The sequence below is a fragment of the Phyllobates terribilis genome, unplaced genomic scaffold, assembly GCF_046119375.1.
Source record: "Phyllobates terribilis strain yellow unplaced genomic scaffold, ASM4611937v1 Scaffold_2__4_contigs__length_985480577, whole genome shotgun sequence".
Taxonomy (NCBI): domain Eukaryota; kingdom Metazoa; phylum Chordata; class Amphibia; order Anura; family Dendrobatidae; genus Phyllobates; species Phyllobates terribilis.
This window is the reverse complement of record NW_027362762.1, coordinates 824,780,762-824,852,850: the sequence shown is the minus strand read 5'-3', so window position 1 is coordinate 824,852,850 and position 72,089 is coordinate 824,780,762. Positions and strand designations below refer to the sequence as shown.

At 46.0% G+C, this 72,089-nt stretch overlaps 1 protein-coding gene across 1 annotated transcript; it reads right to left on the bottom strand.

Moving 5' to 3' along the window:
• Positions 1 to 24,587: 24,587 nt before the first annotated feature.
• On the bottom strand, positions 24,588 to 58,276 carry PRPF8 (pre-mRNA processing factor 8). The gene is made up of 43 exons (XM_073667728.1): positions 58,118 to 58,276; positions 55,239 to 55,349; positions 54,965 to 55,133; positions 54,687 to 54,851; positions 52,948 to 53,166; positions 52,643 to 52,855; positions 52,428 to 52,553; positions 52,237 to 52,342; positions 51,378 to 51,568; positions 51,185 to 51,304; positions 50,912 to 51,101; positions 49,857 to 49,976; positions 49,616 to 49,750; positions 49,402 to 49,531; positions 48,809 to 49,005; positions 48,475 to 48,681; positions 48,235 to 48,398; positions 48,008 to 48,134; positions 47,162 to 47,354; positions 46,860 to 47,047; positions 46,483 to 46,721; positions 46,265 to 46,411; positions 45,977 to 46,187; positions 45,773 to 45,889; positions 39,428 to 39,675; positions 39,148 to 39,327; positions 38,932 to 39,067; positions 38,678 to 38,847; positions 38,361 to 38,490; positions 37,761 to 37,907; positions 36,809 to 36,969; positions 36,336 to 36,527; positions 36,017 to 36,254; positions 35,113 to 35,241; positions 34,838 to 34,951; positions 34,524 to 34,697; positions 34,197 to 34,390; positions 33,455 to 33,694; positions 26,368 to 26,509; positions 25,669 to 25,809; positions 25,444 to 25,583; positions 25,090 to 25,292; positions 24,588 to 24,993 (listed from the first exon to the last, which is right to left on the bottom strand). The coding sequence occupies exons 2-43, from the start codon at positions 55,336 to 55,338 to the stop codon at positions 24,839 to 24,841; spliced, it is 7,008 nt and encodes a 2,335-aa protein (XP_073523829.1). The 5' UTR covers positions 55,339 to 55,349; positions 58,118 to 58,276; the 3' UTR covers positions 24,588 to 24,838.
• Positions 58,277 to 72,089: the final 13,813 nt, after the last annotated feature.

The window sequence follows — 72,089 nt, the reverse complement described above, 5'->3', positions numbered from 1 at the left end:
GAGTGGTACTGTGCGGTGTATATATGCAGGACAGGGGAAGTGGTACTGTACAGTGTATACTGTATATACAGGGCAGGAGAAGTGGGACTGTGCAGTGTATGTATATGTATATATATATATATATATATATATATATATATATATATATATATACAGGACAGGAGAAGTGATACTGTACAATATATATATATATACAGGACAGGAGAAGTGGTACTGTGCGGTGTATATATACAGGACAGGAGGAGTGGTGCTGTGCGGTGTATATATACAGGACAGGAGAAGTGGTACTGTGCAGTGTATATTGTAAGGTGGCTGCCGGACAGGTCGTGGATGGGAGGTATGTGTCCCCGAAGTGCCAGGCTTCGGTGATGTAGGACCCGGAGAAGCAGGCTCCAGCACACATAGTGCTGAGAGGAATTTAATAGGCCCGGATTACAGGGCCGGGTTTTACGAGCAGCTTTAAGAGCTGGGGGGGGAAGCAGCTGCTCACTTACCTCCAGTGCAGGTCTTGGAAAGCTGATTTAAGACATCTGCGCCTGTCTCAGTCTGTGTGTGTGTGTTGGGCAAGGTGAGCAGACCTTGCATGTACAGCTCAGACTCTGCTGGAGGCAGAGGAAGGCACTTTGTTTAAACGGCTTAGGCCGTGCTGCATGGACTTCTTATTTTGAGCTTGGTTCTGTTATTCCTTTTTGTGCCAGAAAAAGGCTGTTACTTTTGTTTCCTCACTGGTGTATGGACACTAAATAAACCACCAGTTTGTTTGAACCCGCGGACTGTATCACTGTGTGAACCTGTGTCTACCTACAACGCGGCTCAGTGAGTACAAATCCATACAATTGGTGCTAGAAGCACGGTCACAGATCCCAAGCGGCTGTGTGACTGCTACAAGAAGACGTTTATGTCCTGGGTGAAGTCGGCCATAAGCCAGCAAGTGTCGTCGGACAAAATGGAGGACCTGCTTAAACATCTGTTACTTTTGTTTCCTCACTGGTGTATGGACACTAAATAAACCACCAGTTTGTTTGAACCTGCGGACTGCATCACTGTGTGAACCTGTGCCTACCTCCAACACGGCTCAGTGAGTACAAATCCCTACAATTGGTGCTAGAAGCACGGGCACAGATCCCAAGCGGCATTGTGACTGCTACAAGAAGACGTATGTGTCCTGGGTGAAGTAGTCTATAAGCCAGCAAGTGTCGCCGAACAAAATGGAGGACCTGCTTAAACATCTGTTGCAGGCACAGCAGGCGCAACAAGCGCAGCACCAGCAGCAACTTCAGCAACAGCAGGCCCAGCAGGCGCAGTTCCAGCCGCAGTACCTGCAGAGTCAGCAGAGCATGCAGCAGCAGCATGGGGAGCAGCTGCAGCAGCAACGGGAGCAGCAGCAGGAAACAAATAAACTTCTGATGCAGCAGATCCAACAGCAGCAAAGACAAATGTAAATCCTGGAAAAGGAGATCCCTGACAGGACAACCGCCACATCCTGAAATCCAGTTGATGACTCCCATGTCAGGAAGACGGTAAGAAGAGCATTACAAAAGATAACCCCGGGTGATGACGTTGAGGCGTTCCTGACGGTCTTTGAGAGGGTGGCAGAGCGGGAGAAATTGCAGTGGGCGGAGGTACTGGCGCCATATTTGACAGGCGAGCCGCAGAAGGCCTATTATGACTTGGCCTTGCAGGACGCGAAAGAGTACGCTAAGTTGAAAACTGAGATTTTGGCACGCTTGGGAGTGACTCTGACTGTCAGGGCACAACGTGTGCACCACTGGGCCTATTGCAGTGACAAACCTCCCCGGTCCCAGATGTTCGACCTCCTACACCTGGTCCAAAAGTGGTTGCAACTTGAATCTTCCTCCCCAGCACAGATGGTGGAGAAGGTCGTTATAGACAGGTTTATACACTCTCTTCCAAAGTCGGTGCAATCCTGGGTTGCTCAGGGAGATCCCCATAATGCCGATGACTTGGTGGGGTTGGTGGAAAGATACCAGGCGGTTGAGAGTTCGTTGGGAAAACAAGGGGTCGTAGCCTCTCAATACTGGGGTTCTCAAAAGGCGGCGGACATCCAAAAGAAGGGAGCTAGAGCCACACCTGGGGGGCGCGTCCTAGAGTTCAGGAGGGGTCTGAGTTGCTACCCAAGGTCCCACCCCATAACATAGTGTGTTGGAGATGTCATACCCCTGGCCATATTGCTGCCCGGTGTCCCATAAACTCTGAGCCAATGGACTGCAACATGGGCTGGCATTGCTCCTATTTTGCCTACCCCGCCTGTGACGTGGTTCCTCAACATGGCGAGGGCCCTCAGGCATGCTCAGTGTCAGTAAACGGGTTGCAAGTCTCTGGACTATTGGACTCAGGAAGTTTGGTGACCCTGATAAGGGCCACACTCCCTCATCGACTGGTTCCTGGGAAGGTGGTGGGTGGTGGGTGTCCGGTGTATCCATGGGGACGCTAAGAACTATCCTGTGGCCCAGGTGGATGTAAACACGGACTGTGGCACCACATCTCATGAAGTGGCGGTCGTAAAGGACCTATTGCATCCCATAATAATTGGACGTGACTTTACATTATTCTGGGAAATATGGGGGAAAGCGGGGACACCTGGTTGCTTGGACAACAGCAAGATCGCCCCTAAGGAAACTTACCCGCAGAACATGGTAGATGAGTTTCCAATGTGTGTGTTTGTGGGCGATGAGGATGATGCAACATCCCCTGAGGCCAATATCCCTGAGCTGGAGGTGTCCGAGGGAAACTTTGGAACTGCCCAACTCAGGGATTTAACTCTGAATGGGGCCTTTGAAAATGTTACTGTGTTACATGGGGTGCCTCAGGAACCAGGGGCTGACACTCGGTTCCCTCATTTTGCGGTGAATGGGGATTTGCTGTACAGAATAACCAAGGGGTGAGGTAATAGAACAGTTGCTGGTGCCAGGGCCCTATAGACGCAGGGTGTTAGACATGGCTCATTCTCATGTGTTGGGTGGTCACGTGGGTGCAGATAAGACTCAGGAACGGATCCTCCAGAGATTCTACTGGCCAGGTTGCTATAGAGAAATGAAGAGTTATTGTCGTTCCTGCCCCACATGCCTGATAACCTCCCCAGTGGACCACTTCCGCAGTCCCCTAGTGCCCCTACCCGTCATCGAGGTTCCATTTGAACGCATAGCAATGGATCTAGTGGGGCCTCTGGTCAAGTCCGCCCGAAGGCATCAGTATATCCTGGTGGTATTAGATTATGCTACACGGTATCCGGAGGCCGTACCAATACGAAACTCATCCGCCAGGTGTATAGCCCAGGAGTTAGTCCACATGTTTTCAAGAATGAGGTTGCCTAAGGAGATCCTAACAGACCAAGGAACTCCATTTATGTCGAAGGTCATGAGGGAATTGTGCAAGATATTGCAGATTGCACAACTGAGAACCTCCATGTACCATCCGCAGATGGACGGACTGGTCGAGAGGTTTAACAAAACCTTGAAAGCAATGTTGAGGAAAGCAGTGGAAAAGGATGGCTGAGACTGGGACTGTCTGCTTCCCTATCTGTTGTTCGCCATCAGGGAAGTTCCCCAAGCTTCCACAGTTTTCTCCCCGTTTGAACTACTCTATGGACGACACCCTCGAGGACTCCTGGATGTGGCGAAAGAGTCCTGGGAAGCTGAGACCACTCCCTATAGGAGTGTGGTGGAGCACATTGCCCAGATGCAAGAGAGGATTGCCCACGTGATGCCCATTGTGAGGGAGCACCTCCTTAAGGTACAAGAGGCACAGTCCAGGGTGTATAATAGGTCGGCCAGGGTGAGACCGTTCAACCCAGGAGATCGAGTGCTTGTGCTAGTGCCAACAGTGGAGAGCAAATTCATGGCCAAGTGGCAGGGTCCCTATGAGGCGGTAGAGAAAGTGGGGGAAGTCAACTATAAAATCCACCAACCGGGGAAGAGGAAGCCCTACCAAATTTACCATGTTAACTTGATTAAGCCATGACAAGATAGAGAGCCCGTGGAAGCTCCCTGTTTAGTGGCTGAGGCTGACGCCAATGTGAAAGAGGTCAAGGTGGCAGAGTCACTGTTACATGCCCAAAAGCAACAGTGCAGAGTTGCTACAGTGAAATAAAGACCTGTTTTCGGAGTTGCCAGGACTCACTCAGGTCATAGAGCATGAGGTATTCACAGAGCCTCATGTTCATGTCAATCTAAAACCATACCGGATCCCAGAGGCCCGCAGAGAGGTGATCTCAAAAGAAGTGAGGCGGATGCTTAACCTGGGAGTCATTGAAGAGTCAAAAAGTGGATGGTCCAGTCCTATAGTCTTAGTGCCGAAACTAGATGGGGAATGGCGGTTTTGCAACGACTATAGGAAGCTGAACGAGGTCTCGAAGTTCGACGCCTACCCAATGCCTAGGATAGATGAGCTTATCGAAAGGCTAGGACCCGCTCGGTTCATCACCACTCTGGACCTCACCAAAGGATATTGGCAAATTCCCCTGTCCAAAGAGGCTGTAGTATCGGCGTCTCTGCCCCCTGACAGGCAGAGACGCAGTCCCCCTTACCGCCGCGCTCCCGGCATGGCGTCTTCTGGCTCTCCTGCTGCTGCTGGCGCGCGCAGCTTCCCGGGCACTGTGCTTAGGGCGCACGCGCTACCTCCCTCTTAGAGGGGCCGCGTACGCCATCCTAAGGAGTCCCCGGCCAATGGCCAGAGGACCTCCCATATAAAAGGCACCTTCTCCAAAATGGAGGTGCCCATGCAAGGTTGTAGCTTTGTGTCCTAAACTCTGCTTCAGCCCTCAGGTCCCGCTGCTAGCCTGACTACCAGTCCAATCCGCCAGCCTGACTACCAGTCCAGTCCGCTAGCCTGACTACCAGTCCAGTCCGCCAGCCTGACTACCAGTCCAGTCCGCCAGCCTGACTACCAGTCCAGTCCGCCAGCCTGCCTACCAGTCTTGTCCGCCAGCCTGCCTACCAGTCTTGTCCGCCAGCCTGACTTCCAGTCCTGTCTGCCAGCCCGTCTACCTGTCTCCGCCAGCCAAGTGTACTCTCCAGCCCGACGGTCTGCCTACAATCCAAACCCGCCAGTCTGTCTATGGGCCTGGCTTGCCTGCCTACCCGGAGAACGTACCAGTTACCCGCCATGTCTATCAGCTAGCCTACCTGGAGGCTCCTACCAGTTACCTGCCGTGCCTATCAGTCAGCCTACTTGGAGGCTCCTACCAGCTACCTGCCGTGCCTACCCGGAGGCTCCTGCCAGTTACCCGTGGGAGTCACCTGCTCTCATACAAGGACAGGCCCAGAGTAGCACCTGGTCCCTCTGCTCGGTCCTTCCCTGGTTCACGGAGTCGATTGAGCCGCCGTGCAACCTTGGTCAGTCCAAGTTGATACCTAGTTACGCCCCTCTGGTCCCTCCTTGCACCGCAGCACAGAGGTTCCACCACCCGGATCCGTAACAGAGGCCAAGGAGAAGACAGCCTTCTCGACGCCAGATGGATGTTATCAATACGTCAGGATGCCGTTTGGGTTGCAGGGAGCTCCGGCCACCTTCCAGAGAGCCATGGACCGGATCTTAGCACCCCACAAAAAGTATGCAGTGGCCTACCTAGATGACATCGTCATATTCAGCCAGGACTGGTAAAGTCATCTGGACAAAGTTCAAGCCATACTTGATGCCCTAAGGAAGGCGGGGTTTACTATCAACCCGAAGAAATGTGCCATGGGGATGGAGGAAGCCAAGTACCTAGGGTACGTGGTTGGTAGAGGGGAAATAAAACCACAAATAAATAAGGTCGAGGCAATCTTGAACTGGCCACAGCCCCTCTCGAAGAAGCAGGTCAGGGCGTTTCTAGGCATTGTGGGCTACTATCGAAGATTTGTCCCTAACGTTGCCCCGATAGCAGCCCTGCTGACGGATCTTCTGAAAGGGACGAAGTCGGCTATGGACAAGTGGTCCCTGAAAACAGAAGCGGCCTTCCAGGAATTGAAACTGGTCCTCTGTAAACAGCCAGTGTTGGTGGCGCCCAACTTCTTCAAAGAGTTTGTGATCCAGACGGATGCATCGGTTGTCAGGCTGGGAGCAGTCTTGTCCCAGGAGATTAACGGAGAAGAACACCCTGTAATATACCTCAGTCGGAAGCTCTCCACTTGTGAGAAGAACTACTCCATTGTAGAAAAAGAATGTTTGGCCATTAAGTCGGCGTTAGACACTCTGAGGTATTACCTGTTAGGTAGAAGGTTCAGGTTAGTGTCAGACCATGCCCCACTGAGGTGGATGCGAGAAAAGAAGGGGAACAATTCCAGAGTGACTAGGTGGTTCCTGGCTCTACAAGATTTTATTTTCTGGGTAGAGCATAGGCCTAGGAAACAACATGGGAATGCTGATGCCTTGTCAAGGGTTTATTGTATGGTGACAGAAGGTGCCAAGCCCCCCAGCTTTGGGCAGAGGGGGGGGGGTATGTAAGGTGGCTGATGTAGGACCCGGAGAAGCAGGCTCCAGCACACATAGTGCTGAGAGGAATTTAATGGGCCCGGATTACAGGGCCGGATTTTACGAGCAGCTCAAAGAGCTGGGGGGGGGGGGACAGCTGCTCACTTACCTCCAGTCCAGGTCTTGGAAGGCTGATTTAAGACAGCTGCGCCTGCCTCAGTCTGTGTGTGTGTGTTGGGCAAGGTGAGCAGACCTTGCATGTGCAGCTCAGACTCTGCTGGAGGCAGAGAAAAGCACCTTGTTTAAACGGCTGAGGCTGTGCTGCATGGACTTGTTATTTTGAGCTTTGTTCAGTTATTCCTTTTTGTGCCAGGAAAAGGCTGTTACTTTTGTTTCCTCACTGGTGTATGGACACTAAATAAACCACCAGTTTGTTTGAACCCGCGGACTGCATCACTGTGTGAACCCGTGCCTGCCTCCAAAGCAGCTCAGTGAGTACAAATCCATACAATATATACAGGACAGGAGAAGTGGTACTGTGCAGTGCAGGGGCGGACACAGACTGCAGATGGCCCCTGTGCAAGAAATATTTCTGGGCCCCCCACCTTCATAATGCAACAATATTATATAAACATATAGATTGTTATATTTATTACTAGTTTAGAACACAATTATAAAATCTAAACATTAAATGTAAGCTCGATATTTAAAAACTGAATATCACACAAAGCAGCCATGCCATTGATACGTCGTAGTATTTGGATGTGCTTATCGTGGCCTATCCCTTAATAAGTGGTCCAGACTCGCACTACTTTACATATTGGAGGAAATAATACTGTAGTTAGGAGAAATGGATTTTTTTTTTCAAAACTCTAAGGGATTAGCCGGAACGGTTTCTTTTTTTTTTTTTACTATGGGCCTATGAGCTAACAGGCAGATTGTGGCTAACTTCCTGCCTGTCCTACCCAGTGCTGGCATAGAGGGGTCCCAGACGGCATTGGCTTGTGATTTTGCTGCATCACATAAGCAGAGCATCTTTTTTTTCCCAGGCTGCTCTGTTGATGGGAGATCACTGCTAACGTCATGATGATTGACAGGGGGCTTCTCCCCACAGAAGCCACTGAATCGCTGGCAGGAGCCGTCTGTGATTGCTGTCTGCCAGCAGAGATCGGCATTAAAATGAATATAGTTCTTTAAAGTGGACCAGTCATTTTATTTAGTATTCTAACATTTTTTTGATTAAATATACAATAGGCACTGCAAATAGCTTGTGATCGGTGGGGCCTGGGCGCTGAGACCCCCACCAATTGCTCAAAACACCACTCTGAAGTACGCTGCTGTTGTAAGCTGCACACGCATAGAGCAGTGTATGGAGTGAATAGTAATCCTATGGGTCCACACACTGTGTACATGCTGCTTACAACAGCAGCGCAAATCACATGGTGGTGTTGCGATCACGCAACCACCCACTTGCACAGGCTGATTTGAATAGTTGTACTGTACATTGGGTCAGTATGATGCCCATGTTCAACAGACAGGAAACTGACCCTATATTAACCAGTGTACCAGGGGACTTCAGCGATTCTTCATACAGACTTATGGTCTATGTGAGATTGCAGCTTGCACCTGCCAGGTACAGACAGTGCTAATGCATGTCACTGGCAACGGCTGTGCGCACAACTTGTGAATATGTGACCGGCACTTTGTGACCACTGCTGCCAACATGTTCACATAGGAATTTTTCAGTTCTTTAAAACAATACTATTCAAGAACTTCCACAGGAGAGGCTGCATGTCTTACCATCCTGTCAGTCTGAGCCACAGCTTCTGACTCCAATCTGTGACTCCAGGGCACAGGGATAGCATTCACTGTCAGCCAATCACAGATGTGCTTATAAAGCAAAGTCTGTGATTGGCTGACAGGCAATGAGGCACAAATGTCAGTGTGTGCAGTGCCTAACACTTTATAATGGTGTACGAGGGGGTGCTCTGGAGACCCCTCTTATAGTGATCAGGACATGGTTAATGCCCTGCTTCAACGATCCCCTCTCTCTTCCAGCACCTCCCCCCTCTTCTCACATCCTCAGATCAGCAGCAGGGCACAGGCACAGGTGTCAGCAGCAGAGGGGGAATCATCACAGCATGACTCCCTCTCTCCCAGCAGCTTCTGCACATAGATAAGACCTGCAGCAGCATTAACCTTTAACAGGTGAGGACAGAGGCCCCTTTCATCATAATCTTGTGTAGTGTGCAGCAGCCACTCCTTTTAAGTGTTAATGCTACTGATGGCTCTGTGATGGATCTCCTGGGGCCCCTCTTGCTGACAACAGTAGCCAGGCAGCCTATTTTATGACCTAAAGGCCTGTCACACATAACGAGATCGCTGGCAAGATCGTTGATACGTCACGGTTTTTGTGACGCAATAGCGATCTTGCTAGCAATCTCGTTATGTCTGACAGGTAGCAACGATCAGGCCCCTGCTGTGAGATCGCTGATCGTTACAAAGCTTCCTGGACCATTCCTGGGTCGTTGCGCTCCTGCTGGGCAGTGTGCATCGCTGTATTTGACACCTTATCAACGACCTCGTTAGCGATTCAGAACTGAGACCCCTCGTCCCCGATTGGTGGTCGCTACAGCGTTCTCATTTTCCGCCGTGCATAAAGAAGGCAACAGAATAGCGATTCCATCCTTTGTTTCTGACCTCGTGCTGGATTGCAGATCCTAGCAGAATTCTCCGGGCTGATGATATCCGTTCATTCGACTGAGTCCTAATTTTGCGGAAAAGTAATTTTATGCACGCCTTTGTGACACAGTACAGTCCCTATCAAGGTGTGGTTCGTTGAAATAGCTGCTGTGTGAAAGCGTCCCAATGACCGCCGAGATCGTTAGTTAGATCGCTGGGGCGGCCGAAATCGTTGGGAAGTTCTGCATGTTTGACAGCTCCCCAGCGATCACGAAACAACTCTCCAGCGATCCCAAAACCGTGACGTAATAACGATCTCGCTAGCGAGCTCGTTATGTGTGACGGGGCCTTAACAGACCAGCCCACCGGGCATCTGCCCAATAAGGCAGATTAGCAATCCGGGCCTGGGCCGGAGTACGCCCAGAAGCACGAGGGACACGCTTGCGAGCACTGACAGGAGCACATTGTTCTGTGTAAACAGGACATTTAGCAGAACATTTGTCGTCAATAACATGAAGTTTGTACACAGAATGATCACATTAACGATCGGATGGTGCAAATGGAAGTGTGGTTGACCTGTCTAAATGAACCCTTAAATAAAAAAAAAAACTCTGTACCTCTCCTGGTGCTTCCATGGCTCTCCTGACTTGTTCAATGCTTAATAACCCTATCTCATCTTGTTGTTACATCTCGACCCAATTGCACAGGTCACTTAGCGTGAGACATCATTACAGGAGGTCGGATTGTACCAACATCAGTCCAGGCAAGAAAGACACAGAAATTCCAAAGCAGTGTCTCTTCCCCGACACATAGCATTTATAGCAAAGCTCCTTCTTCCATATATATAATCTATTAAGGATCCCCCCTCACCCATACAAAAAATCTATAAAGAATTCCTCCCGTCCATATATTGTATAAAGGTAAGTATACAGTTTCCCATAAAATGGATCTATGAAAGATTTCTCCTCACCTGCCTATAGCATATATAGCAAAGTAACCCTTCCCCCATGCATAGCATTTCTAGCCAAGTCCTTCCTCCCTCACAAAAATAATCTATATAGAATCTCCCCTCTTCCACACACAGTATTTATTGTAAGGCCCCATCCCAAAAATCGATTTGTAAAGAAGCCCCTATCCCCCTATAAATAGGATTTACAGTTTCACCTTTCTCCTATTCTCTTTCCCTGAGTCCTCTGACTAAGGGTACGTGCCCACAATCCGGAGTAGCAGCAGTTTGGACGCAGCTCACCTGCGCTGCGTCCAAACCGCTGTGTTGTACAGTACAAGCACAGTGGATGGGATTTATAGAAATCCCATGCCCACTGTGCGTCTATTCGCAGGCTTGTAAACTCACCGGCGGCGCGACTTTCCGAGCCACAGCATGTAAATTTCTGTTGCAAAGTCGCTAGTCTCCGCACCCTAACTTTCCACAATAGAATGGAGAGGATGCATTAAATCCGCATGGTGCAGTGAACACAGGCAGATTTAACTAAGTGATTAGAACGCAGCGCTTTGGACGTAGCAAATATACGCAGCTTATAAAGCTATGCTACTTCCAGATCATGGGAACGTAGCTTTATGCTGCTGATTTAAAGGATTATTTCCCGATAAAGAAGGAAAATGCTTCAAAGCACCTTAGGACTGTTAAATAGACTATAAAGTTGTATAAAGTAAAGTTCCTACAGATAGGAAACAGAATCTTTTTTCACTTTCCACATTTTAATGCTAAAGCTTTTCCTGCTGGTCCTTTGGCTGACATATTCCCGCAGAAGTGGGATGAACCTGAAAAAAGTTACAATGTTACGTGCAGTCAAATCAAGCCCCTCTATTATCTGGAGGGGCAAGCATGTGATTTACAGAATGATTCTCCTAAAGTTGACTTAGCTGTAGCCAAGCTCTCTCGGAAGTCTGTATTTCCTTCTGATAAATCCACTTTGTTAAGACCTGCCATGAACAGTAGAACTGATACCTCCCTAAATGAAGCTTTTTCTTCAGGATTTTGTAGAACTTCCTTCCTGTCTATTCCGGTTGCCATAGCTCTCAGAATTTGTAAATTTGTATGAGTGAATTCTACATCTAGAAAATAATTATTGGAAATGTTTCCTATTATGAAATCCTCCTCTGATTTTTTTAGGTGACTTTCTCTTGGATTTCCTGTGCCTACCAGTGATGAGTGAGCATGCTCGCCACTGCTCGATACTCGATTGAGCGTCGGGGTGCTTGGGTACGCTCGTTACTCAATCGAGTATCGCGGGTGCTTGAGCGCCCTGCATGTTTTACGGCTGTTAAGACAGCCAATAAACATGTGGGGTTTGCCTGCCATATACAGTAATGCGGAAGCCATGTTGGCTACTGGCATTACTGTGATTGGTCTGCCACACAGCATCATCGGGTCTTATATAAGACCCGGTGACTCGATGCTCAGCAAGTTGTCCTCTGGAAGCAGTTCAGGGCAAGTTAATCTAGGAGGGAGAGCTTAGATTAGAGCAGGCATATAGGCAGTGTTTACTTGCAATTGCAGTACTTGTATACCGCTGCTGCACCATTAAAACAAAAGTCCTTTTCAGGGCTACATACTGTCCTTTCTCTTGTAAAACTGCCGTTACCTGCATTCAATGTAGAGATAGCTGGTGGAGGAGGAATAGTTTAGGATTAGAGACATATAGACAGGGTTTATTGCGTTACATTCCTTCTAAAGGTATACTACTGCTGCAACCAAAAAACAAAAATCCTTTTCATGACTACATATTTTCTTTTCCATATTAATACTTTAAAGTTTATAGAGATATATTATATACCTAATTTAAAATGTGTAAGGCATGCGGTAAGGGATGGGGAAGTGGACGTGCTGCTGATGGTGCACGCAGAGGCCGAGGCTGTGGGCCAGGTGAAACTGTGCCTGCTACGGGAGCACAACAAACATGCTCATCCACGAAACCTAGCTTCCTGTCCCACTTTACAGGGGGGGCGTGGGACACCAGTCTTGAAGCAAGAACAGTGCAAACAGGTGGTCGGCTGAATGGCAGATAATACTTCCAGTATGTTTCCCTGCACCACCCTATTTTCTACGCAGTCCAGTTTCACTAGCCAAGAGTCTAGACCACATAATCCTCACCCTGATCCTCTTTCCTCTCACCATGGCGAGTCCCAGATGCTGGCCTGCCCTGTCGCTAACGTTTTGTTAGCCATGTTTTTAGTGCTGCCAGGGGCATAATAAACTGATTGGCGCAGCTGCCTGTCAACTGGAAATACTGACAGGATGACCCTTATCAAAATGAACAAGGCCTGGATGCCTGGATTGGCCCAGACTTCTCAATCTCACCAGATGACAGCAGCAGAACATAAAGCCAATTCAAATGTTCTTTTTTTTCTGGTGTATTCTCATGCACCCATTCCCACCCAAAAAAAAGAGTATACAGTTCATCGTTTCTTCTTTTTCTTGTCCTTCTCCTCCATCATATCAACAGGATCATCATGCGGCCCTCGCTCCAAATATTTAGAGGGTCATGAGGTGGCCCTCACTCATAATTTTTAGAGGGTGTGTATGCCTACCTCTACAATTATCTTACATATATACAGTGGGGAAAAAAAGTATTTAGTTAGCCACCAATTGTGCCAGTTCTCCCACTTAAAAACATGAGAGAGGCCTGTAATTGACATCATAGGTAGATCTCAACTATGAGAGACAAAATGAGAAAACAAATCCTGAAAATCACATTGTCTGATTTGGAAAGACATATTTTTCAAATTTTGGTGGAAAATAAGTATTTGGTCACCTACAAAAGTTCATCTCAATACTTTGTTATATATCCTTTGTTGGCAATGCCAGAGGTCAAACGTTTTCTGTAATTCTTCACAAGGTTGGCACACACTGCTGCAGGTATGTTGGCCCATTCCTCCATGCAGATCTCCTCTAAAGGTTTTCTATAGGGTTTAGATCTGGAGACTGGCTAGGCCACTCCAGGACCTTGAAATGCTTCTTACGAAGCCACTCCTTTGTTGCCCTGGTGATATGCTTGGGATCATTGTCATGCTGAAAGACCCAGCCACGTTTCATCTTCAATGCCCTTCCTGATGGAAGGAGGTTTGCACTCAAAATCTCACGATACATGGCCCCATTCATTCTTTCATGTACATGGATCAGTCGTCCTGGTCCCTTGGCAGAGAAACAGCCCCACAGCATGATGTTGCCACCCCCATGCTTCACAGTAGGTATGGTGTTCTTTGGATGCAACTCAGCATTCTTTCTCCTCCAAACACGCCAAGTTGTGTTTCTACCAAACAGTTCTACTTTGGTTTCATCTGACCATCTGACATTCTCCCAATACTCTTATGGATCATCCAAATGTTCTCTAGCAAACTTCAGAAGGGCCCGGACATGTAATGGCTTAAGCAGGGTGACACGTCTGGCATTGCAGGATCTGAGTCCCTGGTGGCGTAGTGTGTTACTGATGGTAGCCAGTGTACCGTTGGTCCCAGCTCTCTGCAGTTCATTCATTAGGTCCCCCTGTGTGGTTCTGGGATTTTTGCTCACCGTTCTTGAGATCATTTTGACCCCACGGGGTGAGATCTTGTGCGGAGCCCCAGATCGAGGGAGATTATCAGTGGTCTTGTATGTCTTCCATTTTCTAATTATTGCTCCCACAGTTGATTTCTTCACACCAAGCTGCTTGCCTATTGCAGATTCAGTCTTCCCAGCCTGGTGCAGGGCTACAATTTTGTTTCTGGTGTCCATCGACAGCTCTTTGGTCTTCACCATAGTGGAGTTTGGAGTGTGACTGTTTGAGGTTGCGGACAGGTGTCTTTTATACTGATAACAAGTTCAAACATGTGCCAGTACTACAGGTAATGAGTGGAAGACAGAGGAGCCTCTTAAAGAAGAAGTTACAGGTCTGTGAGAGCCCGAAATCTTGGTGGTTTGTAATTGACTAAATACTTATTTTCCACCAAAATTTGAAAAAAATTTCTTTCCAAATCAGACAATGTGATTTTCAGGATTTGTTTTCTTATTTTGTCTCTCATAGTTGAGGTCTACCTATGATGTCAATTACAGGCCTCTCTCATCTTTTTAACTGGGAGAACTTGCACAATTGGTGGCTGACTAAATACTTTTTTTCCCCACTGTATATGTATATCCCCCAGAAGTAAATGTTTTTCAGCCCTTGCACTTAGTGCATTGGCTTTATCAGTCTAGGAGTTCCACTTGTTAAAAATAAGGAAAAAAAATGTTTTCTGAGGCCGTCCTCTAAGTGTCTTCTGGGGTGTATTGCAGTCCATCCTATTAATTTTTGACAGCCCTTGCACTTAGTGCATAGGCTTTGCCAGTCTAGGAGTCCCACTCCTTAAAAATGGGAAAAAAATGTTTTCTGGGGCCCTTTTCTACGTGTCTTTCAGGGTGTATTGCAGTTCCTCCTTCTAATTTTTGGCAGCCTTGCACTTAGTGCATAGGCTTTAGGAGTCCCTCTAACTAACAATTTAAACAGAATGTGTATGAGGCCCTCCTTTATGTCTAATACACGGTGTATCGGAGGCCCTTTTCCTTCTAATTTTTGGCAGTTCTTGCATTGTCCGCATAGGCTTTGTGAATTTCAGAGTCCCATCTGACCATGTCGCACACACCATATGCCCAGATAAGATAGTAAAATGTTAAAATTACATTTACCGGTGGCTACCGGTGAGTGTAATTTTATTTCCCCCTCTACTATGTCATCTACTGTAGTCATGGGAGATGGGGAAATACGATAAGAGATGGCCTGAGTATTAAGGCACATATTTCAGCAGGATTGTGCTCAGTAAACTACATATACTGTCAGGTGGGCAACATTACACTGATTAAAATGATAGCTTGGTTGATGAAATCAGTCCTGTGGTTCTTGTGTAATCTTTAATTTCAGTTTGGAGATAATGATATGCTCGTGCTCCGGGGCGGCCTGTGGGGGGCGCTCTATCTGGTGCTCTGCTTACATATTCATCTGTATGCTCTTATGATAGCTCACTGTGCCTTCACTGATCTGCCTCTTACTTTACCTAGCCCCGCACTACTAGATGCATTATGTAAAATAGGAGGCAGGTCACTGAAGGATCAGTGACCTGTCATAAGAGCATAGATGAACATGTAGGCAGAGCACCAGATAGAGCGTCCCCCACAGGCCGCCCTGGAGCACGGGCATATCATTATCTCCAAACTGAAAGTAAAGATTACACAAGAACCACAGGACTGATTTCATCAACGAAGGTTTCATTTTAATCAGTGTAATGTCGCCCACCTGACTGTGTATGTAGTTTACTGAGTACAATCCTGCTGACAGGTGTGCTTTAAGGGGTGGAAGAGGCTGGTTTATTTTTTCTCTTTTACTTCTACCTTATACTCATTATACAGGAAATAATGTTTGCTAACATTTTTTCCTGTAAAATCCATTTTATTTTCAGTTTTATATGTTTTATTGTCCGTCTGTAAAAGTGGAGTAATACTTTGACAACATTGTTCCCAGCAGTGACCTGGGAGTTAGAGATGCGTCCAGGAGTCTTTCTCATGCTCTTTCCATTCCATTTGAGCGATGTTTCCATCCATTTCAGCGATTTTCCTGCCTCACCAGCCCTCCGGTTAGGGTCTCCCAGAAAAATGCTCGAGTTTCCCATAGACTTCCATTGTACTTGAGTGAAGCCCGTTCAAGCGTCTGACCTGCGATTTGAGTACCATGCACTCAAGCATTTTAGTGCTCATTCATCACTAGTGCCTATCTTCAAGTTTGATGATACTTCCTTCAAGAACAAGTTTTACTTTCTTCTGTTTTAATATATTCATCTTTTGAGGATCATGTAAGATTCTCAAATCTCTCAATGAAGATAAAAGTCATCTTTTTTCAAGTACTTCTAAAAATAATCAACATTCTTCCTCGCCTTAAAGAACTTTCACACTGACGTCATTGTTCTAGCCAGCGATATGAACAGAGGATAGCGCTACACAATGTATCACTAAACAACAATTATATGACAAGTGGCACGAGTAAAATTATTTGTTCCACTTGCCTGCGACAGGCTGTTTTAAAAAAAATAGACAATTCACACAAAGGTTGCACGCTAGTCGCAGTACCATGTGACTATGTAAGCAAATTGACTTACAACCAGAACCCAATTGTGTTGGATTTTTTTGTAATCTTCATGTTGCACCACATATACGCCATATAGCTATATCCTTTTTTTTCTGGATTAGTTGAAGTTTATTGGTACCATTTTGTGGTACATAACATCTTTTGATAACATTTAAGGGTGCTTCCACATTGGGTTCAGACAGCCATTCAGTGGCCCCGTCGGCGCTTACGCAAAACTGTATTCGGACGTATGCGCAGACAGGACCATAGACTATAATGGTGGCGGCAGGGTGAACGTGCGCTGTGCCGTGCATCATTTTCAAGTGTCTCCGCCTTTTGGAGGTGGAGACACAGACGTAGTAGACTCCGTTTGAGTGTCTGCCTGCAGTAGGTGTATACGCCCAAAAATGAAGCATGGCAGAGCGCACGTCTGTTCTGCCTCCATTATTATAATCTATGGCCCCGTCTGCGTATACATCCGAATCCCCGACAGGGCCAATGAACGGGCGCCTGAATGCAATGTGAAAGCACCATAAGGTTTGTTTGCTTTTATTCTGTGCTTTGAGCTGAGCACTTACATCAGGGTTTCTGTCTACATCCCCCAAAAAACAGGATTCAGCCTGCACTATTCATTATAATGAGGCAGATAGTTACTTTGCACGTCATATGGCTTCTGTTCCAGAAGTGCCCTGTACGTTTTTTTTAGGCAGTTGTAAGTTGTGTACCAGTGGTGTTCTTCGGACACGACGGAGTTATGGACGAAGAAAATAGACTCTTACACAGTTCGTTCTCAAGAAAAACTATTTTAACTAGACAATAGAAAACATTCATAACATTCAGCATTCATTTGCCAAACGGCTGGAACCTCTGTGCTATACAGCGTGGCACTCCAGAGATCTGTATTTACTCTTTTCTCTACAAATTTGGCTATTGGCGTGCCTGTCTAAACCGACCCGGTATTACCAGCTTACACCCTGAGAACTGGATTAATTTTATGAGTGCACCGTAGAGAGTAGCCTGCGGTACAGCACCGGAGTTTACAAACTTAACGACGTTTTCCTATATTTTTCCAACCAAATCTCCATCTCCCTTCCCGCAATGTCTTCAGTGAACTCAGAGGAATAGCCCGGCCTCAACTGCATAGAAAATCCCCCAAAAATGACTGACGGCTGTATAGCCGTGAGTGAAGTCTATCGTAGTTAAATAACTGTCCAATAATATAATGCTCCACAGAAACATTCTCCTGAAACAGAATGAAGTTCCAGTTTTGATCCGGAGTCCATTTTGTGCAATGTCGGCACCTAAGAGTGGAATTTAGATTTTTAGTTATTAAACAAACAGAAAAAGTGGCAGCAGATCCATAAGTCCTGGAAGCTGAAGGTAGAAATAAACGTATTTTACATCAGTCAGTCAATTTGCCTAACTATCTAACTACAGGCTATATCTCAGCCTTAGATATTTTGGTGCCAAAATGTTATGTGATGCGTGCACAGTGCAAGGTAGCGCTATTCATCACGCTGGGGGTCTCTCTCTCTCAGAATTTATATATCCTTCTGTGCACACAGGACCTGTGATGATGTCACAGTCATGTGATCAGTCACCTGAGTGTATCCTTTGTGATGTATACATCAGTCAGTGTTTCCTATGTGATGTACACTGCAGACCTCCCACTGCTTGAGTTCTATAAACATTTAGCGAGCAGTGATGAATTTCCCACTGTGAGGAGACATGCAATGAAATATACATCCGTGCTCTGAACAACTTACTGCTGGGAGTTTTTACAAAACTTATCGCAATGAGTCAACTGCTCTCCAGACCAACGTTAACCTGGAAAAGCAATTGCGAGTAGTAACATCATAACCACCCAACATCACACATCTCCCCAAAGAGAAGCAGCTCCAGACATGGCATTAGGGTTTGGGTTAATTTAATGTTTGACCAAATATAGCAGGATGATTTTCAAGTTGATAATTATGTTCAACCCACAAACGATGTTATAAATATCCAAATTACCCTTGGCAGAAAAAAGGTTCCCCACCCCTTGTCTAAATAAATTGATCAAAAATTAAGCACAACTCTTGTATATTCAGGAGAAAAATAACATTCTGGGAAAGATCTGGCCATTCTGTGAAGTACCAGACATCTGAGGACCATAAATGTCTGGGTTATTTGGGGGCCACCAAGATTACGGGAACTTGTTCCATTTTGACCTTTCGGATATCCCTTGGGAATAAGGAAGATGTAGGGAAGAAGGGGACCTTTGGAATCACTAGAGTGCCAAGTGCAACCGCCAGAGGAGAGTTCTTGATATTAACTGAGGGATTTTTGGTACTCACCGTAAAATCTCTTTCTTGGAGCCTTCATTGGGGGACACAGGTAACCATGAGTGTATGCTGCTGACACTAGGCTAGAAAAAAAAAAGTTAGCTCCTCCTCAGCAGTATACACCTACCGACTGGCACTAAGCTTGTCAGTTAGTGAAAAAAGCAGTAGGAGAAGCATAATAAAACAGGTATAAGACGGCAACATGCCAAACATAGGCCTATTAGCCAAAAACCAGGCACACTGGCCAAACCTAAGGCACTTATATGCAACATAGGCACAAACTAGGGAGGGTGCCGTGCCCCCTCATGAAGGCTCCAAGAAAGATTTAATGGTGAGTACCAAAATCCTTGTTTCTATATCACCTCATTTGGGATGTCCAAAAGCAGTCCCAAGGAAGGGAACAAGAGAATCGGCTCAGATCAGGTCAGACGACTAGCGACTGCTGCCTGCAGCACCTTCCTACCTTGACCAGCATTAGCCGAAGAGTAGGTATGAACCTTGTAGAATCTTGTAAAGGTATACACAGACGACCAGGTAGCCGCCTTGCAAATTTGAGCTGCCGAGGCCTGGTGGCGAACGGCCCAGGATGCCCCCACCGCCCGGGTGGAATGAGCCCTTACAACCAGAGAGGGCAGTCTGGCCTTTACTTGCTAAGTGTTACGCTCGCGCCCGGACTGACTGGCGTGTGCGTGGTTAGTGATCCCACTGGACCATGAACCGAGGAGTGCCTGGAGGGGCGTGACTAAGTATCAACCCGGTCCAACCAAGGTCACACGGCGGCTCAGTTGACTCCGTGAACCAGGGAGGAACCGAGCAGAGGGACCAGGTGCTACTCCAGGTCAGACCCCGGTCACAGCTGTTGACCCACACCAGGGAATGCAGGAACAGGCAGGTTAGACTGGCATATAGACAGGCGGGTAGTGGCAGGCACGGCTGGCATGCAGACAGGTGGGCACTGGCAGGCACGGCTGGCATGCAGACAGGCAGGTACTGGCAGGTAGGAACGCAGGCAGGATAGGGACCAGTACAGACTGAGATACAGGAACGGAGCCGCAGGTGCGGTAGACAAGCAGAGCAAAACCCGCAGGTGCGGTAGACAAGCAGAGCAGAGCAAAACCCGCAGGTGTGGTAGACAAGCAGAGCAGAGCAAAACCTGCAGGTGCGGTAGACAAGCAGAGCAGAAGTAGCGAGTGGACACAAAACTCACAAACAGAAGTACAGAGACAACGAGTTGGAGTTAGGTGCAGGTTCAGACACTGCAGGAAAAAGGAAGATACGGACATAGAGACAAACAAGTAACGGGCTAGGACACCGTTCGAGCAGGAACTGAACCAGGAACGAGCCTGGGAACTCAGCCCCCAGGGTGGCGGAAACAGACAAGATAGTTGCCAGGTCCTGTCCTGTCAGTTGCACAGAACACACTGTAAGAAAGTGTTGCTCAGGCACCTCCTACTGGGTGGAGGGGGTTTAAGTATCCAGTGACTCGCAGCAATAGGCTGGGGAGGCATTAGGACTGCGCACACTGTAAGTCCAAGAATCAGGCAGCAACAGCGCCGCCGCCCTAAGCAATCAGACAAGAGACATGCACACAGCAGGTACTGGAGCAAAGTGTGCAGCATGGACTGATAGGTAAAATGGCGGTCTTGCATGGTGGGAGGTGGTAAGCCATGCCAGCACGCTGCCAGGGATGTTACACTAAGCTTCCAAGATCGTCGAGCGAATCCAGTGAGCGATGGTAGATTTAGAATCAGGAATACCCTTAAGACTACCCTCAGAGATGACAAACGGAGTCAGAGCGCCTGAAAGAAGCAGACCTTTAGAGGTAGCAAGGCAAAACTCTAACCAAATCCAGGTTATGTAGGGCCTTCTCAAGTGGAGGCACAGGAGAAGGGCAAAGGGAAGGCAATGTCCTTGTTTAGGTGGAAGGCAGAGACCACCTTAGGCAAAAAGGAAGGTACTGGCCTAAGAACTACCTTATCCTGATGGAGGACGAGGAACGACAGGAAAGAGCTGCCAGTTTGGAAACTCATCTGATGGACGTGTTGACTATCAGAAATGAGACCTTCCAGGAAAGGAAGGACAATAAGATTTCTTGAATAGGTTTGAAAGGAGGGGCCTGAAGAACACCCAACACAAGGTTAAGATCCCACGGATCTACTGGCTGAGAATAAGGTGGTGCTAAATGAGCAACACCTTGAAGGAAAGTCTTCACCTGAGGACGAGGGGCCATATTAAGCTAAAAAAGGATGGAAAACGCAGAAACCTGACCCTTGAGCGTACTGAGGGATAAACCCGAATCAAGGCCAGACAGAAGAAAGGCCAAGATGGAAGGTAGGGAAAAAGACATGGGAGCCAAATGGTTCTCATCACACAAACGAAAAAAGGCCTTCCAGGTACAGTGATATGTGGGAAGAAGCGTGTTTTCTTGCGCTGATCATGGTCTGTATGACCTGGGAAGAAAAGCCTGCCTCCTTCAGCACCGCGGCTTCAACGGCCATACCATTAAACTGAGATACCAAGAATTTGGGTGGAAGAGTGGACCTTGAGAGAGGCCTGCGCGATCTGAGAGTCTCCATGGTATGTCTGCAAGCAGATTGACCAGTTCTGGATACCAGTTCGGAGCCACTAGGAGGACTGGAACTCCCTCCCAGCTTGATCTTCTTGATGACTCTGGGGATCAATGGGAGGGGCGGAAAGAGATAAGGAAGGCAAAATTGAGACCATGGAATGACTAGGACGTTGTAAGGAATCGCCAGAGGATTGCGCGACCTGGCTACGAAGTGAGGGACCGTGTGATTCATCCGCGATGCCATTAGATTGACATCTTTGACAAATGTGAGCGAACACTTCTGGATGAAGCCACCATTTGCCCGAGGACAGCCGCTGACGACTTAGGACGTCGGCGGCCCAATTTTCCACACCTGGTATGTGAACCGCTAATATTGCTGGGACGTGACGTTTGGTCCAAGTTAGGATCCGTGAGACCTCCGACGGGACGGACTTGCTTTGAGTGCCGCCCTGATGATCTATGTAAGCCAAAGCCGTGGCGTTGTCAGACTAGATCTGGATTGGTTGGCCCACAAGAAGGTCCTGCCAATGAAGGAGAGGTAGATGGCCCTGATTTCCAGCAGGTTGATGGGAAGGGAGCTCTAGGGCATTCCAGCAACTGAACAGTGTTGTGAAGGAAACCCGCTCCCCAACCTAGAAGACTGGCGTCCATTGTGATAACTAGCCAGCGGAGAGGGAAAAACGATCTCCCGAGGAGGGAGGAGGAGAGGGTCCACCAAGGCAGAGATTGTCTGACTCGAGAAGGCAAGAGAATGGGCCGATCCAATGAGGAAGTCCTCTAGTCTCAAGCCAACAGGAGAGCCAATGGAAGAGGGCAGGTATGGAGCTGAGCAAAAGGGAATGGCCTCCATGGCAGCAACCATCTTCCCCAGGACTTGCATGAGGACTGAGGCTGAGGACCGTGATCCTGTTTTCTGGAAGGAGAACCCTGGCCAGGGATGTGGCTCTGTTCACAATCCAACCGAGACAGGCGATAATGTTCAAGGTGATCTGGAGGCTGTGTCAGCAATCCCAGTAGGACAGCCCCTTGATTATCAGATCGTCCAAATAGGGAATGATGACTATCCCCCTGGAATGAAGAATGGCCATGACAGTTGCCATCACCTTGGTGAACACTCTGGGAGCAGAGGCTAGGCCGAACGGGAGAGCCGTGAATTGGTAAAGATCCTTCTGGATTGCAAAACTGAGAAATCTTTGGTGAGACATGCAAATTGGGTTATGAAGGTAAGCATCCTGAATGTCCATGGAAGAGATAACCGAGCGGAGGGACTCCATTCTGAAATGAAGGAGCCGCACCCGCCGGTCCAGGAGCTTGAGATCCAGGATTGGATGAAGAGATCCATCCTTTTATGGCACCACGAAAAGGTTGGAATAAAAACCTGGGAAGTGCTTTTCTGAGGGAACGGGAATGACGACTCTCGCTAGCAGAGTCCCGCTAGCAGAAGGGAATCGATGACCCATTATGCAGAGGTGAATCTCTTAGAACGGGATCCTGAGAACTTGTTAGGGCGGCCCTTTCTGCATCAGGATGGGGCAGGCTTTTATAAATGCTTCTTTCCCTTTGGGCCGGAGATCTGTCCCGCTGAGGTGGGACCCTGGTAGAGGAGAAGGGACGAAACTGAGGAATTCGTCTGGGGTTGAACGGACATTTGGGCCTAGGCTGGGGAAGAGAGGTGCTCTTACTGCCAGTGGGGTCAGAAATTAGTTGGTCCAACTGAGATCCAAGAAGTCGGGAACCCTGGAAGGGAAGGTTGGTAAGCGACAGGACCGAAGGCATCTTGGAGGACGTGGACCGAGGAGGAGATCTGGAAGAGGAGAGAGCGCACTCGCTTCTTGGGTCTAGACCCTGATCTGTCCTTGTGAGGACGGCGGATGGGTGCCTGCGAATCCTGCTGAGGAAATCTAGGAGCGGCGGAAGCAGCAGGTGGAGCGGGTAAACGTTCCATGACATGGACCAAGGATTGTGAGACCTTGGTGAGGTGTGATACTGATTGAGAAAGGCGAACAGCCCACTCTGGAGGAGGGGGTGTGCTCTTGTCCCAGGCGGCTCCTGTGAGGATGACGTGGTGGAGGGGCTGCAGGTTAGGCAGAAGGCAGAGGCCTGACCTGTGGACCACTTCTTATAACAGATGGCACAGGCGTAGTGGATTATGCTGGGAGAGGGGCAGAAGAGAGAGGCTCCCTGAGCCTGTGCATATGTATGTGTGCCTGTGATACTGCTGAGGAGGGATAACACAGTGAAGGTAGTAGCCTAGACAGAGCCTACCCGGTCTGCGGAAGGGTCCTGTCGTCAGATGCGGTGTCTCCCAGGCAGGAGCAGCTGCGGACTGGCAGCGGCACTATGTCTCCGTATCTGATGGCGGCAGAGAGATGGAAACCTTGTGTGAGGAGAAAAGGAGGGCAGTCCCGTGCAGAGAGCGCGAAGATGGAAGGCGATCCAGTGCATTATGCGGTAAGACCATGGGGAACGCCCCCATGATGTAGGAGTGCGCAAGGGAAAAGACCCTGTGTAAATGGGCTGTTTGAAAAAGGAGGGACGTTGTTACCGCGCTCTTGCCGGCAGGCAGAGTAGTGGGCGCGTTGGCAGACAGTAGTGTGGACGGGGGATGGGCCAGAGGGTGGCGGTGAGGCCCGGAAAGCGCCGTGATAAGGCACATGACGTGTGAGAGGGGGGGGCGTGTTTTGGTGCAGGCCGAGACCGGGGCCTTGATTTAGAGCCGGGTCTGAGGAGCTGTTGGGACATCGGGAGATGCTAATTCCCGATGTGCCCCGGCCACTGGTAGAGGAGGCAGGTAACAGTGACGCTGCCTGTTTTCTGTGTTGGTGGAGAGGGGAGAGAGGCACGGTACCTGTGGCGCTGTAGAGTCTGTGGTGCATCCGGGAGCCTCTTCTTCGCATCTTGAGACGGCATCAAGAGTCCTGGAGTAGAGGGGTCGCTGGTAGTCGTCCTCCTGCACAGTCTCGGTCCATGACGGTGCAGAAGATGGTATCGACTCCTGGGGAGGGGGAAGGTCACTGCTAGTGACACCGTCTTCCTTCCGTCCCGCTCTGAGGAGGGGGCTGGGAAAAGGCAAGGACCAAGCCGCTCCAACCATCCTGAACACCGTGAGGTGACAGGGAAGGGTTCCTGCCTCGCAAAACAGAGAGTGGGCGACACCACATTGCTCTCTCGGTCGCAACTGTGCGGGAAAACAGGGTGAAACATTACACCGTTACCCTGGGAAGGAAAAATCTGAAAGAGAAAAGGGAAAAAATGTATAAAACACGACAGGGTACCTAAAAGGAAAAAAAGACGGAACTAGGATCAGATCCAGGTCTGCCTCTTACTGACGCTAAGCTTACACTGATGAGCTTAATGCCAGTCGGTGGGTGTATACTGCCCAGGAGCTAACTTTTTTTTCCAGCATAGTGTCATCCTCTTAGAGCCAGCAGCACACCCATGGTTACCCGTGTCCCCAAATGAGGCAATAAAGAAAAAAGTTTTTCACAAGAAGTAAAAACTAAAAAAACATTTATAAAAAAACTTTTATTAAATCAATATTGTCATCTACATTGCACAATACTTAGCAAAGATCTTGACAACTCAGAGGTCTGTACAGTTTCTACACAGTTACAGCCAAACTACATAACAAAGACTCATTTATAGAAGCAAAATACACAAGGGCTGCAAGATGGAAACGGAAGGTGTAGAAATCTGAGTACGAGCATAAAAATGTCCCATGTTGAATATCAACAGAAGTTCTGATGCATCTGAAAGGCTGACTATGCGTACAAGTCTTCACGGTCAGCCGAGTAAACCTCTCCTTCCTGCAACAAGGCGAAGTTCAAAAAGTGCGATGGGCGATGAACTTCATGGTAAAATTCCTTGGGGTTAGCGAGCTGTAGTTCGTACTTCATGTTGGGATCGTGTCTGACACCTAGGCATTAAGCGACAAAGTTGAAATCAATATCCTGCACTTACCAAACTTCTGATCTTCACTCAATGCCAAGAATACACAAGAACAAAAACCTACCCATGAAGTTGTAGTTCCACGATCCCTGAGCGGGAACCATGAAAAAACCAAGGAAACGATCAGACAGCAGCATCTGCACTCTTTCATAGTGAGAAGGCAGGTAGCCTTTAGGATTGTTCCCTTTATCAGTGTTTTGTCTTCCCCACTCATAACCACTGGGTGTGAGCTTGTAAGCGGTCAGGGTGCAGGATCCAGGAGTGAAGCTGCGGACACACAACATAAGTCATGTCAGAAATGCTTAAAAATATATATTGTAAATATCTTAATTTAGAAAGTTTCAGGGAAAAAATGATTGGTTTTGGCATAGGGTGGGAGAGAAAAAAAATGAATAAAAAATATCACTACTATACACACCTGCATGTTATAATAATTGTCTTCTCTCCATCCCAAGCTGGATTGTCAGCCATAACTTTAGCATGAGTGGTGACATCTTGTGGCGACAGCTGTGGTGACTCATTTGGCTGTGTGTGAACCCATCCCAGTGGCTCCATTTCCTGAAAAATTGAAAATTGTTCATATAAGCAGTAATTAAAAAAAAAAAAAAAAAAAACACAAAAACCACATGGTCCCTAAATTTACCTTTAGATACTCATGTTGAGGCAGCTGACTTGGCAAGTGAACAGTCTGGTGAGTTCCCCATTGTGGCACCATCACAATGCATCGGATTTCCTTCACTTGAGGGTTATCAGGTGGACTCACGCCATACAGATAGCCAGCAATCTTAAGATAAATGATCAAAAACAAATGTATTAAAACAGCTTAGCTACTAAAAGGCAGCTTAAAAAAAAAAGTGAATTAATCAGAGTATGACAGGCAAGTGTAGTAAATGACCATCTGTCCTACACACACAAATCCAGTATTCCTATATTTATATAACTTGACAGAACAAGGATAGTGGCAATTATAGGGCAATTAAACTGACACATAAAATAGGTCTCTGAAATATTACAAAAGACAGTTTATTTTTAGTCACATCGATTTTCAAGTTATTTTGGAATTACTAAAATAAATAAAATTATAAATATTAATAACAGTTTATATTTATACAATTTTTTTTAGAATATATATATATATATATATATATATATATATTTAATATATCTAATATTTAATATATTTTATATATATAAATATTTTATATATATATAAAATAAAAAAATCATACATAACGCCATCTGGTTAATATTGTATACTTGCTGTTTTAGAAGCAAATAGAAACCCTATTGGTTACACCATATAAATCGATTATATACTGGTCTTTCTGGAAGTAACACTTACCTGAGCTCGAAGGTCAGAAATGCAGATGAATTTCTTCAGCACATTCTTGGGCAAGATGTAGGTGTAACCAGTCTCCTTGATGTCATCAGATGACACATAGATGTGGTTGGTCCGAAGGTGAAGATTAGCAGCAGAAATTGCTCTGTAAAAAAAAATAAAAAATTAAATAACAATACCAATAGAGTGAAGAGTCTGAAGACCAATACTGATGACACTGGGAGAGAAGGGAGTGCACCTTGATTCACACAAGTCCAAGAGAGGTTTTTCATCAAGACAAACTTTTTTTTTATCAGGACAGGGACCCAAAAACAAGGTACGCTTTAGTTGGTAGCTATTGGGCTCATATACAGTACAGACCAAAAGTTTAGACACACCTTCTCATTTAAAGATTTTTCTGTATTTTCATGACTCTGAAAATTGTACATTCACACTGAAGGCATCAAAACTATGAATTAGTCTGTGTCCATCACCTTAAGTGTGAGAAATATGAATTAATTCTGAATAATATGATGCATGCAGATTGTACCTTACCGGCCACCACAGCACTCTAATCAGCATCTCTGTTTATCCATTCCTCTTACAGGTACGTGACCCAACTTTGCCATCCTGATTTCCATGCAGCCTTCCCCATATCTCTCTGCTCCTAGTATATACTAATGGTACGTGACCCAACTTAGCCATCCTGATTTCCATGCAGCCTTCCCTATATCTCTCTGCTCCTACTTCCCTATATCTCTCTGACCCAACTTCCACCAGCCACCCCCCACTTTCATTTATGACCTTGTTTACTCAACCTTTGAGTATCCAGCATCTGGTTCAACCTTAATCAGCTGATCAAGATGAGCACAGACCACTCCCATGTGGTTCACAGCTGAATGCATTCTGTTACAAATATATTGAGAGCCAGGAGTCTGTGTCAGACTTTAGTCTGTGTCCATCACCTTAAGTGTCCATTGCTTAAGTGTGAGAAATATGAATTAATTCTCAATTGAATCTAAAGTGAACTGAAGGTAACTGGATACTAAGTCACAGTAAACAATGTTTGTGTTTGTTTTCACTCTCACCCCCTTAATCCTTCACTTCTTACAACCACCCCTAATCCCTACACCTAGTAAGGAACTCTTCATCTCTCCCTCCATTCTCCCAACCCATCTCACCTCCTCCTCAGAGCTATTCCTCAACATACAATCCTTTGCCTCCAAACACAGACAGCCACCTCATGCCCTCTCCTGCTCCCACCTACTAACGCTTTCTCTGCTCCTCCTTACTGCCGGCGACATCTCTCCAAATCCTGGCCCTCCTCACCACATCCCCACAGTCACTTCCACCTCCTACCCACGATCTATCCCAAACTCTCGTAACCCTTCTAACCTTATACCTATCCGCCCAGCCCCCGCTTCCCCAATCCCCCTAACAGGAGCTCTATGGAACGCTCGCTCCATCTGCAACAAACTTTCCTACATTCACGACCTCTTCATCACCAACAAGCTTTCCTTCCTTGGCATCACTGAAACCTGGCTCACCCCCTCTGACACGGCCTCTCCTGCTGCACTTTCGTACGGCGGATTCCACCTCTCCCATACCCCCCGCCCCACCGGCAAGCACGGTGGAGGAATAGGTTTCCTCCTCTCAGAAAACTGCTCCTTCACCCTTATCCCACTGCCGCCCTCAATTACTCTCCCCTCTTTTGAAGTGCACTGTGTGCGCATCTACTCCCCCTCCAACTGGCTGTCATCTACCGCCCCCCAGGATCAGCCACCACTTTCTTTGACCACTTCACCACTTGGCTACTTCATTTCCTCTCTGTTGACATCCCTACTATCCTCATGGGCGACTTCAACATCCCCATTGACACTTCCCTCTCAGCTGCCTCTAAGCTTCTATCCCTCACTTCCTCCTTTGGTCTTACCCAGTGGTCTTCCACACCCACCCACAAAGACGGCCACACGCTGGACCTCATCTTCACCCGCCTCTGTTCCCTATCTAACCTCTCTAACTCACCTCTCCCCCTCTCTGACCACAGCCTACTTACATTCTCTTCTCTCTCCTCCCCGGGGCAACAATCCCCACTCCACAAACTTGCATACCCTCGCAGAAATCTCAAACACCTTGACCTACACTCACTCTCTGAATCCCTTCTCCCTCTTACAGACATTAGTTCCTTACATGATGCAGATGTTGCTGCCACTTTATACAACACCACAACAGCTGCAGCTCTCGATTCGGTCGCCCCCCTCACACATACCAAAGCTCGCACAATCAACAGACAACCCCCGCACACCAGCCTAACTAAAGAACTGCGACGGGCCTCCAGGGTTGCTGAGCGTAGATGGAAAAGGTCCCACTCCAATGAGCACTTCATCGCATTCCAACAGTTCCTCACTACCTTCAAGTCCACACTCACTGCAGCAAAACAAACATACTTCTCATCTCTCATTTCCTCCCTGTCTCACAAGCCCAAACAACTATTCAACACCTTCAATTCTCTCCTCCGTCCCCCAGTGCCTCCTTCCTCTCCTCTTATTTCAGTCGAAGACTTTGCCTCATTCTTCAAGCAGAAGACTGACACCATCAGACAAAGCTTTTGCCTAAAGTCCCCACAGCCCCTCCCCACACCTACTCAACCCTCTTCCTCCAAAACCACATTCTCCACCATTTCTGAAGATCAACTTTCCTCTTTACTCTCCAAATCACACCTCACCACCTGTAAACTTGACCCAATCCCGTCCCACCTCATCCCAAACCTTACCACTATCTTCATCCCAGCCCTAGCCCACCTCTTCAACCTGTCACTAACAACTGGTGTCTTCCCCTCATGCTTCAAACATGCCTCAATCACACCCATCCTCAAAAAGCCCTCCCTTGACCCATCCTCTCTGACTAGCGATCGCCCCATATCACTTCTCCCATATGCCTCAAAACTACTGGAACAACATGTCCATTCTGAGCTGTCCTCCCACCTCTCCTCCTGCTCCCTCTTCGACCGCCTACAATCTGGTTTCCGACCGCACCATTCTACTGAAACTGCACTGACCAAAGTTACCAACGACCTACTAACCACCAAATCTAAGCGACACTATTCTGTCCTCCTCCTCCTACACCTGTCATCTGCCTTCGACACAGTGGACCATTCCCTCTTACTACAGACTCTCTCATCTCTCGGCATCACAGACTTGGCCCTATCCTGGATCTCCTCATATCTAACAGACAGGACATTCAGTGTCTCTCACTCACAGACCACCTCCTCATATCACCCCCTATCTGTCGGTGTCCCCCAAGGTTCAGTTCTAGGACCCCTGCTCTTCTCCATCTACACCTTAGGCCTGGGACAGCTCATAGAGTCTCATGGCTTTCATTATCACCTCTATGCTGATGACACACAGATCTACCTCTCTGGACCTGATATCACCTCCTTACTAACCAAAATCCCACAATGTCTGTCTGCTATTTCATCCTTCTTCTCTGCTAGATTTCTAAAACTTAACATGGACATAACAGAATTCATCATCTTTCCGCCATCTCATTCAACCCCCCACAACTGACCTATCCATCATAGTCAATGGCTGCCCACTCTCTCCAGTCCATCAAGCTCGCTGCCTTGGGGTAACCCTGGACTCTGAACTCTCCTTCAAACCACATATCCAAGCCCTTTCCACTTCCTGCCGACTCCAACTCAAAAATATCTCCCGGATCCACACATTCCTCAGCCATGAATCTGCAAAAACACTAGTGCACGCCCTCATCATCTCCCGCCTTGACTAATGCAACCTCCTGCTCTGTGGTCTCCCTTCCAACACTCTTGCACCCCTCCAATCCATCCTAAACTCTGCTGCCCGACTAATCCACCTGTCCCCCCGCTATTCCCTGGCCTCTCCTCTCTGTCAATCTCTTCACTGGCTCCCCATTGCTCAGAGACTCCAGTTCAAAACCCTAACCATGACATACAAAGCCATTCGCAACCTGTCTTCTCCATATATCTCTGACCTAGTCTCCCGCTACATACCCGCACGCAACCTCCGATCCTCACAAGATCTCCTTCTCTACTCCCCTCTAATCTCCTCCTCCCACAATATCATACAAGATTTCTCCCGTGCTTCACCTCTTCTCTGGAACGCTCTACCCCAACACATCAGACTCTCGTCGACTGTGGAAACTTTCAAAAAGAGCCTGAAGACCCACCTCTTCCGACAAGCCTACAACCTGCAGTAACCACCGCTGCACGACCAGCTCTACCCTCACCTACTGTATCCTCACCCATCCCTTGTAGATTGTGAGCCCTCGCGGGCAGGGTCCTCGCTCCTCCTGTACCAGTCGCTGTCACATTGTGTTCAAGATTATTGTAATTGTTCTTGTATGTATACCCCTTTTTCACATGTAAAGTGCCATGGAATAAATGGCACTATAATAATAATTAACACATGTGGAATTATATACTTAACAAAAAAGTGTGAAACAACTGAAAATATGTCTTATATTCTAGGTTCTTCAAACTAGCCACCTTTTGCTTTGATGACTGCTTTGCACACTATTGGCATTCTCTTGATGAGCTTCAAGAGGTAGTCACCGGAAATGGTCTTCCAACAATCTTGAAGGAGTTGCCAGAGATGATTAGCACTTGTTGGCCCTTTTGCCTTCACTCTGCGGTCCAGCTCACCCCAAACCATCTCGATTGGGTTCAGGTCTGGTGACTGTGGAGGCCAGGTCATCTGGCGTAGCACCCAATCACTCTCCTTCTTGCTCAAATAGCCCTTACACAGCCTGGAGGTGTGTTTGGGGTCACTGTCCTGTTGAAAAATAAATGATGGTCCAACTAAACGCAAACCGGATGGAATAGCATGCCGCTGCAAGATGCTGTGGTAGCCATGCTGGTTCAGTATGCCTTCAATTTTAAATAAATCCCCAACAGTGTCACCAGCAAAGCACCCCCACACCATCACACCTCCTCCTCCATGCTTCACGGTGGGAACCAGGCATGTAGAGTCCATCCGTTCACCTTTTCTGCGTCGCACAAAGACACGGGGGTTGGAACCAAAGATTTCAAATTTGGACTCATGAGACCAAAGCACAGATTTCCACTGGTCTAATGTCCATTCCTTGTGTTCTTTAGCCCAAACAAGTCTCTCCTGCTTGTTGCCTGTCCTTAGCAGTGGTTTCCTAGCAGCTATTTTACCATGAAGGCCTGCTGCACAAAGTCTCCTCTTAACAGTTGTAGAGATGTGTCTGCTGCTAGAACTCTGTGTGGCATTGACCTGGTCTCTAATCTGAGCTGCTGTTAACCTGCGATTTCTGAGGCTGGTGACTCAGATAAACTTATCCTCAGAAGCAGAGGTGACTCTTGGTCTTCCTTTCCTGGGGCGGTCCTCATGTGAGCCAGTTTCTTTGTAGCGCTTGATGGTTATTGCAACTGCACTTGGGGACACTTTCAAAGTTTGCCGAATTTTTCGCACTGACTGACCTTCATTTCTTAAAGTAATGATGGCCACTCGTTTTTATTTACTTAGCTGCTTTTTTTCTTGCCATAATACAAATTCTAACAGTCTATTCAGTAGGACTATCAGCTGTGTATCCACCAGACTTCTGCACAACACAACTGATGGTCCCAACCCCATTTATAAGGCAAGAAATCCCACTTATTAAACCTGAAAGGGCACACCTGTGAAGTGAAAACCATTTCCGGTGACTACCTCTTGAAGCTCATCAAGAGAATGCCAAGAGTGTGCAAAGCAGTCATCAAAGAAAAAGGTGGCTACTTTGAAGAACCTAGAATATAAGACCTATTTTCAGTTGTTTCACACTTTTTTGTTACGTATATAATTCCACATGTGTTAATTCATAGTTTTGATGCCTTCAGTGTGAATGTACAATTTTCATAGTCATGAAAATACAGAAAAATCTTTAAATGAGAAGGTGTGTCCAAACTTTTGGTCTGTACTGTACATTGGCCAATTTATGTGCCAAGTACCTTCTTTCTACTTTTCCAAAATTCCACATGTACATAATGTAGCATTAATCCATTTTTCATGGGAGCAATGCAGTTCCAATTTCTAAATTTACCATTCTAGCAATCTAGAGTGCAGCTATATATATTTTTTTTATAACTGTTGTAGCTAAGAGGTGCTGGTCAGGTTTTCTATTTGATTCACAAAAGGTTATTTCATCTTTGATCTTTAACACCTTGAGATATTTATTGCTTGCCCTTTACAACTTTATTTCAGAAACCTTACTTTGCCCTCATGTTATTAGCTCTGTGTGTTGTAAATACTTATACAAATGCTGGGAGATGAGGGGGGTGTAAATCCACGCTCCCAGAGATCCAATGTACGATAGGAAACCAAAAAAAGTGAGGATGCGTTTTATAGTCGTCAATGCGTTTCGAGGTATTCCAACCTCTTCATCAGGACTAATCACAATGATCATGATGGTTTGTCCTGATAAAGAGGTTGGAATACCTCGAAACGCGTTGACTAAAAAACGCATCCACACTTCTTTTGGTTTGCTATTGTACATTGGATCTCTGGCAGCGCGGATCTACACCCACCCCATCGCCCAGCATTTGTATTCTACTTACTTGGTGGTGGTGTAGCAGCAGTTTACGAGCTTTCAATAGGAGTTGTGACGGTCACAACCTGACCAGGTGAGCACATTCTGCTTTTATCTCATCTTTTGTTAATTGGATAAGACCCTATTGTGCGTTTTGTCTTTCCTGTTTTTATTTCATTTGTTCTAATTACTTGACTTTCAGTAAGCTAGTCTAGGACCATTGTAGGTAATTTACTTATTAGCACAAGCAGAAAAATTAACATCACGTGCACATACACAAAAATGCTAAATCTATGAACAAAAATCCATGAAAGCAGAAATCACATCCAAGAACAAATCATTCTTCCATTATGCATGTGACCCACAGCTAGACATGTATAAATGCAATTATAGAAGGGTCCGGTCTCATGGGGGAATTAGCTCGCTGCCCAGAGAAGCCGGTAATACAAGCACATCTGTCACATAAGAGCTGTAACATTACATAAATCCTGGCAACAAGGTAAAAAGGCAAAATGATGTTGAAACTAATAAAATAATAATCCATTACCTGACGCGCCATTCTGTCTTGGATGAAAAGGTCTGGGTCTCGTAGTTGCTGGTGGTGGAGGTGATGATTTCATCTCCGTGCTTGTTGACGGTGCGGGTCTGGGTGGCCGTGAGCTGAGACTGCTCTTTTGTCTGCTTCTCTATCTCCGCAATCTGCTGTCTCTGCTGGGACGGGGCAGAGATTTCCATACCCAATATGATATCTCGGATTTCAGACTGTGTTAAAGAAGCCACATTTACACTGAAAAGAAAAAGGGGACACACTTTTGGCTAAAAGCCCATAGAAAGACTCTATTGTTTGCTTCTGCCTGACAACTAAGCCACATTTCAGGTCTCTTAGAAAGATCTGGATGCACATAACAGAGCAATAGGTTGCGGACAGCTTAATAGGCAGCTATCAGTTTATGTACCCCACACCCTAAACTGCGGACAGCTTAATAGGCAGCTATCAGTTTATGTACCCCACACCCTAAACTGCGGACAGCTTAATAGGCAGCTATCAGTTTATGTACCCCACTTGACTGATCGTGCTGGTGATAGGAAGAGGAGTCTGGCAGCAACTTATCACCTCTTAGAAAAAAGGATGAGCATGTTGAAATCCAACATGCCTGATCATTAGTTCTTTTTCCCAGGATTTTGCAGTAATTCAAACACAGACATAAGATGGCTGGCTAGTCTCCACAAAATAAGCAGGTTCACCCAACATTCACCTAATGTGTAATTTTAATAGAGAATATTCTTACTTGTTCTTTTTGCCGTAGTCTGCCAAGATGAGATCCTTCAGCTGAACTTCCACCTTAATCCATTCCTCATCTGTTAGTGTGGGCCAGATATGATGAGGCTCAGTAATGGTAGTCTTGTCTGGCTTTAGGATCACCTTTGCACGGTCATTATTCACATGTAGAGCTCTCAGGATCAAAATCAGTCGAGAGAAAGCCTGCAGGACAAGCGACAAGAATCAGATCACTGAAAATGTTCTACAGCAAGACATGCTCTACCGCTAATTCACATGGCTTTAGGACTGAACTACATCCAGTCCTTATATAATATATATATGCCCACAAAAGTACCGTGTATGAAGAGATCGTCTTCAGCCAATCGTCGTAGAGATTGAAGAGAACCATTTGTGGCTCTGTGGCCTTCAATATCAGGTCTCCAAACTTCTCCACCTTCAGACAGGCTTGGAAAGGCAACTGCAGCTCAGATCCTTTGATGACAATATTAGGGAAGTCCAGTAAATGTACCTAAGGTTCAATGGAGGAGAACATCGAAACATCACTAAAGTCCACAAGTAAAAAAATACCTAAAACCTTTCACAAAATGACAAAAAGCTAAAAAAGAAAAAGAAAATATTAGATGTCTCATCTAAAATCGATTTTCTTACCTCAAGGGGATCCAACATTCCCTTTCTGGTGACAATAATTTGTTTGGGCTGCTCTTCCACTGGCAAGGAACGGATCAAAGCGGCAACTTCTTCTGCAGTTTTCCACTTGGCGAGCTGCAAAGGAAAAGCGTTACAGTAATTTTAGAACGTTTATGGCAATATTATATATATATATATATATATATATATATATATATATATATATTACATATACATACACACATATCTATTAGGGATAGCAGGAGTAATTTTTCAAACTTGACTTTAAAACATACCTGGCCCAATCGTTTCTGTCCTGCCCATACGGATGTGTGAATAATTTTCAGAAACAGCTGTCCTGTCCTTGGGTTGAAGATGAAAATTGCTCCATTGATGGGTTTTGTTGTCAAGTTGCCTTCAAATGTCTAAAGACAGAACAATATAAGAAAATCAGACATGTAACATTTAGGGTCACCTTGCCGCTGGTGGGACGGCTTGTATACTTTTTTTGATCAAAAATAGTTCACTAAGTACCCTATATTTATTATGCAACTTTGCTTTACATTTATATATAATGATGGTAGGGTATGAGATATATTTTTTGTCTTCTGTAGGTTTTGCTTCTTTTTGCTAGTGTGAACATGCTCCTATTTCTTGCATGTCTACCATCTTAGACCTCAGTTCACATTGCTTGGTTTTTTGTCTTGTTTGCATTCTGTGCAATTTAAGGGTGTGGCATCCCCTTTGTTGAGCTGATTAGTATATATGTAGCTTACCACGGGCCTAGGTGGTCTGGAGTTGGGACCCGGTCCTATTTGTCTACCCTTTTATATGCATTACTTCAACTTTGATATACAGTAAGGTTTTTAATATAGACCGTGTAGGTACCGTCCCAATTTAGGGTCACCTTGCCGCTGGTGCGACGGCTTGTATACTTTTATTGATCAAAAATAGTTCACTAAGTACCCTATATTTATTATGCAACTTTGCTTTACATTTATATATAATGATGGTAGGGTATGAGATATATTTTTTGTCTTCTGTAGGTTTTGCTTCTTTTTGCTAGTGTGAACATGCTCCTATTTCTTGCATGTCTACCATCTTAGACCTCAGTTCACATTGCTTGGTTTTATGTAACATTATTTCCTGCATTTCACTCCAAGACTATAAAATTTCCACGAATCTTGCCACATGCCATACCTTGTGAATGGTTACTCTGTACACGTTGGTGTCATCCACGAACCAGATGATCTGATTGGAGAAGAGCTCGCCATAATTCTGGGAGGACAAGTATGGCTCAGTCGGCTCAGAAGAATACAACTGCAACCCTTTACGGATGCGCTCACGCAGCACATACAAGGCAGGGTTAGCTTTCATGATCTTGGCCATCGCTTGCTGTATCAGTGGTTTTCCTCCAGGGAACCAGTTTCCGTAGGCACTAGTAAGACAAAGAAGGTTTCTGTTACATCCAAATAAAAAATAAAATAAATTAAAAAATAAATAAGTAAGAGATTCTTACCTATGGAGGTTGTATGCCAGGTCAATGGCAATCAGGACACCGGTGGGTGATGGGTAAATACTCATGTTATCAGTGGTGTAGTCCAAGAACTTAGCCCGAGCATATCGCTCGATATCGTGAGAATCATAGTCTCCCCATCTCAACTGGATATCAATCCAGTACTTCTGTGTCGTGGTGCTATCCATTACATCCCTATAAGAAGGAACAAATGGGTTCAATACAAAATTGCTAGAAGTTATTCTCTTATTTAGGTGTTGGGCGTAATGTTGGGGGAAGAGTAGAAAAGTGGGTTGTACAGGATCAGAAAAACAAGGCTGCTTTCTTGCAGAGACAGCCCCACGCCCGTCTGCGTGTTGAGTCTGGTACTGTAGCCCCTCTCTATTGATGTGAATAGGGTAAGAAGCAATATCACAACACATGGACAGGTGTGGCACGGTTACTGGAAGGGGAATAACAAAAAAACAAAAACGTACTTTGAATCAGCAAGCAGAGATGGTCTGGACACATTCCACTTGTAGGAGGCAAAAAGCAGGATATCCGCACAAGACGAGTTCATCTTATAAGACTTCCTGGGGTGGATGGTTTCCTTCTGAACAGTTTCAATTTCCAGAGCATCAAGTTCCTGATCAAACACCTGAAACACAACAGTAACGGGAAACAGCACTGGTCAATGTGGTTGCCTCTCACAATGGAGCACCGATGTAAATGGTACAAGACATATGATGTCTAAATTCACGGTATTTTTAAAGGGAATCAGCAGTAAGATCAACACCTCCCTCACCAACATCCACCACATATGTGCATGCAGGTCTTTGAAATGTAATTCTACTGACACCTTTATTTCTCCTATCTGTTGCTGCATTTTCTAGTAACTAGCGTTTTCATGCATCCTGCTGAGGCATCTGTATTGTAATTTGCTGTAAGGCCACTTTTCAGTGTTGTTGTTTTTGCGATTCTGTTCTTCGTTTGTAATATGCAAATTATGTGCTCTGGGTGTGACAGAGCACCTAACCAGCCTCTCGAGGTCGTTTCCTCACAAAGCACCAGTCTCTTTAGCTTAACTGAAAGCTCACTGTCTGTGTCAGGCAAGGAAGTGAGCAAGTGAGCCATCAATCAAGCTACAGAGGCTGGTGCTGGGTGGGAAACAACCTGAGGAGGCAGAGGCTAGTAAGGTGCTCTGTCACACCAAGAGCACTTAGAGTTTTTCATTCGTATGCAAATGAGGAGTTCATTTCTTGGTAATTCAGCAACAGATAGAAGATATCAAGGGGTCGATGGATTTACATTCAAAGACGTGTATGCCAATACTTATGGTTTTGGGAGAGGGGTGTGGGGATGATCTTACTGACAAACTACAATTAACTTTTCTTTTGTTAAACATTTGTGAAAAGTGTTTAAAAACAGCTGGAAGAGTATCTGACTTACTTGACACAGATCCATGACAATGCTTTCATGGATCTTCTGCCACAAGTGGGCTCTGAATATCTGAATCAATGAGATCTTCAATGTTGGAATTTTGCCATGCATGAAAATGCCAGTCAAATCCAGCTGGACCTGGAATCCAACATACACCTGGAATATAGAAACCACACGTCGGTAAGACATCTTCACATACAGCAGATAAAGGCATTTTAGAGAGAACCTATAAGTTAATTCATCTGCTCAAACCATGGGCAGCATGAGTCAGAGGCTGGTGGCATGATTACAGCCAGGCACATTTGAAGACCTTGCAGGTGCCTATAGAAATAGACGAGACTAGTGCTGCCCCTGGCCATCTTCTGCCTGCACGGTTCTAGTTGACTGACAGGTTTCACCCATGTGTGCACATTAGGAGAGACCAGTCATTCAACTAGAGCGGCGCAGGGCAAAGCCAGCTGGGAGCGGCGCTGGACTAGTCTCGTCTATTCCTACAGTTTCCCGGCCAGGAGATCAAAACATGTTTTCTCTGAAACAACTGCAGCCAGACTGATTCATGCTGCCCGAGGTTTGGGCAGCATGAATTGGCTTAAAAGTTTCTGCACATACATTGGCTCTGTTGATTGTGGGTGACCACCAAAGAGTAAATCTTCTGTTAGGGATCTGATTCAGACCGGATCTCTGAGCATTGGTCAGCTTCTTCCACTTCATAGATTCTTCAAAGCCGCTGGCTTTTTCCCTGATGAGAAGAGCAACAAAACTTTAGGTGCTGAAGAGTAGAAGTATTTCACGTATACACAGCATTGAACATAGAAAACAGTTAGTTAAATTCAATGTTCAAATCCACCCATGACCATATAAATGATAAGTCAAAATCAGTGAGGTCTAGAGGAGAAATATTCTGTAATGAAATGATCGTTCCCTACCAGAAGAGACCCTCCCATGTAGGGAAGTAAGTGCCTTTAAACAGCGTGTGCTCCAGGATGCCTTCCACTCCTCCGAGGGCCTGGATCATGTCTGTACGGTAGTTATTCAGATTCCAAAGTTTCCCGTCGTGCCTTTGATGTGTCCACCAGAATGGGTTTTGTTTCAGCACCTAAGGAACAAGGGGTATGGTTAAAATATTATGCTCAGCACAAACGATGGCTAAAATATCAGTAACTACGTTAAGCCACATTACCTGGTATTGTTTGAAATCTGTACGGACTCTCCAGCCTTTGTCGTAGGCCAAAGTGTGCCTGTCCTTCTGGAAGAGTGTGTTGATGCGTGGGATACCTCTATCCCATGAATCCTCCAAATCTTCCAGGGTAAGACGTCTGTAATAAAGGAACGTATCTCAACTCGCTGAACTGCAACCATAAAACATGTCTGTAGAATTATGGAAGGGTACAAGTACCTGTTCTGAGCAATGGCTTCCTGTCTCTTCAGAGCATATTCAGCCCAAACTCTCTGGGAATCGATAAATTCACTCTCCCATGGCTGGATGTAGCGATACAAGTTGGGAATGAGCTGGTCCTCTTCATGGCTCATACCTGAGCGGAAATGGGTGATTCCCACATCTGTCTGTTTAGACCACCTGTATAGGAATGCAGACGAGAGGACCAGAAAATGATTCCATGCACTGGAGAATAATAAATATGAAAAAAGATATTTAATAACTTCTTAGTACTCTTTACCTGAGGTCAGATTGTGGAATAAGCACATGCCCCATAGACAACATCCCCAAACCACCAAGCTCTTTGGGAGTGTAGAAGACCACTGGGGGGAAACGACTTGGCATTTTGGAGTTCAGACCAATCTTAATTCTGGTTTGAATTTTGTTCTCACATTTCACCAACAAATCAAGCAGCTCCTGAGTATTCACCACAGCCTCACGGAAGTAAGTCATGAGACCGATCAATGCAGTGTTCCATTTATTCACAATCTGGAGAAGAATGAGATTGCAATTATCAGTGGAAGACATATTAGTTACCCACATACAAGAAATGCCCAATTACGCTTCCGTCAATCCCCTTCATAAAAAACTACCAACATTTATCATCTACAAAAATGTAGATGAATTTTGGTGCATATATTAGTTTCAATACAGCCAACGTGGAATATAATGCAAGTGGATTGAAGGAATATTCCCCAAATCACAATCTGGTGTTATAACAATTTGCAGATCTATTTATTAATTTGTGCCAATATAACTCATTTTTAAATCCGGTCCATTTTGCACATATCACCCCCTAATGATGCCCATCCAGACACTATTGCCCTTCCCGTTACATTGGGATCCAGCCTGTGGTAGTTCCTCTGCCCGCTGTTGATCATGTGTAGTGCAGTCTCACAGCTGGCTCCCAGCTTAGCTCTGACATGTCTCCACTGCTGACAGAATGTAATCTACATGTACGCTATTCTTCTGCGCACTAGTCTGCCACATACATCATAGTAGCGGCATGTGTTTTTACATCTGTTACTTCAGCTTTATCTCCACAAAAAATCTTGAAATAACAGTTGTGGAAGCACAGCAGAGCTGAGCTCTGTTGAATGCATTCTACAGACAGATCCCTAAAGTAAAACTGCAAATGACACTGTTGATGTGCATGGTAGAAGATTGTCTTCTGCCATATGCATCAGCAGAGCAGCAAGTGCAGTATTACATCATTGATCTGTCAGCAGCATGCTTTATCCACAGCTCAGCTCTGCTTTCACAATGGTTATTTCAAGCTCAGTTGTGGGGACACAGAAGAGAGGAATTGAATTGTAAGAAACACACATTCAGCTATTCTGATGTATGTGGCAGAAAATATTTATGTGGCAGAATAGTATACAGGACCATACAGTGCACAGAAGAACAGAGTGTATACTTAACAGATTAGGTTGATGGTTAGCCAAATACCCATGGTGGAGGCATAGCAGAGCCCAAGCACAGTATCCATGGTAGAGGAATAGCAGACCTAAGTACAGTATAGCAGGGCTGTGCTGGAAGCCTGTGCCGATTTACACATTCATCAGTCAGCAGACTTACAGTTCAGATGTAAGTCATCAATTCAGAGAGGTGGGAGCACACAGGAGGGGTAAGGAAGGGCCTGAAGCACTGAGGAGCAGCAGTGTGATGCTGGGAAATTTAGTTTTAGCAGTGCACGTAGAGGACAAAGATAAAGAAACAGACACAAAGGTATAAGAAAGAATCTATGTTGGGCTTGGTTTCTTTATTACCAATAAGGTATGCATTGACTGTGCTTTGTTACAAATAATGCGATTGGTGAATAACCCTTTTAAAGTTTAACCCCTTAATAACATCTGACGTACTAATACGCGTCTGTGCCCTGGGACTTAAGAGCCAGACCCGTATTAGTACGTCATCGCGATCGCGCGCGCACACAGGCTGTGCGGGCGCGATCGCCGCCGGGTGTCAGCTGTGACAATGTGCAGGGAGCGGTCACGCACCGCTCCCAGCACATTAACCCCCGCGATGCTGCGATCGAAGTCGATCGAAGTCGATCGCGGCATTGCGGGGGCAAGGGGAGGTGATCGGCGATACTCACCTCCTCTTCCGGCTTCCAGCGCAGTCTGCAAAGGCTTCCCGGGTGTTGCCATGACGACCCGATGTCGTCATGACAACATCCGGGTCACCAGAGAGCAGGAAGATTGCTTGGACATGCGCAGTGCATCTCCAAGCAATCTTCACACTGTGCACTTCTGACAGCCTTCATGGCATAGGGATGGTGCTCCATTCCTGTGCCATGCAGGCGATCAGAAAAAAAAAAGTGAAAGTCCCAGAGTGGGACAAAGTAATAAAGTGTATAAACTGTGTGAAAGTGGAAAAAAAAAAAAAAAAAAAAAAAGGTGCAAAAATATTATAAAAAAATAAAAAAAATAATACACCAAAAATAAAAATATAATGTACCCATCAATAAATATTATTATAAAAAAAATAAAAAAAAAACAATAAAAGTACACATATTTGGTATCGCCGCGTCCGGAACAACCTGACCTATAAAACTGTCCCACTAGTTAACCCCTTCAGTGAACACGGTAAAAAAAAAAAAAAAAAAACCAAGCAAAAAACAATGCTTTATCACCATACCGCCAAACAAAAAGTGGAATAACACGCGATCAAAAAGACGCATATAAATAAAAATGATACCGCTGAAAACGTCATCTCGTCCCGCAAAAAACAAGCCGCCATATAGCTCCATCAGCCGAAAAATAAAAAAGTTATAGCTCTCAGAATAAAGCGATACTAAAAAATATTTTTTTCTATAAAATAGCTTTTATTGTGTATAAGCGCCAAAACATAGAAAAATGATACAAATGTGGTACCGCTGTAAACGTACTGACCCGAAGAGTAAAGCTGCCTCATCAATTTTACCACACGCGGAACAGAATAAAAAAAAAAAAAAAAAAAAACAATTCCTGAATTGTTGGTTTTTGTTTATTCTGCCTCCCAAAAATCGGAATAGAAAGCGATCAAAAAATGTCACGTGCCTGAAAATGGCACCAATAACCACGTCAAGTCATCCCGCAAAAAACGAGCCGTCACATGACTGTCTGCCAAAATCTGGAAAAATTATAGCTCTCAAAATATGGCGATGCAAAAACTAGATTTTACAAAAAATGCGTCTTTTAGTGTGTGACAGCTGTCAGTCATAAAAACCCCATATGATTCTGGCATTGCTGTAATCACACCGACCCGAAGAATAAAGTCGTCTAATCACTTATACCGCACAAGGAACGGCGTCAAAAATAAACTCTTGAGTTAGGATTGGGCTAGGGTTAGGGCTGGGTTTGGGGCTAGGGTTCTGCTGGGGCTAGGGTTGTGCTGGGGCTAGGGTTGTGCTGGGGCTAGGGTTGTGCTGGGGCTAGGGTTGTGCTGGGGCTAGGGTTGTGCTGGGGCTAGGGTTGTGCTGGGGCTAGGGCTGGGGTTGGGATTTTTTTCAAAAGTAAGAAAAAAAGATGACGATATGGCGACTAGTGTTGAGAGCAAGTGCTCGCTACTTGAGTTTGCATCGGGTGCTCTGGTATGCATTTAGTATCGTGGGTATTTGAGTGACATGCTCGAGTCTCTGCCCCATATGCTTCGCGGCCAAAAAACTTTACGGGGATTGTCTGCCATGCACGAGCGATCCCCGCATGTTTTTTTTTGGGTGTCTAATAACCGTGAAACATGCGGAGCAGGGACTCGAGCATGTCACTCGAGCACACGCTGTACATGGTGCATACCTGAGTACCCGATGCAAACTCAAGTAGCGAGCACTTGCGCTCAAGAATAATGAAAACTTATTCAATATGATGACCTAACGTAAACAAATAATGTGCCGTACCTCTGGGTTCAAAATGTTCACTATACACCTTAATAAAATCTTTGAGGGGTATAGTTTCCAAAATGGGGACACTTGTGGTGGAGCTCCACTGTTTAGGCACATCACGGGCTCTCCAAACGCGACATGGTGTCCGCTAACAAATTGAATGGAAAATCGGCTCAAATTGTTAGCGGACGCCATGTTGCGTTTGGAGAGCCCCTGTGTGTCCAAACATTGGAGCTCCCCCACAACTGACCCCATTTTGGAAACTAGACCCCCCAAGGCACCTATCTAGATGCATAGTGAGCACTTAGAACCCCCAGGTGCTTCACAAATTGATTCGTAAAAATGAAAAAGTGAAAATAAAACACTTTTTCATTTTTATGAATTAATTTGTGAAGCACCTAGGGGTGCCAAGTGCTCACTATGCATCTAGATAGGTGCCTTGGGGGGTCTAGTTTCCAAAATGGGGTCACTTGTGGGGGAGCTCCAATGTTTGGGCACAGAGGGGCTCTCCAAACGCAATGTGGCGTCCGCTAACAATTTGAGCCGATTTTCCATTCAATTTGTTAGCGGATACCATGTTGCATTTAGAGAGTCCCTGTGTGCCCAAACATTGGAGCTCCCCCACAAGTGACCCCATTTTGGAAACTAGACCCCCCAAGGCACCTATCTAGATGCATAGTGAGCACTTGGAACCCCTAGGTGCTTCACAAATTGATTCGTAAAAATGAAAAAGTGTTTTTTTTTTCACTTTTTCATTATTACGAATCAATTTGTGAAGCACCTGGGGTTCCAAGTGCTCACCATGAATCTAGATAGGTGCCTTGGGGGGTCTAGTTTCCAAAATGGGGTCACTTGTGGGGGAGCTCCAATGTTTGGGCACACAGCAGCTCTCCAAACGCAACATGGTGTCGCTAACAATTTGAGCCAATTTTGCGTTAAATTTGTTAGCGGACACCATGTTGCATTTAGAGAGCCGCTGTGTGCCCAAATATTGGAGCTCCCCCACAAGTGACCCCATTTTGGAAACTAGACCCCCCAAGGCACCTATCTAGATGCATAGTGAGCACTTGGAACCCTCAGGTGCTTCACAAATTGATTCATACAAATGAAAAAGTGTTTTTTTTTTCACTTTTTCATTGTTACGAATCAATTTGTGAAGCACCTGGGGGTTCCAAGTGCTCACTATGCATCTAGATAGGTGCCTTGGGGGGTCTAGTTTCCAAAATGGGGTCACTTGTGGGGGAGCTCCAATGTTTGGGCACACAGGGACTCTCTAAATGCAACATGGTGTCCTCTAACAAATTTAACGGAAAATCGGCTCAAATTGTTAGCGACACCATGTTGCGTTTGGAGAGCCGCTGTGTGCCCAAACATTGGAGCTCCCCCACAAGTGACCCCATTTTGGAAACTAGACCCCCCAAGGCACCTATCTAGATGCATTGTGAGCACTTGGAACCCTCAGGTGCTTCACAAATTGATTCATAAAAATGAAAAAGTGTTTTTTTTTTTCACTTTTTCATTGTTACGAATCAATTTGTGAAGCACCTGGGGGTTCCAAGTGCTCACTATGCATCTAGAAAGGTGCCTTGGGGGGTCTAGTTTCCAAAATGGGGTCACTTGTGGGGGAGCTCCAAAGTTTGGGCACACATGGGCTCTCCAAACACAACATGGCGTCCGCTAATTATTCAAGCAAATTTTACAATCAAAAAGTCAAATAGCGCTCCTTCCCTTCCGAGCCCTGCCGTGCGCCCAAACAGTATTTTTTCCCCAAATATTGGGTATCTGCGTGCCCAGGGGAAATTGCACAACAAATTTTGGGGTCCATTTTTTCTTGTTACCCCTGTGAAAATAGAAAAAATTGGGTCTAAATTAACATTTTTGTGAAAAAAGTTAAATGTTCATTTTTTTCTTCCACATTCAAAAAATTCCTGTGAAGCACCTGAAGGGTTAATAAAGTTCTTGAATGTGGTTTTGAGCACCTTGAGGGGTGCAGTTTTTAGAATGGTGTCACTTTTGGGTATTTTCTGTCATAAAGACCTCTCAAAGTGACTTCAAATGTGATGTGGTCCCTAAAAAAATGGTTTTGTAAATTTTGTTGGAAAAATGAGAAATCGCTGGTCAACTTTTAACCCTTATAGCTCCCTAACAAAAAAAAATTTTGGTTCCAAAATTGTGCTGATGTAAAGTAGACATGTGGGAAATGTTATTTATTAACTCTTTTGTGTGACATATCGCTCTGATTTCAGGGCTTAAAAATTCAAATTTTGAAAATTGCAAAATTTTCGCCAAATTTCCGTTTTTTTCACAAATAAACGCAAGTGATATCGAAGAAATTTTTCCACAATCATGAAGTACAATATGTCACGAAAAAACAATCTCAGAATCAGGGGGATCCGTTGAAGCGTTCGAGAGTAATTACCTCATAAAGTGACAGTGGTCAGAATTGTAAAAATTGGCCCGGTCATTAACGTGCAAACCACCCGCGGGGCTTAAGGGGTTAACAAAGCCCATTCACATATGGCAAAAAAACCAACAACCCTGCAGCAAGCTTTAGGTATGCTCCAGATGTTTAATCTACACTAGGCTAGACACTCCGATACTACAGAAAAAGCAGAAATGGTTTCTCTCTGCCCCAAGTCACATGTAGGTGAACACTAAACCAAGTAGTTAAAACATTCATTTCCATAGGACTAATGCAAAGTTAACATCTTCTAAAACACGGACCTTGGTAAATGTTGTGGAACCTGAAGCCATGAGAATCTGCCGCACTCTGTTGTGGAATCTCTGCATGGATTCATCATCAACCCGCAAGAAACACTGGGCAGTTCGTTCTTTGGTCACCTACAAACATTAAGTCAATAATAACTTTATTCCTAGAAAAAAATACCTTGAAAGTCTATTTCTTTAAAAAGAACTGGATTTTCATACCTCGTTCTGCAAATTCCAGACACCATCCTTATGAGTGAATTCCTCATAACTTGTACGACACTTGGGGAGAATTCTGCACTCAAAGCCGCACATATTGAACAACAGATTGGGATTGTCTTTGCTGTACACAGACACAAAACTGTTTTCCCACTGTACAGTTGTGACAGAACGAGGTAGGCGGTTTTTAATGTCCCAGAAAACAGCACGACCACTAGAAGAAGAAATGCAAGGTTACATTGCAGTGGAGAGAGGAAAAAGTTGGGTATACCCAAAGCACACTGAACTCACAGATTGACATCATGCTTCATGAGCCGCATCCTGGCATCTCGTGGCCAACATTTCTTATTATTGTAGCCCACGATATTCTCATTATTGGGATCTGGATGCTCTGTAAGGTATCTCTGGATGAGATCTCTGGCCTCGTCAGCAGAAAACCTATGAGGGAAATACATGTTAGCTTCTTATAATGAAGATTATCTAGTTCTTCGGCCGACGTTCACACTTACCGGAAAAATATGTGAATGCGATCAATGTATCTGCAATACAAGCGAATGGGATGAGCGGCTTCTGTGGCCACATCTTGGAAGCTTAGGAAGTCGTTTGGCATCTGAGGTGGCCCAGCCATCTCACTGGCTCTGTGCAAGCCCAGAACTAACAGGTCCATCACCAACCCATAGTATTGAACAATGAAGGAAGCAAACTGCAAGCCACGAATGATGCCGTACGAGTTTGTGTGATTCATGTCCTGCACAAAAAAAACACAGTTGGTGAGAGCTCATCATATCCAAGATCACACGTCAGCATCATTGTAACAAGATACAGAAATAAGATCACAAATGTCACCCACATCTGGTCCAGAACAAGTAGGGAGATTCATACTTACTTTGTAATTGATCACCACGTTATTTTTTGCTGTCATGTAATCAGCAATGTTGTGATCCACAATGAGACGCAGGAGACGATTCAGCAGCGTCAAGTCGATCTTTTCATACATCTTCTCAAACCGAGACTCCAGCATCACATTGCATTCTCCTTCAGTGGTGTCCCACACATCCTGCAGGTTGTTGATACCTACACACAGACAAAAAACAATATTAGCATGATGTATGGGATTAAAAAGTTGTACAGTTTATAATAAATAAAAAAACTTTAGCACTCATTAACACAAACTAGCATTTTTCATACCTTGGCACCATTTGTACACAAGCAACGGAGGTGGCTCTGTGTCTGCAGGTTTGATCCAAGGAGGGAAGAGACGTCTTTTGTCAGCTTCGTACCACAGGTATTGATCCAGGTAAGCGTCGGTGATCTTTTCAAGGGGCTCCACATCATAAACTGGGACCAAGTGACTGTAAAGATCCATGAATTCGATCCCCACCTATAAAAGAACACAGAAGGGGTAAGGACAAAGCCTTTACCAGTATGAAACAGATAAAGAATAAAGGGGATATATAGTGGCGGATTGTGAGGCCACATCTGGAATATGGGATCCAGTTTTGGGCTTCATATTTTAAAAAAGATATTCAGAAGTTAGAGTCACTTCAAAGGTGGCTACTAGATTATTACAAGGGATGGAAGGTCTCTCCTATGATGGGAGGCTGGAAAAGCTGGGCTTTTTGAGCTTAGAGGGGAGATCTCATTTATATGTATAAATACATGTGTGATCAATACAAAGGACTGGCACATGACTTATTCCTTCCAAAGACCATACCAAGGACTCATTACAGGTGGAAGAAAGGCGATTCCGGCAGCTACTGTATATAGGAAAGGGTTCTTTACAGACTGTGGAATGTCCGACCACAAGAGGTAGTAATGGCAGACACTATAACAGCTTTATAAAAGAGCTAGATACTTTTCTTACAACAAATGACACTATAGGTTATTATAAATAATCTAGAGAATGTATAACTAGTGGAGATAGGTTGTTATACTATACCGTTACTATAAAAAAACAAAAAAGTGTTGATGCAATATTTAACCCTTCACGCAAGAATTCCTCTAATTATGCAATGATACAGAATTGAACTTTACCTCCTTGAAGGCTCTTTGAGTGAGCAAGTGACGCTTGATCCTGGACAAGGCTTCATGAGGATTGTCATAAGCTTGTTCAATTAAGCCCAGCTCCTCTCTCTGGGACTGATTTAGACGGGACTTCACACTAACATGAAAAAACAAAAACAAAACACAATTATAAAGCTCAACTATTACATACCTTAAAAATAAGCCGATTTATGCATTGCAGATATACAGCCATGTACCTGTACGCCTCCTTCAGTCTCTCCAGAGCAAGGATGAGAAGTTTGGTATCATGCTTGTATGAAAGCGGAGGGAATGGAATAGGAGAAAACCTCCTGCTCTCCAGCCAGTGGACTGTGGTGGTGTACACAGCTACAGCCTCTTCTGCGGTGATGTATGGTCCATCCTGCAGACCAGGGCACAGATTAGCACAGATACGACAAAAGTGATAAAACAGAAATATATTGGGGGCGGGCGGTCACCTTCAGGTAGTTGTGTTGCCTCTCTTGCTCTGCTTTAAGATAAAGTCGGGTCAATCGGCCCAGATTCTTTTTGCAAACAGTTTTGTCCACAGTGGCACCGCGGCGAATGCGCTCTCGGTTGTAATGAGCAGTATTTGTCCACCAGTCCGCTTTAGCCTTCACGTAACGCAGGATCATATTCTCAATGGGTGTAGGAAGACCTGGCACCTAGAAGAAAAAAAGACAGTAATATAAATTTCATTCAGTAATGAATGAAAAAATTAAAAATCATCAACATGGAGACAAATATATTTACAGGAATTGTAACTTTTTTTTTAAACAATCTTGCACTTACTTTCCAAGGAATGTTTGCCTTCCAGCATCTCCAGGCTTCACTCAAGTGCTGCAATATGGTCCTAGCCTTGTTCTGCTTAATGCCTTCTGGCATCATGTCCAAGATGTCATGCATGACAGCAGCTCGGAGCTCAAGGTCAAAATGAGACTCTACTCTTTGTTTTGTCACAGTTTTTGCTACCCCTTTAGAATGACGACCTGAAAAAAAGGAATCACAAAAAAAAAAATCAATTAAAAAAAAAAAAAAAGAATAAATCAAGCAGATTATTTCAAGTCATTGACCATTATCACCAAGATATATAATCCAATACTGACTGGACACTTCAGATCATCAGGTCATATACTAACTCCAGATTCTTGGACTCTTAATCATTACATGTATTGACCTGAAACCTACTGCTTTTGGTGTATGCATGACACATAAATCTGAATGATAGTTTCCATAATTGAAGTTTACAAATAACCATTTTCCTGAAATCTTGCACTTATATTTGCCTGATTAGGCCATATTTATTACCATTACATTTTTTCCCGTGACGCAAGAGCATATAATAAAAATAAAAGTCACAAATACAAGGTAGCCCAATGACTTACCCTCAAATTGTCTGGCCAGCAGATTTCCAAGCCACCTTTCCAGCAAAGGGGTGATCCCACGCATGAAGAACAACCAGACTCTCCAGCCGGCTGCCCAGAAGCCGCAACCAGGTCCTTTTCCAACAGGGCCCTAAACCGGACAAAGAAAAGGCTTTTAAGTTGTGACACAGATCAAATATTTTCAGTAGAATTGTTCTTAACATGCAGGACTCACCGTATTGAATCTGTAGTAGATGAGGTGCTTCAAGTCTTTGCACATTCGGATTTGTCTCATGAGTTTGTACTTGTATCTGTACATTCCCGTCAGCTGCCCGACATGGGCAAAGATGTACTGCAAACCGTCTGATAGCTGTTAATGGGAAGAATATATTTAGTACATTTCTATTACACACATTCATTATATGTAAGATGTTACGAGAAACCACTGCTAGCCAGAGTGCACTACCAATAATTACCTGGAAAGCGTCCACATTTCCCAACCTGTACTGCACATGGCTGTCTACAACCAGTTTGGTCAGACGCAGAACTTCTCTGCACAGGTGGAAAGCATTGCCAAACCGAGATTTCTTACGTTCCTAGATGGAAAAAAATGCAAACAATGACTAATTGCTTTAATTTAAAAAGTAAATGTACATTTCGGAATAAACTATCTTGTGTGAAAATGAGGAATAACACCATTTCTGGCTATTTTATGACTAGTATACGGCATTTTCACCAGTTTTTCCCTCTGTAGGCCTTCTCTCTTCATTTACAATCAACTTTGAGCTGGTGGGAACAGATTAAGTGTTATGATCACTCCCACACACAGCCATGAAGGATTCCGGCTATTCATTTCTTTTTTCGCACACAGAAAAGCAACAGTGGCATGGAGGACATAATACAACAGTCCTGAGCTGTCTGTATGTGAATCAAGCCCTGATGGGAATTAAAAGACTTGTCTGACAGCTCAGTACTATCTTTCTATGTCTCCCTGTGCCTGTTTCCTCACGCTGCTACCCTCACCTCTCCATGGGGTATAGTGGGCTGTGTGACAACATCAAATGAAGCTAGAAGTCCATCTTGTCTTTTGTATGAACAAAATGATTTTGAGCTGTTTTTTTTTTCAGTGTGGATGACAAATTCAGGAGGCAGAGGCGAGATGAAGAAGTGGCTCATAAGTGGGGGAATGAAGCTGTAATATATCTTATCAGATAAATCTGCATCTGTACTATTGATTTATAGAAGAAGTTTACTGAAAGCACGGATCCATTTAAAAAAAATTCTCTCTGAACCCGACTAGAATGCCCTTTCATTCAAACAATACGATATCTAAAATACAAGTTATTTTCTAGAAATATAAAAAGCAGGGACTTTCAGGAAGTTAATAAACAAGCTGTAAATAATTGGAGGCCATCAGATCTAACATTGATGGACAAACGACGTGTAATAGTAGGAATAACTTGTACACCCTTATTGTTGCACACAGGTTAGGCTTTCAGAATTCAGCAGGTGAGAAGTATGGAGACCCTACCTTTGTGGTCAGTGTTTTCACAGGTTTCAGATTGAAGTTATAGTCCAAATGAAGATAGTTAAGGTTCTTTCTGTGAATCAACAAGTTTAACATGTTGTAGCCCTGCCGGCACACCTGTAGACCCACTTCAACCCAGTCTAGCTTTGTGGACTGGAAGAACTTTGTGGCTTTGAATGAGCGGAAAAGGTATCTGAGGAAAAAAAATGGAATATTAATCAATAATGCAATTTAATTAAACAATAAAAATCTATTTACTAAAACGAGTTTGCATACCTCTTCTTCTGTGCTTTGGGTGGTCTGTGTTTGAGAGCATTGAGAACATAATACTTCAGAAGCTTTTGGTAAGACACTCTAACCTTGACTGGCTGACCGGCAGGACAATGCTCACGATACCTGAGGATCAATACATTATTAAATTACATGTATACAGCACATCCTTATTTTTCTCTAAAATTACAGCTCTTACCAATTCTTTACAAGTGGTATGTCAACAGCCCGCCGAGTTCTACCAGACCGGAGATTGAATGGACGAGGAGCCCAAAGTAATGCAATGCCATTGGCGGTGTTGTCTGTATACAAAGGTGTTTCTTTGAGGAAGGGCTCAACATATTCTGGCAACTCAAACTCTTCGTCATCATCCGGTAAGGGCTCTTGGCTCTGAGAAGACAAAGATAAGAAACTGCTCAGCCCATCTGCATTATAAGAAAGCGATAGGAAAAATACAAGCAAAAAGTTATAGTTGTCCATTTAAAGAAAACCTTTAACTGCATTTGTTTTCACTTAAACTGACATCTCCTCCAATTGCCACGGCTCCACTGATTCTGGAACAGTTTTTCTTTTTCTTCTGTGCCCCTCCGTTCTAAAGTTATGCCCGCTGGTAATAATGGTGCAAATTTTCCCTGTACACCACCGAACTTGTGGGTGTTTACTGTTTCTCCTGTTTGATGTTAGCCAATCAAAACTCAGCCACGCCCACATAGTTCTATGGTACACGCCCAGTTTATTGGAGGAAAAAGTTGCATCTATATTTCCGGGGAACGTGCATAACTTTGGAACGGAGGGGCACAGAAAAAAAAGAAAAACTGTTCCAGAATCAGTGGAGCAGCAGCAATTGGGGGAGATGCTCCGTTTATATTAAACATCCAGTGAAAAGTTCACTTTAAATAAAATAAGATCAAATTGCAAATTGAAGTGCAATATTTGAGTGTTGCTGTGCAAGCCAATAGTAAAGAAAAAAATTTTAATAAGTGAAGAAAAAAAAATGGTGACATGGTAACTGAGAAGTCCAGTTTACAGACTGATTCTACAACATTGAGGTGGCGTACCTTTACAGAGTGTCTGTGTGATATGGGATTAATGAGGGGATCGAAGTAAAAAGCTGGTAGGTCAGGATCCTCTGTTTTAATGAACACCACATTTGGAGTGTGGTACCTGTAAGATGCCAGAGAACACGGTCAGCAGCTAATTTCTTGCAAGTGGTATTTCAGCTTCATACAGGATGTGGCTGGTGTCTTACCAAGTCAAATGCACATGATGGGGCAGATTGTTGTACAGATAGGGGAATGCAATCTTGTACTCGGTGCGGATCGGTTGGCGAATAATGATTTTATTAATGTCATTGAATTCATTCCAGTCTTCATCCCTGGAGATAAATAATAAAAAAAAGGTCAATTACCTAAAAATCAGCATATTAAGTGACAAAACCTCAGTGGTAAACAAGCCTTCACTTACTGTAAGTTAATGTCCCGAACCAAAGGCTCAAATTTGGGACCACCAGGAATCGCCATATTCAACGCCTTGGATGTGAAGAAGGCTTTTAAGTCAAACAAATAAAAGTAGTTATCATCCACTAGATCCGTGAGCAGCTGATTGGCCAGCCGGTACAATGTAGACATCATTGGAAGAGTGAACTGCCAGCGCTGGTAGGTTGTACCATTTACATATCTGTAAGGAAAACCCAATAATAGATGGTTGAACACTAGGCCTCAGAGTAAAAGTGCATTGTTCTAAAAGAGGATATTTAATAATCATCTTACTTTCTGTTGTCTCTTAGTGGCTGGTGATCATAGAACCAGTCCATGACCGGCGCGTCCTCCTCATTGTCCAGCTCTAGCTGAATGGCTTCCAGGGGCTCCACATCAAGGATATTATCAGCGTAATCCAGAGGGGGCTCCTCATCATCAAAAGGAGGAAATCTCATCCTCTTAAAGTGCCGTCGATCTCGTTTTTCTCTTCTCATCATAATCCACATTGACCTGAGAGAAAACATGAAAGAAAAATGTAACAAGACTACAAAAGGTGTAAACTACTAAGTTTCAGTGCTTTCCTTCTAGCAATAAGTGGAGGTATAAGCTCATGGACGACGACTATCACCATCTCCTGACAAGTCTTTCACCTTAAAGGGGTTGTCATGTTCCAGAAGAAAAGTCAGTAGTACACACACTATCATTATTCCTCTGTATCCCCCGTGCCGGTGGGCACTTGTGACCACATGTATATTTATTTGCAGACTTGCTGTCACGTACCAACTAGACTCCTGCTCATCTCTCAATTCTCTGCTATTGTGAGAAGCCAAGTGAGACTAGTCGGCATGTGAGTGACTGGAGAATTTTCTTCTGAGACCATAAAATCCCTCTAAAAATTTTGTGAACAAGCAGCAAAAATTAGCTCATCGCCAGTCTGTTGGGGACTCTGCCTGGATCCACAAGTATCCCAACACCAAACAGGAAGAGTCCATCAATGCATAGATGATCCCATAAGACTTCACGCATTTTTGGTGATGAATTATTCAGGGGTGCAGGATGGCTATATAATTTAGCCCTGGATGTGCAATAGAGTCCCCTAAAGAATCCTAGAGGAAGAAACTCGTTGGGAGGCACGTTAGGGAGAGTATAGGGTGATGTACTTGTAGGGATAGCAGTGGACTGTTCTTTAGGGCAGGAGCTATTGGAAACCCCAGGGCCATAGCAGTCATCACAGCGATTTGTAAGAAGCTCCATATTACCTTGGGAGGACTGGAGAACCATTGGGACATACCAGAACCTTGATCCATAAAATCGGTGAGAACGCTCCTTTTATTCCATATACTCTTGTGATGTTTCATTGGTATTAATGGATGTGGTTAAGGATGGCAATACGAATTGTTAAAAACAATACGACTTGGGTGTCTATTTAGTGGGATCTTTCCTATAAAAGAGGTCTGATCACAGTCAGGGACATCATTTTGACTCATCCACAAAATGCAGGTGTACTTCTTTATTTGCATTGTCTATGTACATTATGTTACCCTTCTTTGATCAGTTACTACTATACGGTTGCATAACCCGTTGATCAGGAGTTCTACGTTTACAAGTTTCTTTGGATATTAGTGCCCTTCTAAGGGATGATCACTTTGGGGATTCATTCCTCTAATTTGAACTAATTGCAGCTTTGATTTTATTTCATTACATTTCTCAGTAATTGTTATTCCCGATCCACAAATATTCCAACACCAAACTTTGAGAGAGTCCAGCCATGCAGAGATGATCCCATAAGACTTAAGTATCAGAAGATACAGGAGCCCATGAACTGGCTTACATGTCTCGGCAGGTAATGCCTTATTGGTGGCCAACAGGTTCTTGATCACGTTTAGTAAAACAAGATCGGTTTTATGGGATCGTCTCTTAAATGTTGTGGTTAAAGTAAAACAGAAAAGGACAAATTGATGTCATTTTGCTCTGCGACACGTCCATACTGATCATTACCAAACACACTGAACCCTTGCCCACGTTCTTACCCCCACTGTGCTATGTAGACCGGCTCAATAACCCAGGGAATCTCATTGACAAAGGAAATGGCTCCTGTGATATGGTACAGTACTGGCACATCTCTGATCTGCTCCCATGGCATGGGCATATTCTCCAGCAGTTTCAGCACGGCATGAGGCATGTACTTCAAGGCTCTGGGAATAAAGACATAGTATTTCCTTGTCATCTAACTCAAGTGATGGAATTCTAGTTAATTCTTTATTTATCCACATACTCTCCGTGCATCAACCCTTCTCCGGCCGCTTACCCAAGATAGACTCTCTTATCATGCCGGAACTTTCTGTTGGTCATGTCTCCGTGGTCGCGGATGATCTTACGGACATGTTCTGGTGGCATGTCCTCCTTCTGAGCGTCCACAAAGCCAAATTTCCTTTTCTCTGCGTAACGCTTGGCCTGCAGCTGCTGCCATTTCCGGGCTAAAAAAGTAGAGAAGATAACAAGTAATTTGGGGATTTCCACACATTCTCTTTCATCCCAATAGATCCAAATGTCTGGTTCAATGTTAACCCTTTACTGCTCACCTTTCTCCTGCAACTTCTCCTCAGACATGTAATCAGGTGCTATAGGTGGGGGTCCAGGCATTGGGGGTAACCCCGGCCTATATGGAAACACCCCAGCCATGGTGTTTCAAGCTGGAAAACAAAGAAAAAAAATGACATAAGTCCAACAAATACAAAAAAGGTATATATAAAGACTGACATCCAAGTGAAAGCCAACACCTACTATGAAGGCTGAGGGTCAAACCTTTAAAAATCCCACCAACCTTGAGAACGGAGAGGTCACAGAGCTAATTTAGCATTGCGTCCCCCTCATGGTACCACCCAGATTCGCAGAGAAATTGGCTCATTCACTTTAATAGAGCAGCACTAAAGCAGATCGATGGAAATGCTCCTGCGCAAACTGTTAAAGGGACGCTAGCATCAGAAAATTCCTAATAAAAAAAGCTTTTAAACAGGAAACCTAAACACCACTCTACACCTGCAGGAGTGGCATTATGAGCAATAAGTGGTTTCTCCCAGGACATAGACACCCACTGATCAGCAGCACTTTGTTTTTCAAATGATTACACTGGTAAAACTTTGTATCAGTGCTACACATTTATAATATACATGGTGATAAAGATCTTGGCATTGGAGAATTGTACTTGGTGTAACGGAACAAGAGTAATCACTTAGGCTAAGTGCCCACTATGCAGAAATGTTGCAGAGCGTTTCTGCATCTCATTGGCAGAAAAAACGCATGTGGATTTTACATGCACTTTCTCTGTCAGGTAGAAGCGTTTGTGAAGCGTTTTGAACATGCGATTTCACATGCAGGTTGACAAGCGCTTTTCCAAGCGATTTTAGCATCACTTGGAAAGTGCTTGACAACTTGGTCACACTATATAAATCCACGCAACCAGCATAGATTTATGTTGTGTGACCAAGTTACGATGCTACAAATTCAGCATCAGTAGTAAAAGAAAAAAAAGAATAAAAATGGTGAAAAAAAAAAAACAATATGCTCACCTTTAGTCATGTGACAGGTCACGTGACTGCCGACGTCAGTCAGTCATTCTTTTTTTTTTTTAACTACAGGTACTATGGTACCCGGGTCTAGAGGAAAGTCTCCTCTTCTCCAGACCCGGGTACCATGTGCGCATTGAATCGCATAATATCCGCATGTGTACGTGTAGTCATGCGGATGTTATGTGGTCCATTGCAAATCAATGGCGGAGATTTCACCGCGATTCCGCAAAATTAATGGTCGTACTGCGGATTTTTCCGCAATGATAATCCGCAGTGGAAATTTCCGCAGCATGTGCACAGCACATGCTTATTATCATTGGGAAACATAGCAGACAACTTAACATGCATTTTTGTGGTGGAAATGCAGCCGCATAATATCCGCATCGTTGGCACGCTGCCTTACACTAAGGCTGTGTGCACATGTTGCGCTTTTTCAGTGCGGATTTGTCACACAACCTGAAGGATCGGCTTTGCTCGGTGTTGGTGGCTGCAACTGCTCAATTGCGGAGTTGCCGTTTACTATACATCCACCTCCTATTAATGTGAATATGCAGTACCAGCAGCCACTATTAGAAGACGGAGCAGCTCCACAATAGAGCAATACCGGCCAGCGCCCCCTGCTGACACGAGATCAGCTGATCGGTGGGGGGGACAGGTGTTGGACCCTGGCCGATCAGACATTGATGACCTATTCAGAGGATAGGTCAATGATAAAGTAGTGGACAACCTCTTTAATGTGTGCACATGCCCTTAGAGGCTGGAAACCTGAATGAACCCAAAACTGCTGACATCTGCTAGTTGTATGCAGTCTAGGCAACCGGTCATCTCAATAGACAAGACTCCGGATTGATACACTGTAGCAAACTATCCAGGACAGGGCAGGTGATTGAGCCTCTGATTACTTTTGGTTATTTTATAAGTGAAAACAAATACTACTTTTTTTTCCCTTTTCAATTTTGAAGAGGATCTGGCACAGGAGCCGGCGTGGCCAGATTTAGCTCTTATTTTATTCCCACTTCTCCCCTGGTTATTCAGTTTAGATTTGTTTTTTGAAAATAAGCCATACGGTCCCAGAGCCGTGGGCCTTATTTGGGGCTAATGTTTATGTTCTTTATTAAGGAGACGTGGTTTGCAGATTCTCTGGGGTCATGTCTTCGAGTGTTATTACCCTGTAAACACTACACACTTAAAAAAGACCAAAACAAACAAAACACAACCAGACTAGGGAGCAGCGGCCACTTATACTGGACACGTAATTGGTGACGGCTCCTCCATAAAGGGGCCGCAGCCTTTCCATTGCAGTCCTGGGTGGGGGTCCCAGCGGGCAGACTGCTCCTGACATTTATACTATCCCATGGGCCATTAATGCTCATCGCTGTTACCCCGTCTCCTAGAGGCATTTTACACGGCACCGATCCTTAGGGGCGGCAGCGCTCGCCATGCCCTCCATTCCTTCACCCTCCTGTCTCCTCTGCCCCATCCATTACAATGAAGCAGTACTGCAGTCTACAGTGCAGAAGATCACCGCGCAGGGAAGAGGCCGAGACGGGCTGCAGTCCCGGGGAAAGACAGGCACCCGGTTATTGCGCCTCCCAAACAGATCAGGAACGCCGCTCTGCCCGATCCTGCGCGCCAGACGGACACCGGCACCCGGCTATAGGAGCACAGCAGATTACCGGGCAGAGCGCGCTATAACACGAGGCAGGGAGGGATCGGGGAGGAGAACACCGCGGTCCTACTGATCCAGGGCACAGGTCTGCAGCGGATCAGGTCCAGGCGCTTCTCCCGCACCTTAGGCCTGAAGCCTTTGCCCACACACGTCCAGGATCCAACATGGCCGCAAGGGACACATCACAACAGCGCTACCCTGCAGCGCTCTCTACCGCACGCACCTGCTCGCCTGCCTCCTCGCCTCCGTCCTTATCAGTCAGATCCGCCACCCGAACAACTACGATGGCGGATGAACGCAGCGCACACGATTCGGACGGTGACCCGGATGTAGAACGATTCACACAAGCGTCGGCACGCAGAGCTCTGCACCAATAGGATGACGGCGCGCCCGCGTACCCAGAAGTGATAACATCGGAAGGAGGCGGCGTGGTGTGTGATAGCATGGTAGGCTGTGCCAGGCTGTGTGTTTGTCTGGCGTTCACAGTCGGGGACCTTGCCCTGTTCCTCAGTATCCGGGCTGTGATCGCTCGGCTATTAACCCTTTCACAGGCAGATCATGTTCCTTTTAGTTCTTCGAAGAGACACGTCTGTTATTTTTCCCACAGCTATATGAGGCATGTTTTATTATGTGGGACAAGTTGTTTTTAATGACATCATTCACTTTACTTTATAATGTGCTGAAAAACGGAAAAAAATCCAAAAGAGGGAAAATGAAGAAAATAATCTATTTTGCGATAGTGTTTTGTGTTTCCTTTCTACGGAGATGATTGTGAGGTAAAAATGACCAGTTCTCCTGATTGTCGTGGAAACCTTCAAAAGGAACCTGAAGACCCACCTCTTCCGACAAGCCTACATCCTGCAGTAACCCTTGCTCCACCATACCGCTGCACGACCAGCTCTACCCTCACCTACTGTATCCTCACTCATCCCTTGTAGACTGTGAGCCCTCACGGGCAGGGTCCTCGCTCCTCCTGTACCAGTCTGTTACTTGTATTGTTCATGATCATTGTACTTGTTGTTTATTATGTATACCCCTCTTCATATGTAAAGCGGCATGGAATGGATGGCGCTATAATAATAATAGGTCTCCAGGCCAGGACGATGCCAAACTTATATAGTTGTCACGTAAAAAAATTGAACTTTGTAAAAAAAAATCCACTTTGGTTTGTGTCACCGTTTTCAGAGCCCTGTAATTTGCTTTCCGCTGACTGAACGGAGACTTGTTTTACTTCATTGTGCGTCCTGGGCCGTCGTCTCACCTCTGCCGGTCTGCGGCCCCTACGTCGTACTTATCGCTTTGTATTGTCATTTGCTGAGGTGAAACGACCAAAAAAAAACCCCGAAGTCCTGGCATTTCAGTGACCCTTTTTGTGTGTTCACCTCAATTTTTTTTTATAGTTTGAACATTTGGGCTTGGATGACGTCGGAGATACCAAATACTCCTCTTCTTGTTTCCTTATTTTGGATGAGGAAAATGAGGATGATTCAAATTTTCTTTTTTTTTTGTTTTTTTAAATCCTATTTGATTTTATTTTTCACTTTCATTTTTAATAGTTCCCTGAGAAGACTTGAACCTGCCATAACAAATACTGCAGTATGTCGGTAGCTCAGGCAGTCAAAAGGGCCCCAACCGCCATGGAAACCCATGGGGAGAGGGAGACTCGAAAGGCATTCTGTCTGTGAAAAAAATCAGTCATCTGCATTGCCCAATAGAATACCATTAGTCCCAGTGCAATCCAATAAAAAGTCAGATAGCACTCATCCAATTTATACACTTGTATGCACGAGCCCTAATACTGAACACAGTCATTCCTTAGGGCCTACCTACTATATTCTCCAACAATAAATGTCTCCAGGTAGAAAAGCAGTTGGAGTTTATATTCAGTGACTGAATTGTCTCGAACATGTGTTACTGACACAGGGGCAGGTCATGAATAAAGACAGTGTTCTGCTGCACATTGTAAGCGACGTCCTGCATATGACGCGCCCCCTGGGCCTGTGCTGTTCAGGGGGATACCCGGAGCTGGATCGCTGGGGGTTGTAGTTCTCCGTGGCGGTGACCCGGTCCGTGCCCAGGGCGGTCAAACCAGTGGCAGTCTTAAGTGATAACAATGTCCGACTATGCCACCCGTGGATTGCGGTCAGTGGGGACCGCCACTGCGCTGCCGACCGCTGAGGCTGATGTTGTTTGCGCAGCCGAGTATGGGAGAAGTATTGCCTCAGGGCAGCTAGTGTGGATGATGGGAGTGATGGTGTGAGCGTCCCAGTAGTAATGGTGCTGGTGTGGCGATGAAACTCAGAGACGTGTGGTGCAGTTCTGGGTCTTTACTGATGGTATAAAGCAGACCCTCCCGGGAGTACTGGTTAGCAGTAGGGGCTTGGTCAGTCTGTGAGCAAGCAGGATCTCCCCTGGCCAGGTGGAGTTGTAGGCCTCCCCGACTATCTACACTCTTTCCTGGCTACCTTGCTCTATGCGGGTAGAAGTAGCCCACGTCCCTGAGTATACCGTGCGGTGCTCACCCGTATGGCCGGTGACTTGGGGCCTTCCGTTAGCCTCCGCTTCACGATGGCGGTGCTGGTCCCTTGCTTGTGACCATGCCTCCGGGCTCCTAAGGCCAGAGGACATGGAATCCCCTGCCGGTTGGATTCTGCTGCTGGACCTGGATGTCCCCACAGCCTCGGACTCCGTGTCCGGGTTTAGTGTCTTCAGCCAAGGCGAGCTTTCTAGCTTCCAGCCTCTGGCACTCGCTCCTGATCCTACAGAGCTCCTGTTGTAACTCTCCCTGTGTCTGGAACTTCACTCCAGGCTCTGACTGCTCTGCTTGTTCTGCAGGCTCTGTCTGCCTTAATCCCGCCCCAGACCCAGTTTATAAGGGCAGATTCCTCCCCTCCGAGGTCTGGGTGGGCCGTGTTGCATGCTTAGGGCTCCTGACCAGAGAAACCTCCCACTTGCTCTCAGACATAATATTTCTATTACTGTGGTAACCAGACCCCTGGGGTGCCACATTCCCCCCTAGTAAATTTTAGTACTCCGGGACTAAACACATTTTTTTTTTTAAAGAAACATAAATGCAGGGTATAACAATAATACAATAACATATTTACAAGAAGCTTTAGTTCTTTAAAGGTCACGGCGTGTCCGCAACCGGGTGTCCATATCACCCAAGGTGAAGCTTTAAGCGTGGTAGGGGACCTGTCCAAAGCAAACCCCTTGCGTTGGCCCTGGGCGTGGCTGCAAGGCTGAAGCTAGCTACTTTGGGCCGCAAGGAGGCCACGCCAGACAGGTTTTCTTTTCCGCGGCCGTCTTCGCAAGAGGCACCAAGGTGCCACTATCTACAAGACTGTTCCGATTATCCAGTGTCCATAACCTGTTAGTCCAAAGAAATCTGCAGGGTAACTGAGAAGCATAATTAATAACAGGCAACAAACATAAACCATAAACATTTTCAAGAAACAGGTAAATTTACAGTGCATTAGTTTAGATTTTCCAGCGAGCGGGCATCTGACCTCTAGTGACTCTAGTGGACCTACGGAGCTCACTAACTGGTCCTGCACTACAGGGTGTAGGAGGTGTTATGGGTAAGCTGGGCAGCTGTCTGCGCACTCTTTGGCTCACTAGGGGCACGGCCGGCTCACTACTAGCAGAGGGTTAATTCTCCTGTGCTGCTGGTGTGGATTCTTCTGCCTCCTGGGCCGGCTGCTCTTCCAGCTCTACCTGGTCTTCTGTAGGCACTTGAGGGGCTGGCTGGAGAAAGGTGAGGACGGGCACCACGATAGCGTTGTTTACTTGTGTCAAGGACCGGGGAAAGTCTCCGAGTACGGTGGTGATCATTTCCTCCTTTTCTTCTACGGGTTGAGGGTCTTCCTGATCTTCATCCATGCTTTCCAACTTCTCGGGGCACTTTTTCAGATGGTCTCTGGAGACAGTGGCTGTGGTCTCTCCTCCATCCTTACTGATGACGTACACCTTTGGATTATTGTGGCTTGAGGGCAGTACGGTGTACGGGTCCTTTTCCCACTGGTCGTCCAACTTATGGAGCCGCCTTTTTCTTTTCAAGACCTGCTCTCCAGGTACCAGGGGAACAGCGGGACCATGTTGGTTATAAGTCCTCTCCTGCCTTTCTTTTGATTGGCAGAGACTTCGCTCGACGCTCTCCTGTACTTTCCGGTACTGCTGCTGCCGTTCTGTATCCCAGTCTGCCTCTGGCGAGGTGTCCTCGGGTATCAAGACTCCCATATCCAGGTCAACAGGCAGCTTACCAGGTCTTGCTCGCATTAGGTAAGCCGGGGTATAGTTGGTGGAACCTACCGGGATGTGGTTATACAGGTCCACCAGATCGGGCAGTTTCTCAGGCCACAGACTGCGTTCTTCCAGGGGCAATGTTTTTAGCAGATCTATCACCACCTGGTTCATCTTCTCGCAGAGTCCATTGGTTTGGGGGTGATAGGGAGTTGTTCTTATCTTCTTGCAGCCATACAGGTTGCAGAACTCCTGGAAGACCTCCGCTTCGAAGGCTGGTCCTTGGTCCGTCAGCACTTGGTCCGGGTACCCGTGTGGGCGGCAGAAGTGCAGCTGGAAGGCTCTGGCTGCTGTCTGAGCCATTAAGTCTTTGACAGGGACCACCACCAGGAACCGGGAATAGTGATCCACGATGGTTAGGGCGTAGACATACCCGCTTCTGCTTGGAGCCAGTTTAACATGGTCCAGAGCGACCAGTTCCAGCGGCTGCCTGGTGATGATGGGCTGCAGGGGAGTCCTCTGGCTGGCACGGTCCCTTCTTCTTAGATTGCACGGGCCACAGTCTCTACACCACCTCTCAATGGCTCCTCTCATGCCTATCCAGTAGAACCGTTCACGCAGCAGGAACTCCAGCTTCTTCCATCCGAAGTGCCCTGCCCCGTTGTGGTAGGCTTCCAGCACCATAGCTGCGTCCCGTCTCGGTACCACAACCTGCCAGATCAGTTCATGTGTCCGGGAATTGACCATTCTGCGGCACAACTTCTCCTTGTAGAGAAACAGTCTGCTCTTTTCCGTCCACAGTTGCTTGGTCTCTTCCGGAGCCTCTGGGTCCAGGCGGGCGTCAGCCTGGGTCAGCATCTCCTTCACCAGACAGACTGTGGGGTCACTGTCTTGCGTCTTCGCCCAGTTGTAGTGGGGTAAGGGGTTGAACGTAGTGGATCGCTGGCCCCTCACACGGTGGGAATACTGGGTAATCCCATGACGGTGAAACGCAGGGAGTTCGATCTCTTCCAATTCTTCTGGATCCTCCCCTTTGTCCGGTAGGTTTGGCATCCTGGACAGGGCGTCCACGTTGGTATTGGAGCGTCCTGCCCGGTATTTGATCGTGAACTCAAAATTGGACAGGCGGGCCATCCATCTCTGCTCCAGGGCACCCAGTCTTGCAGTGTCCAGGTGTGTCAACGGGTTGTTGTCCGTGTACACGGTGAACCTGGAAGAGGCAAGGTAATGCTTAAAACGTTCGGTTACTGCCCACACCACTGCCAGGAACTCTAGCTTGAACGAGCTGTAATTCTCAGGGTTTCTTTCCGTGGGTCGCAGTTTTCGGCTGGCGTAAGCAATTACCCGTTCTCTCCCCTGCTGGATCTGGGACAGTACGGCTCCTAGCCCGATGTTGCTTGCGTCCGTGTGGAGGATAAAGGGCTGGCTGTAATCAGGGTACGCCAGGATTTCATCCCCCGTGAGGGCCATCTTCAGCTGGCGGAAGGACTCCTCTTCCAGCTTTTCCCATTTGAAGGGTGGCTTCTGGTTTTTGGCCTTCCTGGACTGGCCTATCAGGAGGTCCTGCATAGGAGCTGCCTTCTTGGTAAAACCGGGAATGAATCTTCGGTAGTAGCCTACCACCCCGAGGAACTGCCGCACTTCCTTTATGCTGGATGGTCTTGGCCAGTCCTTAATCACGGTGATCTTGTCAGGGTCAGGGGCCACTCCGTCAGCACTCACCACGTGTCCCAGGTACTGCACCTTTGGCTTCAGTAGATGACATTTTGAGGGTTTTACCTTGAGGCCATAGTTTGCCAGGGCTTCAAACACTTCTGCCAGGTGTTCCAGATGGTCCTCATAGGTCTTGGAATAGACGATGACGTCGTCCAGGTATAATAGGACCGTCTCGAAGTTCCGGTGTCCCAGACAGCATTCCATCAACCGTTGGAAGGTTCCTGGTGCGTTGCAGAGCCCGAACAGCATACAGTTAAATTCGCTGAGTCCCATCGGGGTGGTGAATGCGGTCTTCTCCCGGTCCGCCTCTGCTACAGGAACCTGCCAGTACCCACTAGTGAGATCCAAAGTAGAGAAGAAGTTAGCAGATTTTAATGCAGCTAAGGACTCTTCTATCCTTGGTAACGGGTACGCATCTTTGTGTGTGATATGGTTGACCTTCCTGTAGTCTACACACATTCTCATGGTGTCTTTCTTTTTCACTAAGACTAGTGGAGCTGCCCAGGGGCTACAGCTGTCCCTAATTACCCCAGCCTCCTTCATGTCTTTTAGCATCCCCTTGGCGTGTTGATAGTGTGCAGGGGGTACGGGTCGGTATCTCTCCTTTATGGGAGGATGGTCTCCCGTGGGGATGTGATGTTCTACCCCCTTTACTCGCCCGAAGTCTAGCGGGTGTTTACTAAACACTCTCTCGTACTCTTGAACCACCCGGTAGACTCCCTGTTTTTGGTGTGAGGGAGTGGAGTCAGTACCCAAATGCAGTTGCTGACACCAGTCCTCCAGTGGTTTCTTAGAGCCGTTACCTTCCTCTGGTTGAGATGGAGGCAAGGGTTCCACGGCCTGTACAGAGTTCTGGTTGATGGTGAACAATTTGGCTAGCGTGGCATACCGGGGCAGGTATACTTCTCTCTCCCCGATATTGATGATGCGGACGGGCACCCTCCCATGGCGTACATCGACCACCCCCCGTGCTGTCAAAATGGTGGGCCTACTGTCTGAGTAGACGGGTTCTACCATTGCTTGGTAGTCTCTACCTCTTAGACCAATAGCTGCCCGGCACCAAATAATCATCTCACTTTTTGGGGGCATGGCAATAGGGAACGGGTCACACATTCTCACGCTACCTATCTCACCACCAGATAGTTCCACCTGTTGCCGTTTCATCAGTGTCCGGATCTCTATTTGGAGCACACGCTGCTGGCTGGAAAAGGCGTTCTTGGCAACCTGCTGCAAAATAAGAATCACCTCTGCAAGACAGTTTTCGATTACGTTAGTACCTAGGGTTATTTTTGGGCGACTCTAGCGACGGTCAATGTCCACAATGATCAGTCCTTGTGCCGGCAGTTCAACTTTACCGACCTTGATGGTCACCTCTTTAAATCCTATCTGGGGCACGGGCTGACCATTGCTGGCTATAATGCTCAGGTCGTCATCTGGGTAGCGGGTTATGTCCGAGTCATTCCAGTACCGCTTGAAGAGCACGTACGGGATGGTGGTGACCTGTGACCCGGTGTCTAGTAGGGCACTCATAGGAATGCCGTCCAGTACCACAGGCAAGACCGGACGTCCCCCTACGTATTTGTCACGCCAGTTCGATGGGCCTGATGATCTTATGCCTGGGGGTTGGCCCTCTACCCCAGGTTGTGCCCGTTTAAATGACAGTACCTTGCGATATGTCCGGGTTGATTGCATCGGCGGCAGATGGGTCGTCCGTCCTCGTTGTATCTGTCGCTGGGTCTTCCTCTGGCCGGTGGGGTCCTCCTCAGTCGGCGCCACGGGACGTCCTCCGGTCCGGATGCCAGCTGGATCTTTCCTGGAGAAGAGACCTGTAAAGACTGCACAGTTCTGGTTAGCGCGGCAACGCTCTTAGTTAGCTCATGGACCTGGTGGTGCAGGTCTGTTGCCGGGTCATTGTTCAAAGCCTGCGCATCAGCTCCCACAGGCCCTGCAGACAAGGGCGCCGCGTCCTGGTGATAAGTGATAGCAGGGTGCCTGTGGGTCACAGCGCCACCTGGTGCCGGTTCTCGGAGCACCCGGATGGCTCTGTCCTTGAACTGTGCAAAGTGCAGGTCAGGGTCCTGTAAGGCCATTGCCTGCAACTGGGTTCGGTGGGCATTGCACAGTAGACCCTCAATAAATTGTTCGGTCAACAGCTTGTCTTCATTTCCCACGCTGTCAGGGTCTGCCTGCTTAATGGCTCTCAGGGCCTCTTGTAAGTTTAGAGCATAGTCCCTTATACTTTCATGTGCCCGTTGTTTGCACCCGTAAAATCTTAGTTTTATCTCGGCTGAGGTTCGGGTATCAAATGTGTCTTTCAGCCGGGCTAGTATCTCTCTGACAGTCCTCTTCTTCCCAGGTGACCAGGACTTTACTTCCCTTTGGGCTGCCCCGATTAGCTGGGCCACCGGGATGCTCACTTTTTGCTCTTCCGTGAGGGGGTATACCTGGAAGAGGCTATCAAGTCTTTCCCTAAAGTCACTCAGGGTATGTGACTCCCTGAGTACTGGGGTAGCCAGGTTGCCCCCGGGATATAGGACATGGTGAATGGCATGACCGCAGCAGCGGTTGCGCTGGCGGTGGCTGTGGCAGTGGAGCTCCCCTCGGTGTCCGACATCCTTCTTCCACCCTAGTGGACCGTGGCCTACCTTGCGATGCTCTTCTTCCGTAGGCCGCGGCTCCGCAGTCGATCGTCGGGGTTGAGGACCTGGCGTCGCGCTCCGATGACGTCAGCGTCGCTCTTCCTCCCTTCCAGGACCTTACGCAGTGTCGGAGCGTGGGGCGGAGCTTCGGATCTCGCGCGCTTTCGGCGTCCACGCCCCTCTTCTTCCCGCGCGGCGTCCCGAAGATGGCGTCCGATGGCGGGAAGCGGCTGCAGATGGCGGGAAGATGGCAGAAGACGGCGGGAAACGGTCCAAGATGGCGTCTGATGGCGGGAAGCGGCTGCGGATGGCGGGAAACGACTCCGGACGGCGGGAAACTTCACCACAGGTAAGTTCAAAAGTCTTTTTCAGGCACGCAGTACCCGGTGGTTGCAGGCACGAAATCCTGCCGACTACGCCAAAGTTGACGCGCCCCCTGGGCCTGTGCTGTGCAGGGGGATACACGGAGCCGGATCGATGGGGGTTGTAGTTCTCCGTGGCGGTGACCCGGTCCGTGCCCAGGGCGGTCAAACCAGTGGCAGTCTTAAGTGATAACAATGTCCGACTACGCCACCCGTGGATTGCGGTCAGTGGGGACCGCCGCTGCGCTGCCGACCGCTGAGGCTGATGTTGTTTGCGCAGCCGAGTATGGGATAACGCCCCACGGGAGAAGTATTGACTCAGGGCAGCTTGTGTGGATGATGGGAGTGATGATGTGAGTTTCCCAGTAGTAATGGTGCTGGTGCGGCGATGAAACACAGAGACGTGTGGTGCAGTTCTGGGTCTTTACTGATGGTATAAAGCAGACCCTCCCGGGAGTACTGGTTATCAGTAGGGGCCTGGTCAGTCTGTGAGCAAGCAGGATCTCCCCTGGCCAGGTGGAGTTGTAGGCCTCCCCGACTATCTGCACTCTTTCCTGGCTACCTTGCTCTATGCGGGTAGAAGTAGCCCACGTCCCTGAGTATACCGTGTGGTACTCACCCGTATGGCCGGTGACTTGGGGCCTTCCGTTAGCCTCCGCTTCACGATGGCGGTGCTGGTCCCTTGCTTGTGACCGTGCCTCCGGGCTTCTAAGGCCAGAGGACATGGAATCCCCTGCCGGTTGGATTCTGCTGCTGGACCTGGATGTTCCCACAGCCTCGGACTCCGTGTCCGGGTTTAGTGTCTTCAGCCAAGGCGAGCTTTCTAGCTTCCAGCCTCTGGCACTCGCTCCTGCTCCTACAGAGCTCCTGTTGTAACTCTCCCTGTGTCTGTAACTTCACTCCAGGCTCTGACTGCTCTGCTTGTTCTGCAGGCTCTGTCTGCCTTAATCCCGCCCCAGACCCAGTTTATAAGGGCAGATTCCTCCCCTCCCAGGTCTGGGTGGGCCGTGTTGCATGCTTAGGGCTCCTGACCAGAGAAACCTCCCACTTGCTCTCAGACATAATATTTCTATTACTGTGGTAACCAGACCCCTGGGGTGCCACACATACATTTTTATTATAAAATAATTGAGGGACTCTTAAGAAGGTTCATGATGCCTCAACCATGGGCAGCAGGAAATACAAATGCTGTGATGCTTCAGAGAAAACATAGGCCCCAAATTATACAATTTTTTGCCAGACTTCTGGATTAGAAATGTTTGAAATGTCTCAAAATATTGCGACTCTAGACTGTTTTACTCCAGTCTTGGCCAGTTACACCAGAACTTCATAGGAAGAGACATGGCTGAGTGTATCCAACAAATTCATAATTTACACCATGTGGTGGCGTAAATTATGCCAGAAATTTACTCCAGTCTTTGACTAGATTACACAAGTGGAACAGCACAGCTCCATCAACTGTACAGTAGCCGAAGTGGGACACTGCAGATCTACCCCTATTCATTTGAATAGCGGTGGATGTAGTGGACGGAGCAGTGGTGTTCCTCTCCTCAGCTGATCACATCTGACCGGCACTGAGAACAGCTGATAGGTGGGGTTGAGGGGCAGGTGTTTCATTCACACCGATCTGATATTGATGACCGATCTGAAGTACTGGACAACCCGTTTAAATGCCTTGATTGGTGGTGTCAGGTGTTTTCTGTGTTACTACAGTAACCTGGCGTGGACTAGAGAGAGCCAGTCATATGGAAGGAAACAAACCCCGGGTGAGTAACCCGAGGTGAGTGTGAGTGTTACAAACTGTGCAGACGAGTCGCTGCTGGAATTTATAATGGTTTGGGCCAGATGGAAAAGTGAACTCCGATCAGTAAGGACGACATCTGTGAGTCACTGTACATAACGTTAGTGCAATCACTTGTGCTGAACTGGTACTTAGCACTGTGCGGTCACTGTATGGTGGTAATGTAAGCCTTGGTCTTTGTAAAGTCATTTTTATTCAGTAAGCATTGCGATCTGCTGAAGTGCCCATTGTAATTAGGGTGTGCCTCTGTAGTTGGTAATATGGGTTAGGGCTTCGATCAGATGTGTTTTGTGCCCCCTGTGAGGAACTTTTTCCTTGACTTCTGACTTTTCAGTCTATCATCTCTGCAGTGACTCATAAAGGCGCTAATCTTAAAGTATGGCAGAATAAAGCCATGGGGGCATTTAAAAAGCTGAATAAAAATATGCTTCTGCCTCAGTTCTTCAGCTGTAAATATGTCCAGGCAGTTAATGCCATAACTTTGAGAGTCAGAATGCTTCTCTCAATAAAAAAAGTATCTTGGAAAATTGGCTGGCAGAAGTTTGCTCTCAGCATATACTACCATAGAGAACATTGCAGTCTATATAAATTATTTTCTAGCTTTCCATGTAAATTGTTTTTTTTTTTTTTTATCACAAATTTTCTGACATGTTTTGGAAGGGTGATGAGATTCTTCAGGTTAAGCAGTTTGATGACCATACACTAGAGTGGAATAGTGACACCTTGTGGCAAATATTTTATTACAGCCTTGTTCAAAACGATGCATTTCATAAGTGTGCTGCTACATTGCCTCAATTAGAGCTGCAGCATTTCTGCTGCCCACCCAGTCCATTTACAATAATTTATATACCTGAATTTCATGTACTGTCCTGTATATAAGATGTAACTCCATGTTGCCTCACAATAAGGCTGTGTGCCCATGATGCGTTTTTTAAGCGTTTCCTCAGCGGCAAAAACGCTGCAGAAACGCTTAAAAAACGCATGGTAGAAGGCCTGCCTTGTTCCCCAATGATAATCCGCATGTGCTTGCACATGATGCGGAAATTTCCGCTGCGGATTATCATTGCGGAAAAAAACGCAGCACTACCAATTATTTTGCGGAAGTGCTGCGTTTTCGCCGCCATTGACTTGCATTGGAACGCATGGATTACGCATCACTCTATATGTAGATGCGCATTCCACGCGTTCTAATGTGCGGATGGTACCCAGGTGTAGAGAAGAGGAGACTCTCCTCCGGACCCGGGTATCATAGAAAACTGTAAAAAAATAAATAAATAAATAATAAATATATACTTACCTTCTGGCGGCCCGCGGTGCGCTCCTCCTCGCATGCCGGCCGTTCGCGATGGACTGAAGGACCTGCGCTGACGTCATAGTCATGTGACGGGTCACGCGACGCTGACGTCAGCAGGTCCTTCAGTGTACCGCTGCCAACAAAGGAGAACGGAGGGAAGCAAGACACCGGGGGCCATCAGAGGGCAAGTATAGATTTATTTTTTTACATTCTCTCGGGTCACAGTATATAAATCCATGCTGTTTGCATGGATTTATATAGTGTGACCAAGTTGACAAGCACTTTCCAAGTGATGCTAAAATCGCTTGGAAAGCGCTTGTCAACCCGCATGCGGAAATGCAAGTGAAGAACGCTTCACATCCGCATGTCCCTGGCAGGAAAAACGCATGTACAATCCGCATATACAATCCGCATGTACAATCCGCATGTACAATCCGCATGTACAATCCGTATGCTTTTTTTTCTGCCAGGGAGATGCAGAAAAGCTCAGGAAAAAATCCTGAGCATTCATCGTGGGCACATAGCCCCATACCTGAAAATCATAGAGGAAACACACACAAAGATCAATTATTTAAACTCATGTACCTGCATTTCTATTGATCTAGTTTTGATTATAACCAAGACTGAGGAAAAGTATTTCCAGAGGGTCTACACTGCCCTAGTCTAAGTATGACTGATGCATCCATTTACCCCTGCATGTAGGTGTAGGTTTTGGCAAACCAAACCCTAAAACTTTGTTTTATATTTGTGACAAAGTCACTGGCAAGGTACTAGAGGGGAGATATGTAGCACTGATTATTTTTTTGATTATTTAAACATTGATACACCTATAACCTCCATCCTCCATTCCCAGCCCAAAGTGCATAAACCAGATTTTCCACCTAAAATGACGCCAATTGTATCAGGCATTGGGTCAATAAATGATAGACTAGGAGCATGGGTGGACTACATGCTCCAGACACTTGTCAAAGAGATTCCAGGGTATATCAAAGATATCAAGGCTACAAACTTTTGCCAAATTTGTATGGAGTGATGATTTTTCATGGATTACAGTGGATGTGGTGGCACTGTACCCATCAATTTCCTTTGAGGTGGGCATAATAGCTCTGAATTTTTTTCTCTTGAAATACAGTCCTATGAACTGCATGTAATTGAATTTATTATAGAATCTGTTAAATTTCTTCTCAATAGAAATTATTTTACATTCAATGACAGATTCTATATCCAGAAACAAGGTTTGAGCATGGGAGGTAAATTTTCTCCTTTCCTTGCAAATATTACCATGGCTTACTGGGAAGAAACTGTATTATTTTCTCCCACTAATCCTTTTTTGAAAAACATAATGTGGTTCGGGAGATATAGTGATGAGCTCCTGCTGGTGTGGACAGCTAACTCAGATTAGACACATGCATTTTTCACATTCTTGAATAATAATACATTCAATTTCAAATGTACTTATTGTTACAATGAAAATCAAATTAATTTCTTGGATGTCACCCTACGCACCAGCAGGGGGACAACAAAAGTCAATACATTGCCATATAAAAAGGAGACTGATACCAACACTATGCTAAGACCGAATTCATGCCATCCTAAACATGTCACTCATAATATACCAGTTGGAGAACTTATAAGGCTATGTGCCCACTTTGCGGAAATGAAGCAGAAAATTTCTGCTTCATTTCCGCATGTCCTCTCCCGGAAAAACGCATGCGGAATTCCGCACGCGTTTATCGCGCGTTTTTCACGCATTTTCGACATGCGGAATTGCCTTGTGTTTTTTCATGCATTGAATAAGGCAATTCCGCATGCGGAAACGCAAAATTAATGAACATGCTGCGGATTTTTGAGCGCAGCATAAACGCTGCGGAAAAATCCGCAGCATGAGCATAGAACTTGCGGATTCTCATTGGGGACCATGGGGTGCGGATTAACAAGCGTTTTACAAGCGTTTATGCTGCGGAAAATCCGCATCAAAAACGCTTGTAATCCGCAACGTGGGCACGCAGCCTAAGAGTTAAAAGAAACTGTTCAGATGAAAATAGAACTAGACAAAAAATGTGCTGAATTACAGAGTAGAGGATATACACAAAACACCCTCAAGCAAGCTAGAGACAAAGTAGCAAAACTGAGCAGAAAAG

Bases quoted from the DNA above. Each gene is read 5' to 3' on its own strand.
- PRPF8 (XM_073667728.1), bottom strand. From the start codon at position 55,338: ATGGCTGGGGTGTTTCCATATAGGCCGGGGTTACCCCCAATGCCTGGA. The intron at 46,188-46,264 runs GTGAGTTCAGTG...TTCTTCTTCTAG, and splicing joins ATGAAGCATGATGTCAATCT to TGGTCGTGCTGTTTTCTGGG. The intron at 26,510-33,454 runs GTAATGGATTAT...TTTTTTTTACAG, and splicing joins AAGACAGAATGGCGCGTCAG to AGCAATTTCTGCTGCTAATC.